Below are 64,648 nucleotides of genomic sequence, written 5' to 3'. Positions count from 1 at the left end.
GTCCAGCTGTTTATTAATCAGTTTGATAAATTTGCACAAATGATTCAACATACTGATGTTTCTAGTGACAAATCATGAAATTTCAATATGTTTGGTCTATTTAGATAAAATGGTTTCAAATTTTTTTCTCTATCATGATTAAATTTCGAACATTTAAAAATATAGTGGAATTCATCCCCAATATCTCCTGAATTACATAGTTTACAATTTCGATTTTCTATAGGTACATTTTTCCACCTTCCAGTTTCAATAGGAAGTTTATGACTGAGTATCCTGAATCTACAAAAAGAAATAATATTTTTATCATCTAGGATCTAAAAATAGTTTTCTCTTTCAGCATTATCTTTAAATAGTCGATAATTAATAGCTTTTGGTGATTCTACTAAGATAGAGTGCCAATTTTGTTTGAATTGGTCTACAACACTAACTTTAACCTTATGATATAACCATGTATTACTAACAAAGTACTGTGCATTCCAAACATATGACAGTACACAACTATCTAGAATAGATTTTATATTATTAAGCCATGGAATACTCATCCCATACTTTTTATATGCATATTTATACAAAATAACAGGAAGTTTTTCTTGCTTTCCACACATAAGTTTCGACCAGTAATTTAAAATCCGCAATTTGATATCAATTTCCAAAGGATATCTTCCAAGTTCTCCATAAATCATGAAATCTGGTGTTGACTTCTTTACATTTAACAAAATTTTACAGAATTTAAGGTGGACCCTTTCTATAACAGAATTATTGCCGACTCCCCAAACTTCACTTCCATACAATAAAATAGGCTGGACAATTTTATCGAATAGATCCAGTTGGCATTCTATAGATAAATTATGTTTTCGATCTTTGCGGATAACATTGTCCATAGCGTGTGTGGCTTTTTCTGTTTGTGCCTTTTTTGCCTTAGAAAAACTTCCTGTTCTAGAAAAAATAACACCAAGATACGTAAACTCATTTACGATTTCTAAAACAGTATTATTATATTTAAATTCTATATTTGATAATGGTCTACCTTTTGAAAAAACTACAATTTTGCTTTTATTCACATTAACCCTCAACACAACTGCTCAATTTCCAAAGTTCACAATAGTAATACAATGAGTCAAGCTGCTTTTGTAAGTCTTTTTTTGACTCTGCCAAAAGAGCTGTGTCATCTGCATACAGAATCAGAAACAATTTTAAATAGTAATCTAGCTCAATTTCTATATCATCGGATACTGTTTTTAACCCTTCTACATCTTGTTCTTTTAAAAAATGTTCAAGATCATTAATATACAGAGAAAATAATAAAGGCGAGAGGCGTTCGCCTTGACTTACACCGACATTACAAGGAAAATACTCTGAAAATACACTACCATCAAAAATTCTAGATTTAATGTTACTATAAATATTTACAATGGTATCATACATTTTTCCACTGATAAAATTTTCCAGAAGTTTTTTCTATAAACCAGTTCGCCAGACTGTGTCAAAGGCTTTTGCAAAGTCTGTAAAAGCACAAAAAAGTTTTTTCTTTCGCATCTTCAATAGTTCAAAAAGAATATGTAGGACAAAAATACTATCTATGGTTGAATATATCTTTTCTAAATCCTGATTGATTTTCTTTTAACAATAAGTAATTTTCCAAAAAAGTGGATAGTCTTGAATTCAGAACTGAAGTAAATAGCTTTCCCATGCAGCTAAGAATTGTGATAGGTCTATAATTTTCTGGGTTTTTTGTATCACCTTTATTTTTATAAAACTTTTAAAGGAATAATGTTACCAACTAACCATGCTTCTGGAATTTTACCGGAATCGAAAACTAAATATAAAACAAGAGTGCACACACTGAAATGTCTCGCCTTCTTTACTAATCATTGATATTATGTTGATACTCCTAAATATAAAGCTTTATTACGACTGTCACATAAACTTAACATGAACCATATGCCTGGCAGACATGTACAGCTAACAATGCTTCCATACAACAAATATAGTTGACCTATTGCTTATAGTTTAAGAAAATAGACCAAAACACAAAAACTTAACACTGAGTAATGAACCGTGAAAACCAGGTCAAGGTCAAATAAAACCTGCACTACTGACATATAGATCATAAAATATTTCCATACACCAAATATAGTTGACCTATGACATATAGTATCAGATAAAAAGACTAAAACTCAAAAACTTAACTTTGACCACTGAACCATAAAAATGAGGTCAAGGTCAGATGACATCTGCCCGCTAGACATGTACACCTTACCATCATTCCATACAACAAATATAGTAAACCTATTGCATAAAGTATGAGAAAAACAGACCAAAACACAAAAACTTAACTATAACCACTGAACCATGAAAATGAGGTCAAGGTCAGATGACACCTGCCAGTTGGACATGTACACCTTACAGTCCTTCCATACACCGAATATACTAGACCTATTGCTTATAGTATCTGAGATATAGACGTGACCACCAAAACTTAACCTTGTTCACTGATCCATGAAATGAGGTTGAGGTCAAGTGAAAACTGTCTGACAGCATGAGGACCTTGCAAGGTACGCACATACTAAATATAGTTATCCTATTACTTACAGTAATAGAGAATTAAACATTTACAAAAAATCTGAACTTGTTTTTCAAGTGATCACTGAACCATGAAAATGAGGTCAAGGACAATGGACATGTGACTGACGGAAACTAAGTAACATGAGGCATCCATATACAAAATATGAAGCATCCAGGTCTTCCACCTTCTAAAATATATAGCTTTTAAGAAGTGAGCTAACATCGCCGCTGTAGCCGCCGCCGCCACCACCACCGGATCACTATCCCTATGTCGAGCTTTCTGCAACAAAAGTTGCAGGCTCGACAAAAACTGAACATAAATAGGCATAAAAATATGGCATGTGCTTTTAATATATTCGTTAATCATTTTGTCATCTCCACAAGCCTTTCCATTTTTTAAATCTTTAATACAATTAAATATTTCTTTTTCTGTTATTATACTATTAAAAGTTTCATTGAACTGGTTTGGTACTTGCGATACAGGGATATCGTCAACTGAATCCGACGAATTCAAGTCTTTAAATAAAATCAAAGAGAACATCGATGGAAATTTTTGGACTACGTTTTTCTCTTTTTTTATTTAAAATTTTCCAGAACTCCTTAGAGTTACTGTTTTTTAAATTTTGCATCTTTCATTTGAACTTGATTATCTGTTATTTTGTGTTTTATATCGTCGTTTTGCAATTCGAGAGCACTTTCTTTGCTCCCAGCATTTTTTGTCAAACCATGGTTTGCTTTGCTTTTTGTTCTTTTTAACCTTTGTGTTATAAGTAAAGGTACCTAGTACCTTTTCTGGTGATTCCAAAAGTATTTCATTTATAAAATTATGTTCGAACAATTTATTTACAGAATTTTGCGACATAACACTTTACTGTTGTGCCTTCACTGTTTTTTGGAGAAAAAAATCTCTGACAAACCTAAGACACAGTTGACAGGCTTCATTTAGACATTAGCTATAAGGCTACTACAAAAAAAATGCACTGAATAAAGAAACACTATCCAAACATTAAAACCTTTTAAAATGTACATGCTATCATATGCATAAAGGTTATATGCTTTTTATACAAACTTTAAAGGTATGTGTTTGTATTCTGCTATCTCATATTGTATTTTCTTGTAGTGTTCTATTGTATTTTCTTGTAGTGTTCTATTGTATTTTCTTGTAGACTCTTATTATATATTTCTTGTAGTCTCATAGTGGGAATATTATTTCTGTAGTTTCAGTAGGAGGTTGTGTAATCTTTTGTTTGTTTAACTGTTGAGGGATCCTGATATAGCAAATCTCAATTAAAGTCAGCATGGAAATATGATAGCTAGCCCACATAAATGAGCAAAAAAGACCAAATAACTGCTCAAAAACAAACTGCAAACAAGACAAATATATGGGGTTTCTGTGTGTAAACCAAAACATAGTCTCAGCAAATCATACTGGCTTAAAGCAGAAAGACAGTTAGAATAAATAATAATATTTATTAAAAAATCATTTAATTTTGGCCCTTGAGAAACACTCAGCACATAAACAGAATTTTGAGTTCCTGCCTTTGCAAGTCAGCTTGCAACCTTCAGTGTAAGGAAGAACCTACCTGCCCGACAATGCGCCAGCCGGGGAATGTAAAACGAGGGTTCTCCACTTAGTTGATGAGACAAGGCGTCTCATCGGCAGCTGGGTAGTGCTAGGGTCTGCCTGGGGGATAGCCCATGTACTAGTGAAGTAGCAGGGGTCTATCAAACTGGCACTGGGATAAATTTGATAAAATGTGTCCCCGAAATGCTTGGGAATGAATGAAATTTTAAAAATGACCAGTGATAAAATTCCATTAAGGGAAAACTGAAATAAAGAAAAATATATATCACTAGTTTAAGCTGAGTTATTTCTCTAGTCATGAAACAATATTGAAGGTGTTAGGAAGGGGAAGGTGGGAGGTAAATTGAATAATAGCACTGTAAAACTCCATCAACTAGTCAGGCTGCTTTGAACCAAGAAAACTGATTATAAAAAGACAATGCAATTGGCTTTACACACAGATTGGGTACATCTAACATCCAGGGGGAGGAGACTGACCTACTGACCCTCAAATAATATACTATTTATTGTGTAATCAGTATTAAAGTAATCTGGTATTATATTCTGATTTCCTCTCCTACAGTGATTGTTTGTGACATGTATCTGATTAAGAAAAGATTAGTGTGCCTCCTAGTGATATTCCAGTTGTAACTTCAAAGTGTCAAATGTTAGACAAATTAACCTCAAGATATAACAAGTGGTCTGTGTATGTTAATTAATTGCATCCATGATGTTAGCATCTTTATCATATAATTAATTACTTGTGAACTGAAATGGCTTTTCTGTTTGTATAAACAATGCTTATATTACATATAAGTAAAATATTAAATCATGAAAATCAAACAAAGTTTATATAAGTTTCTATTTTTCTCTTAACCCGAATAATTCAGTCGTTATATTCCTCTGATCTACGAAGGCTACATTAACGTCTGAATGTCTTCCTCGATAAAGACTGTCAACCGGAAAATTCACACCGCTATGCAATATGGGAATTTTTTACTAAGTTGGCAGCTAAAGAAGGAGGAGTTCTGGATGTTAATTGATGTTAAATGATGTAAATTGATGTTAATTAATTATTATCGGATTTGTGTTAATTGAACACACATGTTTGGTAAGACAATTACAAGGCAGTTGTGCAGACTCATTACCCTGATCGCCGCCGATTGGCTCTCTCTCTCACAGAAAGCAGGCGATGCAGCCAATGATCATAAGGAGTTCAAGCCCTCGTGTGGGAGAAAATCGGACACAGAAAGGGCTTGAATTATTCAAGTTATTTTTCTCTTTGAAAATTGAAACAAAGTTTTTAACTGATGTCTTTATCTGATAGACCTTGAAAAAATAAGATAGTCCAAGTGGGTTCTATTAATTATCAATTCAAAAATAAATTATAAAAACTTCTAGTATTGAGTAACATAGTTTAATTTGCAGTGTAAAGGGTTCATCTTTGTCAAGAATCTTTTTGATTTGTGTATTGCAATGACTATAATTGTTTGCATGGGACCAAATGGACAGCAGAAATTATTTCAGTTGTCAGAACTAAAATGGAGGGCTATAAAATCAGCGACCATATAATTTTGATATGTACTAATCATTTCTTTTAGCTTTAAATAGACAATAGTCACCAAGTAAAACAATATATTACAGCGCTACAAAAGAATAATCTACCTTAACTCCTTACCCAGACTGAAGAAAGAGAAAGACATGCAGTTACGAAAGGGCCAATAACCTTAGCTAAACTAAGCTTAGAAACATTAATTCTTTAATCTTGTATGCTTACAGTTTTCAGTGACATAGTTCTCAGATCTTCTTTCATTTAAAAAAAAAATAAAAATCAAGGAATAAGTTTTTTATATTGATATATGGGGAGGGGGATAGAATTAAGAGTAACACCAAAGTAACACCAGAGCACACTTTAAGTCTAGTAAACTAAAATTAAGTTTCCTGACATGTGTGTACATGTAAGTACATGTACATGTATGACATGATGTTTATAATTTTCAAGATGTACCAGTAACCCATTTTGTGTTTCAGAAATTACCCAAGATGAAGATTATGACATGCTTCAGTCAGTAACAAAAAGGAGAATAATAGTTTCCTATCAGAGCCATTTTAATAGATATCATTAAGATATGGATTCATTTTGCAATCATAATAAATGCTTTCTAATTCTATTTAATTTTAGATTCTAACAGTACATTTTTGTCCAGAAACATTTTTTTTCTCTTTCTGTCTTTCTCTGAGATAATCATGAGAAAAAGAATCCTTAAATCTAAATTAACACATTTTCACATTAATTTTTTTCTACCAAAAACTTGCAATTCTGTATTTTTTTTATTTTGTTTTTGCATCTGTCTAAAAGCATAGCATATGTTACATAAATATATTTCTTATGAAGTCTATTTTCTTTTTTCTTGACATCTATGTAATACTCACTAGTCTAGAATTGAATGCTGATGATACATCTAAATAATTGATGATTTTATGTGACAGCTCATTTGGCAGAACTGCAAAGAAATCAACCTGGCAGGTAGTAGGCAAGTACACTTGTACTAAGAAGGACAATTGTTCTGAACCACATAGTTCTAATAAGTGTTGTAGGGTCTCTGTCTTCTCCTTGTCACATAAACTTGAAAATCTGCCCTTTGTTGATTCCAACCAATCTTTAAAGTCCATTGCATCTGATTATAAAATTCAAATGATCTCACAAGCATGGCTGGAACATGTTATTACCTGGAAAGATACAGGTTCTGAGAGGTCAGACAATTTATAATGATTTAAACAGTACATAATGAGAGATTGATTTGGTACCAATCAATATTGTGAATCAAAATTTATTTATTTACACATCTAAACTACTAAAGGAAGAGACTGAATTCATTGAGCAGCAACTCCTCTGAAACCATACAAAGTCGAAAATATTTGTAATGCGACTTATAATGTAGTGTTTTGTACTTCCTATTAACATTTGTTTGTTTTGTGTGACAAAAGACAACAACACTCAGATATTTTTACCCCATTGTAATAGTTTTAATGGTCGACATGTTTCACTTATAGATAGGCGTCATCAGGACAATGTTACATACAAAATTTTCAGTGAGGTGCATTTCTTGTGGTTGAGCAGTGAACCGAAAGTGTAAGCAAAATTGCTGTAGTTATGGTGTAGTTATATAAATAGAAAATGAACGTTAAAGTGAAATGACATAGAGAATAAAATGGAACGAAAAGTAAATGTTGTTTAAATAAATTAATAAAAGTTTGTAAGAGTTAGTCCTTCCTTGTAGTCTTACAGTACAGTAATATAGTCTAATTGGAGGTTCCTAGTGGTATTGTTTGATGAAAAAATGTTCGGTTTAATTTCCTAATGGACACCACCTCATTGCAATTCCATACCAATTTGTTTTGAAACTAATTTTTTTTTTAAATAACAAAATTTAGAGACCATTATTGATTGTTGTCTTATAAGCTTTCACACATGCTCAATTGACGTACTGCCTTCAAAAATTCAAACTCTTTGTTTCAACAAATGTCCAATTGTACTGCGATTTTGTGGGCCCATTTTAGTTGTATTAAATTTATCAGAATAATTATTAACAAAAAGAGCAGATGTATGGTAGCATAAGTCAATTCATTTTAGAGTCTTTTCATTTGTAACCACTGTAAATTTAAACCAGGTATGCACAGGCACTCGTCTCAGAAAAAAAAATTCCTATATATACAAAGGTATATATATATAGGGGAAAAAAATTCTGAGACAAGTGCAGGTATGGTACAACATTATGAGACATATTATTCAGAATAATCTTGTTGTGATATTATATCCTTTTTATAACACTGAAAAATGTTCCCTTTTATCTGAATGAAGTGAAGAAAGTTGTCACAGCAAAAAAGTAAATAGTCTTTCAAGACGTCAAATTTATTTTGGACTACTTATAACTTACATGACTTATACTAATAGTAATACTAATAGTATCCTTCGATCATATTTTCTTGTGTTATATGAATTCTTACTACACATGCTTTTTCCGATGGAATTTGTGGCTTCACAATGCATTCTAACTAGCATAAAACCCCATAATACACCTTATCGCGACGCTATTCCCTACCCAAGAATCCATCCCGCTTGACCTATTGAGGTCATACAACAATCACTTTTCTATTGTAGTCAGATATTTAGTATTATGATGTCAAAATTTTATGGCAACCTGTGTGATTTAAATATTTCTTCTATTAATGCGCACAGATCATAGTTAAATCATAAGTATTATAATATAAAGTTAATTACGAGACGGCAAAAGAAGTTATCAACTTAATGATGGCCGCAATAATCCAGGTAGAATCCAGGAAGTGATTTCCATTATTGCGGACAAATTACAATAAGGAGTATATGAGGATACATCTGCTGTTTGTAAATTGTATCCTGTTCAGCTGTAGTTGTACTTTGGTTTAGTTTTGCACATTTTTAGAAACCATTCTGTCCCAATTAATACAGCAAATGCACCAAGCAAGTAACCGGTTACAAATGAGATGCCAGAGGGTGCACTAATTTTTCCAGTTGCATATAAATATTTACAATATGTCACTGTCTCTGCTGTCAGTAATGCTAATTTTTGGTCTTGCGACTTTAAATTTTGATGTGGTACACTAAATTAAGTTTGAATATATGCTGTTATAAAATTATTTTTTTCTGTTTGAAAGGAAAATAAAAAATTGCTCTGTATTACATGACAATGGCCATGTTGGCTGTCCAAGTGTCAAACATATTTTCCTGTCATTTGTCTCAGTGCAAGGTGGCAAAATGTTAGAGTTATCTTTCCTTTGCTAACAATGTTAATATTCCGTTCGGGACTGAAAGTGAGCTGTTTCGTTTGCGTGTTTTCAGAGACATATATACACATATGTGTATATATGTCTCTAGTGTTTTCAAATCAAATCAAAATCAAACCAAATGTCTTTTATATTTCTAATTGAAGGACAATATACAGAAATACAACACATGCAATCAAACAAACAGACTGATTACAGTGGCGGATACAGCCATTTTAAAAAGGGGGGTTCCCAACCCAGAGTAAAAGGGGGGGGGGGGGGGCAACTATATGCTTCCATTCAAATGCATTGTTCGTCCAAAAAAAGGGGGGTTCCAACCCCCGGACCCTCCCCCTTTTGTATCCGCCACTGGATTATTTATCAAATTTAATTATAAGAACAAGTAAAATATATTTGAAAGCCAGTACAAAGAGGAATAACTCAATTTGTTTACCTTAATTATTGTGTTTCTATTTTCCCCGTTATCAATAAATGTGGAACATTTTATAAGGTACAGACTTAAAACTATTAAAATCTAAATCTTAATATGTTATGATCCAGATTAAGATATTTCCTAACTTTATGTTTCTCAGATTTGGAAACTTTTAGATTAATTTTGGGATTTACTCCGTTCTGTAAGAAATGGGACCACGTTTTACCTTTTCAATTAAACAAATGCAAAAAATGTTGGTGATCAAATGAAGACAAGAGTCTTGATTGGTTGATTGATTGATTGATTGATTGATTGATTGATTGATTGATTGATTGATTGATTGATTGATTGATTGATTGATTGATTGATTGATTGATTGATGTTTTCATAATGTGTGTTTTGTTTGTAAATTGATTTACTTCCTCAGTTCATAACAAACAGTTTGCCCGTTTGATTTGTTTGAAATATACAATAGCATTTACATACACAATATCATTTAAATACTTCACTTCACTGGTAGAAAAAATAAAGAAGATTAACGGATTTACTTTCAGCTGGAAGGTTAAAACCAAAAAGAAAGTATCCAATGGTGTATAAATACTTGAATAGCCGAGGAGCTTTATGATAAAAAAAGGACAGAAAAATAAAACAAATATACATCTATGGTAAACTTTGTCTTATGAAGTTTGAACCTAAGTTTTTCCTATAGTTTCTAAAATAAACGAAGAATTTAAGATAGATATGGTATATAAATATAAAAAGAAGATGTGGTATGATTGCCAATGAGTCAACTCTACAAAAGAGACCAAATGACAGAGATTCGGAGTGCCGAAGTACTTACTACGAAGCTGATGATATATTGCGACTGAGTGTTATAGAAAATGAGAATAGCACTTTGAAACATTTGAGACCGATCCGCTTTTTTCTATTTAATTTTACTGAATGTTAATCTTAAACCCTAAGATTTGAAAATTAAAACGATGTGTAAATACTTGATGAAGGTTAATTATGAAACTATAAAGAATATTTCAGTGAGTCTATCTAATTTTAATTCCAAACGTTAAACACAAATACCTAATTAGATATGTAGTTTGGAGCAGTATTGACAATAGTATTCATTGGTTATACAAACTTTACTGTGGATAATAAAAACTTACATTTACTTCATTGTATATATATTGCCGATAACGAACCAGGAAATCATATGACATTTGTTTTACATTCGTTTGGATTGTTTGAGCTTTTGATTTTGCCCTTTGATAAGGGACTTTCCGTTTTGTTTTAATTTTCTTTTCCTCGATATTTTTGTTACTTATTTTTTTTTCTAATAAAATATGATATGGAGTTAATTTCAATATAACAGCAATCCAACGAATAAATAGCCAAACGAATTCAGAGAGCAGCGCACAGTTTTCGAAAACAGGATGATGTTTATGAATTATAAATGTCAAGCTATAAATCGTTTCCATTCTCTTAAAGTTGCCGCTGACATGTGCATTGAGAACCGTGAGCAAACAATCATCAAAGATGAGAATCAACACCACCAAATTTAAAAACAAAAATCTAAATAAATGAAATAAGACAACCATAGACGAGTTTTGTTTATTTGAATAAAAGAATGATATGAGAAAATAAATGTTAATGATTGCATCTTTTGTTTAAAAAATCATATCATTATAACAGGCTATTGAAGAATTGTGTGGTCTTGTATGTTAATACTAAATGCTTGATGCCCCATGCCATAAGCAAGAGGATATATATAGTATTGGTCCGTCCGTCAGTCTGTAATAGTTACATATTAGAATGCAATCGTCCTGTGATAAATGGTACCATATATATAATGAGGAAGTTCTCTATTGATTTAAGGTAAATGTAACAAAGAACAATGCCATATATACTAGAAATATATCAATGTTTTACAATACAACATAAAGTTTTTTATTGTCAATTATAACTCACAATAATTTGAGTAGTACAATTAAGTTCAATTTCATACAAGTGATTACATATTGATTACATTGATTATTTAACAATTAAACAAAGTCAAGTCTTTTTCAACAAAATGATTTCTGCAGAAATGATATATATAGTTTTACAATATAATATAGATGGACAAACTACCGGTGACTAAACAGTATCTAGAATTGATTTTCTCTCTGAATAAATTACACAATAATAAAGGTTTCCAGATGCCGCTAATCCAATTCTATATGGAAATGCAATTTCACTGTGATATATAGTTAGATTTGAAGATTTAATGACTATTTTGTAAATGTTGCAAAGAATATAGGAAGAAGTCAAATAAAGGTTGATGATGATCACCCGAGTATTTTGGCTATTAAAGATAATATTCAAGATCTTGGGCAAAACAATTTTACCTTTTCCCCTATTGATCAAGACTTTGTTGAGAAACGTATACGTAAAATTAATGTTAAAAAAGCCACTGGTATAGATGGTATCTCACCTAAATTACTGCATTTTGCTAAACCTGCTATTGTAAAACCCCTTACAGAAATTGTTAATCTGTCATTATCATCATCGACCTTCCCTGACCGTCTTAAGGAAGCTTAAGTTGCACCTATTCACAAAAAGAATAGTGTTTTAGAAAAGGGAAATTATAGACCGGTAAGTGTATTACCGGCTATTTCTAAAAATTTTGAAAATGCCATAGAAGTACAATTAGTGCAGTACTTTGATAAAATCTTCAGTCCTTTTTTGGCAGCTTTTAGATCTGGTTTTAAATGTCAGTCAACTTCATTAAGAGTAATTGAAGATTGGAAATTAGCCTTAGATCAAAATAAATACCTTGCAGCTATCCTTATGGACTTGTCAAAAGCATTTGACTGTCTCCCCCATGACTTACTGCTACTGAAACTAAAAGCTTATGGTCTATCCAAATCCTCACTTGATATGTTATATAGTTATTTAACAAAAAGAAAACAGTGTGTGAAAGTAAACTAAAATTTAAGTGGTATGCTTGACATATTTAAAGGGGTACCACAAGGTTCTATCCTTGGACCCATCCTATTTAATATTTTTATTAATGATTTGTTCTTTTTTGTAAAAAATTGTTCTTTATATAATTATGCTGATGACAATACTTTGTCAAAGTCTGGAAATTCCTTACAAGATGTAATTTCTGCTCTTGAGGAAGACAGCAATTTTTTAATACAGTGGTTTTCTTCCAATAAAATGCAGGCCAACCCAGAGAAATTTCAAGCTATCTCTCTTGGCAAAAAAACACATGATAAAAAGATTGTGTCTGATTTGAATGGTATTTCTATATCATGTGAGGATGAGGTTAAACTACTTGGAGTTACGATTGATTTTAAATTAAACTTTAATTTACACATTTCAAATATTTGTAAAAAGGCTGCAAGGCAATTAAATGTTTTGAAAAGAATTGTGAAACATCTTAACAAACTGAGTAAGCTTACAATTTACTACTCTTTTATTATGTCTAACTTTAGTTATTGCCCTTTGACTTGGCATTTCTGTGGGGAACAAAATACCAGGAAAATAGAAAAAATACAAGAAAGAGCGCTTCGATTTATTTATGAAGACCATCAGAGCTCATACGAAACACTCCTGCAGATTTCGAACCTTCCATCATTAAAAACTCGTAGAATTGCCTTGGAGACCTTTAAAATAATTAATAAGAAATGTCCTTTATTTATTCAAGATTTAGTTGTAATAAAAAACAGTTCATATAATTTCAGGCATGTAAACACTGCTGAGGTACCTAGACCTAGAACCTCCAGTTATGGTAAAAGATCCTTTAGATTTGAGGCAGCACAAGTATGGAACTCAATTCCTAATGAGGCTAGACTCATGACTTCTTTTGACCAGTTTAGGAATTATATAAATTCCTGGTGTGGGGGTCAAAAATGTTACTGCAGTTCATGTCGTTTCCACCCAGTGCTGTCTCAAAGCTGAAATTTCTTTCTTTCTTTTTATAATGGCCTTTTGCTCTGCTTTTTATGCATTTTTTTTTTAATATATCTGCCATTAAATGCTAGTGCTTATATTTATTTATTTATTGTTTTTATGCTTTTAGTCTGTTATATTTATTGATCCCAAGTGATTTGCTGATTCCCCCGTTTCAATGCACATAGAGGCACTTGCCACATGAACTTTGACTCTGGAGGCTCACAAATCAAATAGAGTTGCTTTCATTATAATTCATGTTTTTTTTAGTTTTATTTGGTAGTATTTGCATGATGCTGCATGGTTTTTTTATGTGATAGTCGGTTAAAGAGCTCACCAGAGCTCATGTTTTCTCTGTTATTATGTATATATATGGCGAATCTAAATAAAATTTACTCACCTACTTACTTACTTACTTAAGATCACTTTGTCTAAGGTCAAAGACTATATTACTGTCTAAAACCATAACAGACATGAATCATAACTGAGATAAACAGTAAAAACAGTGTATGTCACAAGGTATAAGCTTTTCCCTGTATTCACTATTTTCGGAGTAGGGTATATGTGGTATTGCTCCTTTTTTCTTGTGTATATATATATTATAAGTGGCTAAATGATAAGTGTGATGAGCAAACATCCAGTTCTATTTCTCTTTAGTGTATTAATATTGTAATTCCAGAAAGGGGACCCGTAGGAAATGAACAACTATGTCCATAAAATGGGCTCACAAGGAGCATAATATAATATAATAATAATGTTATTCTTTTACAAATATAATAAACATTACAGTATGAATAGTTAAAAACACAAATAAGAAACAACAGTTTTCATTTATTAGTATATATATAAAACCTTCGTCTCAGACACACCTCTAGAAAGTAACAAAAAGAATACTGTGAGTAGGCTAAATATATGTTAAAAAGTCTATATATGCTGATAAATTGTTGAAAATCACAATTATACGGACTTTTTTCTAAACGCTTTCAGATATTGGGCTGATTTTTGGTATGTAAGTTACTCGTGATGAGTTACAGATCAACAATAGGTTTCGTTCCGCTCGGCTAATTTTTGCTGTAATTTCGCCGGGGCTTTGAACTTTGATAAATATTTGAAAATCACAATTATACGGACCATTTTTCTAAAGGCTTTCAGATATTGGGTTGATTTTTGGTAAACATGATGAGTTACAGATCAAGTATAAGTTTCTTTCCGCTCCACTAATTTTTGCCAAAATTAAGGGTTTACAACTTTGAAAAATGTTGAAAAGTCAGTTATATGGACATTTTTCTATACGCCTCCAGATTTTGAGCTGATTTTTCATATGTGACACTACCATCATGGTTGTGTCCACATGTATTATTGAAATTGTAGATTTTTCTCAACTTTTTGAGACGGGGCCATTCGTGTCGCTTTGACACATCTAGTTAAAGATAAGTTGATGAAAGAGTTTTTAAAGATAATTTGGTTAAAGAGCTTTTAAAGATAATTTGGTAAAAGAGTTTTTAAAGATAATTTGGTAAATGAGTTTTTAAAGATAATTTTGGCCATGTTTTAAATAGATTTTGCCTATTCATATATAGAAAGATACATTATCATCTTCGCTAGCTATACGATCCGGTCTCCCGGCTAATATGTTCCGACACACTTTGTAGACGATACTTAGTTTACAAATAAAACATTCACTTTTTAAAATTCCTAACCATGTTGAAATAAAACAACAGTTTTAAAAGAACTTTATTCGTGTTATTTACCCAAAAAAAGAAATATGAGGCAGGCATTTATACGGGAACTTCTTAGGAAGAAAGATAAGAAGTTAGCAATCCTTTGATACTTTACTTTCCGCTATATAGATCATGTTCTCTCGCTAAATAATTCTAAATTTGGTGTCAATGTTGAACGCATCTATTCCATCCAACTAGAGATAAAGGATACAACGGATACAATTAAGTCTGCCTCATATCTTAACTGACAATTAGAAATTGACAATGAGGGTCGGCTGAAAACAAAATTTTACGACAAAAGAGAAGATTTCAGCTTCCCAATTGTAAACTTTCCATTTCTATGTAGCAACATTCCAACAGCGCCTGCATACGGAGTATATATCTCCCAATTGATACGACGTTCCCAGGCTTGTATTTCCTACCATGATTTCCTTGATAAAGGGTTGCTGCTCACAAGGATGCTATCAAACCAAGCCTGAGTTCCAAATGGTAACGTTGAAATCATCCCTTCGTAAATTTTACGGACTGCATCACGAATTGGTTGACCGTTATAAAATTACAGTTTCACTGTTATATCGCATAAAGTCCTTATGTCATTACTATAATCGCCTTCCCTTTTCACGAATGTGACCTACCGAATTTTACTATTTACCGATGTTGGAATAACATGAGCAACACGACGGGTGCTACATGTGAGCAGAATCTGCTTATCCTTCCGATACACCTGAGATCACCCCCAGTTTTTGGAAGGGTTCGTGTTGCTTAGTCTTTAGGTTTTTTTATGTTGTGTCTTGTGTACTTTCATTTGTCTGATTGGCTTTTTTCTCATCACTTGGCGTCCGTCGTCCGTCGTCGTTAACTTTTATAAAAATCTTCTCCTCTAAAACTACTGCGCCAAATTTAACCAAACTTGGCCACAATCATCATTTGGGATCTAGTTTAAAAAATGTGTCCGGTGACTCGGCCAACCAACCAAGATGGCCGCCATGACTAAAAATAGAACATAGGGGTAAAATACAGTTTTTGGCTTATAACTCAAAAACCAAAGCATTTAAACCAAATATGACATGGGGGTAAAATTGTTTATCAGGTGAAGATCTCTGCCGTGAAATTTTTAGATGAATTGGACAACCCATTGTTAGGTTGATGCCCCTGAATTTGTAATTTTAAGGAAATTTTGCTGTTTTTGCTTATTATCTTGAATATTATTATAGATAGAGATAAACTGTAAACAGCAATAATGTTCAGCAAAGTAAGATTTACGAATAAGTCAACATGACCAAAATGGTCAGTTGACCTCTTTAGGAGTTATTGCCCTTTATAGTCAATTTTTAATCATTTTTCGTAAATCTTTATACATGTAGTAATCTTTTAGAAAAATCTTCTCTGAAACTACTGGGCCGAATTAAACCAAACTTGGCCATAATCATCATTGGGGTATCTAGTTTAACCAAGATGGCCGCCATGGCTAAAAATAAAACATATGAGTAAAATGCAGTTTTTTGGCTTATAACTCAAAAAGCAAAGCATTTAGAGCAAATCTGACAGGAAGTAAAATTGTTTATCATGTAAAGATCTATCTGCCCTGGAATTTTCAGATGAATCAGCTAACCAATTGTTAGGTTGCTGCCCCTGAATTGGTAATTGTAAGATAATTTTGCTCTTTTTGGTTATTACCTTGAATTCTATAATAGATAGAGATAAACTGTAAACAGCGTACAGCAAAGTAAGACCTAAAAATAAGTCAACACGACCAAAATAGTCAATTGACCCTAAGGAGTTATTGCCCTTCATAGTCAATTTTTTACAATTTTCATAAAATTTGTAGATTTTCACTAACATTTTCCACTGAAACTACTGGGCAAAGTTCATTATAGATAGAGATAATTGTAAGCAGCAAGAATGTTCAGTAAAGTAAGATCTAAAAAACACATCACCACCACCAAAACACAATTTTGTCATGAATCCATCTGAGTCCTTTGTTGACCAAGGTGAACGACACAGGCTCTTTAGAGCCTCTAGTTTAGCCATGGCGTTGCCAGTTTTTTTTTTTTTTGATCTATGAGTTTGACTGTCCCTCTGGTATTTTTCACCCCTCTTCTTGAAAAACATAACTCAACTCTGTTATTTAAAATATCACATAAATACTATCCAACAAAGAATCTTTGACCAGGCTTATCAAATTATGAATTGTTCTATCAATAAATGTGAAAAAATAAATTTCTTTTGTCATACTAAAAGAATTAGAAAAAGGCCCACATTTATTGATATATGTAAACTCAAAACTGACCGATCAGTTTTCAGTAAATTTAAACTAAGTGCCCATTCCCCAGCAATTGAAAGAGGGCGTTATACCAACATTGAAAGAAGTAAACGCATTTGCTTATCCTGTAACAGACAAAGAATTGAGGATGAATATCATTTCTTCTCAATCTGTCTATGCTATACATCATTGAGGGATACCTATATACAAAATATTAATAAAAATCTTAATTTTAATCTTATTATTGATATTTAAAATAAATTGCAGTCCGCTAAAACACTGAAGCATTTGACTGCAATTTTAAATAGCAGTCTACCAGTCATTAAAAAAATCACCATAAAGTATATTAATGATTGTTTTTTTTATTGAGAACATTTGTATAACATGTATTTCTTTTAATATGCAACCTAATTTTTGTTTGTGTTCTTTTTTCTAATTGTTCATGAACATTAATAATGTGTTAACTGTTGATCTTTATAGTCTTTTTTCTTCGCTGTCACTCTAATATAATTATAATCAATTTAACTATTGTCAGTTTATTGTCTTAATTTTGTATGCCATAACCATTTAATGTAAATGTGTTTGTGCTAATAAATATTGTCTATTTAAAACAAGCATGTTACATCACTTTTGTCTATTGGGTATACCTATATATTATATTTGTTGTTCTATATGTATTTTTTAATCATAAAATATCGTACTTACATTTGTTTTAACAAGATAGTCGGATCAATTGGACCCGATGATAGACAATTGTGTGCGACTGTAAACAATTTATCAGTGCTATGTGAAAACATTTGAAATTTTCGCTATAGTATATTGTCCTCCCTGTATCATATTTTGATATTGCATGCCTTTAAAAATGCCACAATCACCATTCCAATCATTACATACGTCGTCGATGAGAAATTAAAGCAATGTATATACATGTATAATATTGTATAATCATATAAAATCATTATTATAAAAAAAACTAAATTATAAAACGTCATTTTGTTCCGTGATATTATAAAAGTGTTGCCTTTTCCGACTTTTATCCAAAATATCAGATGATGTATTTAAGTCTAGCGAAGTTAAATGTCTATGATAACAGTTATATTGTGCGATTTGACTTTAATAATCTATTTTAAAAATGCTTCCTTGTTTGACAGACGGTTTTATTTCCCACAAGGAAGTCAATTCCCTCATTCATTTCGGGAAATATGTCTTAGTGGTAAGTATTTGATGGTATCAGAGATTTTTTAAACAGAAAAGCGACAATTTGTTAACCTCTGACTTGAGCTGCGATCTGGGATCAAAACTTATATTAGTTACAGTTGCAACTAATACTGTAGTGTAATTTGAGTTTCATGTCTCATGATTTCATTGTAATTTCAAAAAAAAAGAAAACAATTGACTTTTTCAGTACACGTCTATCTTGATGTTGGGTTTAAAAAATAGTTTCGACATTAAGTGTGAGGATTCAGTTTACAAAAAGGAGCTACATCCATTTCTGAATTATTTGTTTTATATATGCCAAATATGGTTTTGGTAACATTTTTTTAAATTAGAGTTATCTAACTTTTAAACATAGAGGGCGATTTTTGTTGAAAGAAAAATGGCAGCCACTTTTTGCTTCCTGTTTGATAAAAAAATGAAGAAATTGCTTTTCTTTTACAATTAGGTAATTATAAATCCCACATTGACGAAAATAAAGTAGATTTTTAATATTTTTTAAATCAAAGTATTAAGCTACCATATTGCTACATTATTGATGTAGGTCAGACATTACGGTATAACATTGAAGTACTGACTACTGTTTTTGATCGCCCTTTTGCCGTAAATAATAGGTGAATTAAAATGATCTATGTAATTCTGACTAATCTCGTAAACATTTAAAGATCTATACTCTCTTTATGTTTGTAACTCTTTGATGTAAATGGCAGTTTTCTGTCAAATGTCAATGACAAATTTTGTTTACTTTCCAAACCATGCCATGGCTATGCATAACACAAATTTCTGTAAAATTATAGTGCAGATATGATAAAACACTTTCAAGTTAAGTCATTCTCTGCAAATGTTTGTCAATTAGACACGCCTTTATGACATCTTTTTACCAGATAGAGGGGACCACTGCTGACCATGAACCATGCACTAATCACAATTCCCTTATGACAGCAGTGCTGATTATCAATTACCAATAAATTTGTGCAATATTATATACATGTAGCATCATTTGTTGTCAACTGCTCGCTCAACATGTAGAGGGAGTGACAATGCACTGCAAGAATGATGTCCCCTACGTATACATTTGTACATCCAAAGTTAATAACAGAAATACAACAAGCTCAAAAGTGTATTATTGTATGAGGCAGGTGTTTAATCTTGTGAAAGAGGACCAAGTCTTATCGCATTTGCATTGTATAGTTGTCATTATTCTTTTTTGGTTAAACGGATTATAAAATTATAAATTTGAGGGAAATTGTTTCACTTACAAATGTACAACATGACAGCACCTGTTAAAAGAGCAGGGATGGGATAATATGCAAGAACTACTGTAAGAAAAAAAAGTTCACAATTTTGAATTCTGACATTAAAATATTGATTTTTTGACTAATTCTCATCTAATAAAGTTGAGAAGTACGTTTAAAATATTTCCTTCTATTCGGTTGTATTTATTTTACTTTAATAACTTATGTCAGGAAAATTCTATTTTACTTGTAGTTGCCTTTATAGTCCTATCACTTTAATACGACTATGCATTCCATTTTGACCGCCTAAGTTGTCTACTGGTAATCTGTTTGTGATTGAGATGCACATTGATAGAAAAAAACAGCAAATAGATAATAAAAAAGTAATAATTTGCAAATTAAGCATGTTTAGTAAAAAGAAATATCAGAAATCAAAAACAAAAAGAAAATACTGTTCCATTGTTTTAGGACTTTTCATACATTTAAAGCTTTATTTAAAAATTCAATTTCAAAACTTGACCACATTACAAATACCTTTGTATGATGATTCCTGTGTACTTCTTATATGAGGCAAATCAATAAATGGGTCATTCAAAATGGTATAATCAGTAAATCTGTAGCGTTTTCATTTTTACAACAGCAAATGCATATTGATGTTAAAAAATAAAGATAACAACTTTACCTCATTAGTTAAAAAGTAAAATCATAATAGTTATCTGAAGAATTCATCTTTTTTAGACCATGCAAATTATCAGGATTTTTATCAAATTCGGTTTGTCTTGAATTTGCTACTGAATACATGTATTTTATTTTATTATTGCATTTTTGTCATTTAAGACTAAAAGGTGATTTGAATTTTTGCGATATGAAGACAAATCCTGTTTGATTCATAAAAGTTTTAATTATTTCGATTATAAAACTTCTTGTCGCATTTTTCACAATAATAAAAAACATCACAATAATTTCTGAATTTATTTGTACAGTATTTAATTTTGGGGATTTAGTGGTTGCCACACGGTTTAGACTTCTCCATGACTTCTTGATGTTTTTTTTCTCTCTGTCTCTGTCTCTCTCTATCTCTAAACTGAGAACTTCTTGGCATGGGTTACTGAGCTCCAGAGATAGCACTGAGCATAAACATGAAATAATCTTCTGTGGAAGGCAACATATTTAAATGGATATCATTTTAATTACTCTGGAAATAACCATTCTACTCAATTCTTTGACTTTAAATAAATACTAAAAATGTCAACACGATGATGAATTACATGTATAAACATGATGTCAGAGTGAAATCTGATTAAATAGGGCCACCCTTAAAAAATTGTTTGTTTGGCATTGCCGACCCACACTATCAGCAGGTGGGTAGGTAAGTAGGGATTTTTTTTTTTTTTACATTTAAAAGCTTTATACATGTAAATCATGAAGTCTCTAGACCAATGTTGTCTAAAGCATTGCAGCATTGTTGTGTGTACATGCTGGTGGTTTCTTTGAACGGGGTCAACCGTCAATGTCACATTCTACATCATATGGATAATTTCATGTAAGACAGTCAGTTTTGTTGGCAGAGTTAACCAAAGGACCCAGAAAAAAACACAGAACTGAGGCAGGAAACTGACAAATTAACCATATAAAATGTACAATGTATGACGTGAAAATTGAACTTTTATTGTGGGACTGCCAATTGAACAGAGGCCTGATGTCACATCTTGTGGTCACAGTTTGGTAAAATTACCATAAGTTAAATGGCTCAACCACTACGGCTCCTTGTACAAATGGACAAAGATTTAAAACTTTTATTGTTTGCTTTGGTTTTATAAACATCACTTTCTACACCGTATGTAATTTCATGGCAGTCAGTTTTGTTGGCATACTATTAAACCGTCGTACTTGAAGGAAAACGGCGGCAACCTGCGGGAAGAAACTGACTAACCTTATCACATATGACATGAAAATCAAACCTTAATTTTGCAACTGCCCAACTAGGGCTCAAACCAATACCTAGAGGCTAGTAATCATACATGAAAGGTGTGACGAACTACCATACAAACACGCCTACTGCCCCTGATAAGTTTTGAGGATATAGGATCTGTACCAAATAAGGATAGCAAAATATTAAAAATTTGGAAGGTTGGCACAAATAGACATGGTGTTTATACTAATATTATCCATGAGTGCAAGGTTTTTCAGGGCTATAGGTTTAAAACGTATGATAAATTCAAAATGGAAATATGCAGCAGGACAGACAATTTTTGCAGATAAATAAATTATGGGTTGTAATGCTTGTTTGATTAACAGAAATCTGGACATGCATTACATGAATACAGATAAATTAATGAGCCCTTAGAATTGTGGAAAAGGAAGGAATTTTATTCATCACTAGTACACTAGATACATTTATAAATATGTTTCTGTCAGTATCTTTTATGTTTTAAGAATTATTTTATTCATGTTAAGAAGAAAGGCAAGAAAAGGGGGAAGTACTTCAATTGACACAAGATGCTAGTCTTTAAAATATGTATGTTTTGTACCAGGCTAGCATCTACTGGTACAAAACTACTATAAACCTGTAAATCTGGGACCGTTTTGGTCTATGGGCTTTAGTGCTTACAGCCATAATTATCTTGAATGCATCATTGTGGTTCTGACTATAGTAGATACTTTGTTCTCTGGTTCAAGGGAAAATTTGTCAATGATACATTTCAAATATTTAATAAGTTCAACAAATGTAAGAGCCACGCATATTTGTTCTGTGATGTCCCGGTGAAAAACTTCTATCTCATGAAGCGACAAAGTCGAGCAGAAATCATCTGTTTCTGCTTTTAGCCTTTACAAAAGATAAAACTTGAGTCCTCTACAAGGTCTCTCAGAACGTTTCTTTCAAAGAATAGCTGAACATTTGATTTTTGATAAAATCCATCTCCCTTAACCAATGCATTGATGCTTTCCCCTGCCGGCCTCTTTGACATTACTTTTGGCAAACTTTTTCTATTCCATGTCATTTAAATGTTTGCTCCCAATACTGTGTAAGGCAAGCGCTTTTAAGATCGTGATTTGAAATAAGTAAAGCCAGGAACAAACTCGGCGGATACGATCAAATTCCGGCACAATTTCGATTTTTTTTTAAATAAAAAAAAATAAATTTCTGAAACGCAAATAAAATTATTTGGGCGGCAAGTTTTTCAGTGGGTCGGGCGGCAATGCCAAACAAATTTTATTTTAGGCCTAGAATACAACATTTATTTTGATAATCAAGTGGGAAAAATGATTGAAATAAATAATTGTACGTAACATTAGTATTGTATTTTATAATTTATATTTTACACTGGTAAAATATTTTTAAGTATTTAAACATAACCATGATAACCATGATAACAGATAATTGTTTTAACAGTGATATTTGGTATGAAATCATGTATGACTTGTAATGATGAACATTGTAACTTCTCTGTACTTGTTCACATAGAGGAAACATTTGCCCACTGTGCCCACTTGCTTATTGCTTAGTATATACAGCAAATGCCTTTCCCAGCACTTTTATCAATTGGTGAAGTTATTTAATTTGTATGTACATATATACCAATCTCATTTACAAAAAGAGTGAGAGGTTAAGGAAAGTTGTGCACTATCATATTCTGATTTGTTAGTTTCATTAAAAACTCTAAATCACAGCACCAGAATGGAGGATTTAAGTATATATTAATACTTGAAGTTTATAATTTATTTCTGTGACCTAAATTGTAAAATTGCATGAATATTTAAAAATTTAATGTCTTGATTTCCAAATGCATTAATTTTACTAAATTAGTTCCTTAAAAACTGTTCAGTTACATTATATACCATATTATAAAGCTGTTTAAAAGCAGATGGCCTATATAATAAGAAGTTTAACTTTTAAGTTTTGTCTTATAGCCAAAATCAGGTAAAAATTGTAGCCTGTTGTATTTTTCTTGAATTCTTGAATAACCAGAAGGCAAACATTTATGTATCCTGATTTATAGCTTACAAATTTTTTGAAGATGCATGATCCTATTGACTTAGGTGGGGGAGGACTTGTGAATTATAGAGACCTACAAGAACATGTACCGGGAGTTAATTTTATTGTGAATATTTTTCATGTATCAAAAGTTTCACTGTAATTGGTCTTGAGTTGCAGCAAAGACAGACAAAAAAGAATTGTTTTAAGACTTAGAAGCCGTGTCTTGCTTCAATTTTTGCTCAGACTGAACTGTCAGCAGGTCACCTGATTTTCTCTACTAAGTATATGCATATATGGCAATCATTATGATGAGTAATTAAAATATTAACAGTGTGAAATTTTAGTACCCTACGACGTATCAAGTGTAGTGTTTTGTGCAGATAATGGGGAAAAGGAGAAAACAAAGAATGAACATAATAGAAATAAATACAATGTATATCCTCACTGTGGTAGCCCCTTCCTGCCTTTAACATGTGTAAGGCAGATTTTACAATAAGAAGGAAATATTGTTTTTTTGTATCCATCAAAAAAGCAATTGCTGAAACTGTGAAACAGACTGTGTAATGGAGTAATGCATTATGGTATTGAATAAAATGTGTCTTTCTGAGTAAATAAAAATAAAAATTACTCTGTGTTTGTGTTTTTTGTTAGAATTAGAGGATTTTCAATTTCAAAATATTGGACATGGAATAGACATCATGACCTACTTTACTGACATCCAGCTTATTTGGAGTGGAATTTTGAAGTATTATTTATAAGTGGAGCCTAATAACATGGACTTCTATTTTAATAAAAAGTCTTCTTTTGTGTTTTAATCATAACTTTAAGGCAGATTTTTATTGGTAAAGGCTAAAAAAGGTAATTTAATAATATTGTTGCTAACGTCACGTCAACGATCGCAATTTTCTTAATGGTTCTCAGACAGCCCATTGTAGTTATTTTTATCCCGGGTTTTATAAATAATTGAAAATAGCAATCATATTAAATTTGGATGACGTAAGGGGTTCAAAGGACTTGAGGAATCAATATCATTGGCTGTTTTATTTTTTGCGAACGTTACTGCTCGACGTTTCCGTCCAAATCAGTGTCACGTGAGCAACATATATTTAGATCTGTAACTCTCCTGTATAGGAGTTACGATATCGCCCTTTGCAGAAATAGATTTGGAGTCAGTTCCTTCACATGATGGGGAAGCAAAGAAGGTAAGTTGTATGTAATATCGTTACAAGAGGACCTTAAATGTATTCCGTCCACCAAAAAGACGTTCGCAACAAAATGTAATGTCATGATAGTAGATGTTGCTAATGTTACTATTACGAATTGGTTTCTTGTGTATTCATTTGATATAAAGTACACCTGCCAATGACATTCTGTATATTTAGAAATTCTAAACCAGACTGTACAATTTTATTACTCCAGGCGTATATTAAACATCACTGTGTGCATACATTTTAACTTTTAAAGATGTTGTTGCTCATGTGACATGTCCAAATGTCGCTAACGTTACTCATTTTTTGGTTTCTTGTGTATTCATTTGATATAAAGTACACCTGCAAATGACATTCTGTATATTTAGAAATTCTAAACCAGACTGTACAATTTTATTACTCCAGGCATATATTAAACATCACTGTGTGCATACATTTTAACTTTTAAAGATGTTGTTGCTCATGTGACATGTCCAAATGTCGCTAACGTTACTCATTTTTGTCTCTGTCACGTTAGCAACATGAAAGTAGGAGACAGAACACAATACTGTAAAATCTGCCGTAAGCTTTAGGTGCTTTAAATCAGTTTTATCAAATTTTTCTTTTAAATTTTGCATTATTTTGAAAAGATGTGAATAAATTAGTGATGATTTAAAATGATGGAAAAATTCTGTTTAAACTAAAAATAGCTGTTTTCCATATTCTTTGTGGTCTGACACAGGTAAATAAATATTGTCTTTTTGTTTAATTTAAAAATAGTAAATTTACATTTAACAAGGAGAAATATAACTGTTTTGCACTAGATGTAAATATTTTTTTAATTTTAATATGATCAACAAGAAATTTAGCTAAAGGTTTTGTTGAACTGAATAAAACATTTGGTTACAATAAACCCACCCCCTTTTTTGTTGTTAACAGGTGGTCTATATCTTGTACCTCATTGATTAGTAATTAAACATGTAGCTGAAGGCTCTCTTGTCATGCATGATTAGTTTCCTAGTCATCTGTGGGTGTTGTGATATTTAGTTGGTATTTAGTATTTTACCACAATGTTTGATCATATTTATGTCTCTTGTTTTTGTCGAGCCTGCAACTTTTGTTGCACAAAGCTCGACATAGGGATAGCGATCCGGCGGCGGCTACGGCGGCGGCGGTGTTAGCTCACTTCTTAAAAGCTATATATTTTAGAAGGTGGAAGACCTGGATGCTTCATATTTTGTATATAGATGCCTCATGTTACGAAGTTTCCGTCAGTCACATGTCCATTGTCCTTGACCTCATTTTCATGGTTCAGTGACCACTTGAAAAAAGTTCAAATTTTTTGTAATGTTAAATTCTCTTTTACTGTAAGTAAAAGGATGACTATATTTAGTATGTGCGTACCTTGCAAGGTCCTCATGCCTGTCAGACAGTTTTCACTTGACCTCGACCTCATTTCATGGATCAGTGAACAAGGTTAAGTTTTGGTGGTCAAGTCCTTATCTCAGATACTATAAGCAATAGGTCTAGTATATTCGGTGTATGGAAGGACTGTAAGGTGTACATGTCCAACTGGCAGGTGTCATCTGACCTTGACCTCATTTTCATGGTTCAGTGGTTATAGTTAAGTTTTTGTGTTTTGGTCTGTTTTTCTCATACTTTATGCAATAGGTTTACTATATTTGTTGTATGGAATATATTAATGATTGTAAGGTGCACATGTCTAGCAGGCAGATGTCATCTGACCTTGACCTCATTTTCATGGTTCAGTGGTTATAGTTAAGTTTTTGTGTTTTGGTCTGTTTTTCTCATACTTTATGCAATAGGTTTACTATATTTGTTGTATGGAATATATTAATGATTGTAAGGTGCACATGTCTAGCAGGCAGATGTCATCTGACCTTGACCTCATTTTCATGGTTCAGTGGTTATAGTTAAGTTTTTGTGTTTTGGTCTGTTTTTCTCATACTTTATGCAATAGGTTTACTATATTTGTTGTATGGAATGATTGTAAGATGTACATGTCTAGCGGGCAGATGTCATCTGACCTTGACCTCATTTTCATGGTTCAGTAGTCAAAAGTTAAGTTTTTGAGTTTTGGTCTTTTTATCTAATACTGTATGTCATAGGTCAGCTATATTTGGTGTATGGAAATATTTTATGATCTATATGTCAGTTGTGCAGGTTTTATTTGACCTTGACCTGGTTTTCACGGTTTAGTGCTCAGTGTTAAGTTTTTGTGTTTTGGTCTATTTTCTTAAACTATAAGCAATAGGTCAACTATATTTGTTGTATGAAAGCATTGTTAGCTGTACATGTCTGCCTGGCATATGGTTCAACTGACCTTGACCTCATTTTCATGGTTCATGTTAAGTTTATGTGACAGTCGTAATAAAGCTTTATATTTAGGAGTATCAACATAATATCAATGATTAGTAAAGAAGGCGAGACATTTCAGTGTGTGCACTCTTGTTGAAAATTATTCATATTTAAGCAGTAGATTTCACTTTATGTATAAAATAGTGTTATTCTAATTTTACATGTTTGGAGTCTTGCTTATTTAAAAAAAAATCCCTAAAAAATTTTCTGATCTAGTTTAATACCCCCTTAAACATGTTAAACAAACAAATCAAACTTTTAAGATCTATTGCATAGAAATCACATCTCATGAAAAAACTTGAAACACTATGAGTCCAAAATTATTATAACCAAAATATTATGTTAACACAAGGCAAATTCTCATTGTATAAATATGCAGGTTAAAATAATTATAGCAAATGTGATGGTCTGCTTTTTTTTTGTTGGCATATAACATGTATAGAATTATTTATATACTTTGTATAAAGTCTTAATATGTGTTGATATTATTATGACTAATAAACTTTATTTCATGTACATGTTTCAATATCTGTATGTATAATGTGTGTAGCAGAATAGTAATAGTAAAGAAGGAAAATATTATGTATAAGAGTAACAAATCTGGTTGATTGATTCCGGTTTAAGTGTTTTAATTGTCATTATTTAATTGAATGCATTGTTCATTTGGACATAAGGGTTTTCATCTGGTGAGTGATTAAATCTCTATGACGATGATAAATGGGAAAACCAAAATTAAACAGGACTCTAACCATTTCCTGTTACAACCACTTGTAGATGCATTATTGATTGATTAACACTGCATAATCTTATACTGTATGTTAAAATGTTATAGTGTTGAATGTTTATATATATAATGTTATAACTGGTAATCTTTGTTAGTTTATTATTTTACATATTTCGTACATATGTTTCTACTGACCTCAAGCTATATATATATTGAAAGGTCAAGAAATGTCTTGAAATATTTCCATGTTATGTATAAGTGATCATAAGTATTCCTGTTGGTAATGATTACTAGAACAGGAGAATATGGCAGAATTAATTTTTCTTGGAAACATCTTTTTGTGACGATTATGGTGGATTCTTCATGCTTTTAGTGTTTTCTCTCAAGACCCTTATATTTTTTTTTACTCATCGACCACATGTTATCTGTCCCATGTCATTTGTCAATTTTTTTTTATAAAACAAAACAAGCATCCAAAACAGAGACAAGAGAAAAGATAAACATGTTTAAGGGTTCTAGCTAAATATAGGTACAAATGTTTGTAACAATAACAGACAGACAACAAAGAATGTAAACTATTACTGTGCAAAAATGTATTTATCCCATATAAAGAGTCAACTATAAAAACTGTGAGTCACAGTACAAATATATATGTTTGTCACTCCACTTCTTAAGAGTATATCTATACGGACATAGAAATAAGCAACATAAGATTAGTTAAACCTTGCAAATTGTTTATGAGTCTTTCTTTGTTTTGGTACATACATGTATAAGAAAGATACATGTATATGTAGATTAGACTTAAAACTTAACTCAAGTAGATAAAAAGTTAACTTTAAAAAATGTAAAAGTGATATTAACCCAAACACTTGTTCCAGTTTGAGTAGTGAGTCACTTACAGTTATAGAGTTATGCCCCTTTATAACTAGGAAAATTGCATTTTTTGTTTTGTTTCCACAGTTACAAATGAAATCTTTAATAAAAAGTAGTAGTGACATAAAATGAAATGCTCACCAAAAGTAACAACACTAACTTTCAGCACTGTTGATATCATTTTTTCAGATTTCTTCTCTAGATAATTTTTGATGCCTCTTAATTTATGCCAGGGTTTGTTTCTCTTTTCAGATTTCTATACTAAATTTGATTCATCACTGATAATAAATGCCTAGTTATGCCAATGGAACCAAGAACCAATCAGCCGGTAAGAAACTGTTACATAGATGATAATACAAAGAAAAGTTATCACATAAATGTTTTTCTTATAAACCTAATTTAACCCATTAAACTGAATATTTCACCGTGCTTATCCAGTAACCTCACAATAGCAATGGCAAAAACAGTTTACCAAATTAAAGTTTAATTTCTTCTCCAACAAACTGATCAACTGGTAAAATATTTTAACAACTTCTCAAGTGAAAGTGGGGACCAATATTTTTTTATTTTTGAAACTAATGTGAAAATAAAGAAACTTTTTTGTTGGTTTTCCACTGATACCAGACATCTAAAGCACTTTATCTCAAAGGTTAATCCTGTACATAACCTTCCAACTGATTCTATTTTCAACCTTTTAACTGTCAGATCATCCAGTTTATATCTTATTATACATTATGGTTGTATTCTATTGAAAACAGCTTGTAATGATGGTATTCCTAGAATATGTATTTGCACCTATAATTCAAGCTCAATTTAAAGAATGACTGGTGTATATGTTTGATAATGATTAAAATTGATACCATTCTTAAATGTATCTAATTAAGTAATTGTAATTTCTTTTAACAGGAGGTCTGGAAAAAAGGCCAACAGGTTGTTGCAAATTATAATTTTCCTGGTTCATCAAAAGAAGATTTACCGTTTAAGAAGGGCGATTTAATTACAATAATAAATAATACAAAAGTAAGTGCAGCAGTTATTGTGTGATATTAGACAAGCCAATCAAGTACTGTATACTCAGTTATTTTGTTAAAAGGTGTGGCCAATGTATTTCAAAAAGAATTTTATCTTTCAAATGCATAATAACAGAAAGTATTGAAAACCTGCATTCAAATGTCTTATTTTATCTAAGAACAGTATTTTAAAAAGAACCTAAATATTGGTTGTAAGGTGATATTTCTAAGCTAATTTTGTGGCCAAATTGAGGCCTTCCTTCCTTGTACATTTGTTGGTTTGAAACAATTGAGTACCAGAACTTATATAGGCATTGTTATAATTAATGTTAGTGTGAAGACATGAGTACAATTACTACCCAGTACAATATATATTGAGACCTAGTTACTTGTTAGATGTTAAGATTTAAAGTACCGATATAGGCTTAGTTAATGTTAGTGATAGAACATTACATTAAACACTATAATACTAGCTTGTTATTACATTTTACAAACTTTGTTTCATGTTAATTTTCGGTAGAAAAGAAATTTTGTTTTAACAAGCATGCAGATTTCCGAATTTAAATTGATTACATACACATTTCATAGAAAACAGCTGTACATGTATATGAAAGAAAAAAACTTAATCTTCCTGATGAATTTTAATGATTTCCTCAGAAATGTATTGTATTATCAATTAGGTCCTCAAGACAGAAAAAAATCTAGTTTTTAAGGTCAGATTTATTAACTGTTAGTGGAGTGTTAGACATGGCCAAGCTTTTTTTGTGTGAATGGAATGTTGTTACATGTTACTGAAATACAACACTAATAAATCAGTTGTGTAAAAATTCTGAACTTTTTTCCAAATCCACAATATTCGATTTTTAAACTTCCTTGCAAGAAAGGAATGTCTAGAACAGCAATATTTAGCCAACAGATGTAGCTAAATGAACAGGTTTCCTACATAGTATTAGTAGCCAGCATATTTTTACCAAGCATTTTAAGAAAAATATCTTTTATTTCCTTGTTCAAGTTGGTTGATTGACTGTGCATGATTTTAATTGTGTGATTATATTTTATATATGGTATATAGATGATAAATATATATGAAGATTTCACAGTTTTCTATGGCTAGTTATATATATATATATATATATTACAATCATCTGTGTACATTTGTACATTTACTGTTTCTAACAACATTTGTTTTTTTTTATTTTATTTTTTCATAGGATGTGAATTGGTATAAAGGAAAGAACGAAAGTGGACAAGAAGGTATGGTGCCTGCCACCTACTTACAGAAGCGCAAAGAAGTGCAGTTACATGCTATGCCGTAAGTAGTACAGATCCATGCTTTCAAGAGATTGTCATTATATACATTAGAAATGGATCTTGAAAGACGATGTTTAAAAAAGTCGTTATTTTACTAAAACATAACAAAAAGGGTAGTCAGTTTTCTTTAGGTTAAATTCCCATGCCTTACGTTTTATAAAAGGACAAATGTATGCAGTTTGTTGTCTGTTCCAAGGACTAATCGATAGAGTCCAGGCCAAAAGAAACCATTGTTGTCTAATTAAATCTTTTCTATTTTTAAGACCACTTTAATATAGCTCTGAATTAATATTTCGTTTTGTCCTTTTCAATTGCATTATCTCTATATAACTCAATTAAGGTTTAAAATTTCCAATTTGTTTCAACCCAAGTATTGATCACTAAAGAGACTTTTTTAGAAAAAAATTGCAAATGTAATAATGTTTACTTTTCTTGAAATTTGATGGCCTTCTCTAAATATGTGATTTTCAACCCTTCTATTAAACTATAAACATTAACTTTACAGTATACCTATTGTTCAATTAATATAAGTCAATAAAGATAAACTTGTTATTTTTGTGTTAATCCTGTTTTCCTATGCCTGTATCATCCTGCTCAGCTCTTTACACCATACTATATATCACAATTTATAAAGTGACCTCTGGATGTTGTCTGATGTATTTTGACCTCACTGGTACTACCCAAATATTTTAACTTAGACTTATTATTATCATCATCATATTTGACCTACATGTACATTAGTTACTTTAAGTTGAAAGTAGATGTACATGTAGTTAAATATGGCTTGAAAACTGAAAGAAAACTCATGGTTTTTATTTATGAAAATCACAAGAAACAATTAGGTAAATTAGAAAGCTCATGGTAATATTTGGAATATTTGAAATGAAATAGGGAATACACAGTTTCTAAAACATATGAAAAAAGTTAGAATAAATTAATGCAGGATTTAAAACATTTTAAAGATAGAGATTTCATATTAAACTTCCTCTCTCTGTAGCTGGTATCACGGAAGTATAACAAGAGAACAGGCTGAAGATTTACTCCAGTTTAAGGAAGATGGCGTCTTTTTATTAAGAGACAGTGTACATTTCCGTGGGGACTTCACATTGTCTGTCGTGTATTATAACAAAGTTGAACACTACCGTGTGATATTACGACAGAATAAGCTGGAGATTGACGGGGGAGATTGTCAGTTCCAAACGTTAATTGATCTGGTTGAGGTAAACCAGGCATGACTTTGTTTACCATCAGCTTATGTTCGTAGATGGTGTAATATTTATATATAGATTCAATGCAGGTGAAAAAAAATGATTATCAAATTTTCAATGGATAAAATTTTAAAGAATTTGAAGTATTTCAGATTTTTTGGAAATCACTTGCATTGTGTATTTATACAGGCTGATTAATTTGAGAATCGTCCCAGCCAAAGCAATTGAAAATAACTATACCTTTATAATAAACTTGTGTTTTTTTCTCAGGCTTATAAAACATTGATAGGGATCCTTCATTTTTTGTCAATGTGTATTTTGAAATTTTGAATACAACAACTGGTTGAGGATTCTTAAATTGACTAGTCCTATAGCAGTGTTATGATAAACTATTCACATTCCTTATAAATGTTGCACTGTATTAGTTATTTCATTCCTGTATTGTTTTGTTACAGAGTTTAACCTGTGTTGAAAATGATATTTATAGTCATATAATGGTGTTTAGTTGCATGGAATAAAGTAATGGTAGATTTGGCTGAATTTCACTTTTAATGTGTATGCAATAAACACACTTAGCTGTATAATGCTCATGTGTATGTAAAATATATACTTATAGTATAACCTAATTTCCACACAGTTAAACACCCAGGGTGCATCCTTGGTCTGAGGAAAGGGTAGTTTGCACCATGTCAAATATTTGGAATTCTTTTTGAAGAATGGAAACGCCAAGGGGAAATTACTCTTGCCTTGTTATAAGAGGGAAACAGCCATGCCTTTGTTAGTCTAAAATTGAAGTAGAAACGAAAAAGTTTTGAAATGACATAAATATCAGTTTCATCACATAATTTGGTGTTGTTATTAACAGAGAACTATTGAGCACGTTGCATGAATTTTATGTTTGTAGATGGTTCCATGGGAAAATAAAACGTGAAGATTCTGAAGAATTATTAAGACCCCGTGAAGATGGACTTTTCCTTGTACGAGAGAGTGTCAACTACCCAGGGGACTTTACACTTAGTGTTTGTCATAAACAAAAAGTAGAACATTATAGAATTATCTACAAACACAACAAAATGACGATTGATGAGGAATCCTATTTTGAAAATTTAGCACAACTTGTAGAGGTAGATATAGGCTGCTTTATTTTATTTAAATATTGGCTGATTTTGGATTCTGTTTGACATAGTTTACATATGTTATATAAAATATCTATATTTGCTTGGTCTTGGTATATATCAGATAAGTAGTTTTTTTGTGATGGCTCTTTTTGTTGAAATATTTATTTACAAAAATTTAAGGGAATTGAAATTATTAGAAATGTGAATGATAAGATCTTAAGTGCACTTTATGGCAGGAACAATATGTTTTTTTTTTGTTGTTTTTTATGTTGTTTTTAGGGGGGGTCTTGTATTTATAAACATAAAGCAGATAGTATTTGGTGGATTTGTCACACCAATTTTTTTTTATTTCAAATTCAATTTGTGTTAAATGCTGTTAAATTAAGTATCTATGAACTATTCTTAAATTTTATTTGCCCAAAGATCCTGATGTTTAATATTGTTAGTGCATGATTTTATAGTTGTTGTTTGAATGAAATGTTGTTATATAGATAATTGTTGTACACCATTGTTAGAAAAAATCTATCAAACAATAAGACAATGAATTCCGCATTTGTAAGCAAAGAAATTAAAGCAGTTATAATCAAACTCCTCATGATAGGCATTCTGTGCCAAATATGTTACAACTACTTGTTCATAGACCAATATTCAGGCATTTATCATATATGTCTAAATAATGTTTTTTTAAATACTTGCATATCTGAATAATAATTTTACCAGTCGTAGGTATCAGACTGGATAGGTCAGAAGTATTTGGTATGCAGTTGTTTCTACAAATCTGTTTATTACATTCCATGCTGATTATGTAGATACAATTCTTACCCAACTTATTAACCAGGGTTCTTTGACTTTGGAAATTATTTTTGTAGTTATGTTGGTTAAGTAAGAATCACCTTAATTGGTGCATGATATTCTGAAAAAGTATTTGTAAATCTAGTTTTTAACAGGCTAACTGTAAAAAAAAAAGGGATATACATATTGATAGAACCTGTGTTCTACATAATTTTATCCGTTGTTTTTTTACCATCATAATTTGGTATGGGGAATATTTATTCCCATTAAATTATATTCAATACCATTAGCAGTTGATAATTATAAGAAAAAGCAATATGCCATCAATTGTTTGGTATAATGATGTCTTCCTTATAATTATTTAATTTACAATGAGTTTTGGTACTGAAAGATGATAGCTGTCACACACACTGTATTTATATCTGTTAAATTGTATCTTTCAGCATTATACAAAGGATGCTGATGGTTTGTGTACAAGGTTATTACAACCTTTACAGAAGAAAGGATCAAGTTTCTCTGCAGTATCAGTACAGGATTTTGAAAGTGGAGGATGGGTCATTAGTCAAAAAGATTTACAAGTATATGAATTGATAGGAAAAGGAGAATTTGGAGGTTTGTATTTAATCAGAAATGTCTTATGATCAGTAATAAAATTTAATATTTTTTTATAAGGAAAAAAGTCATATTTTGATAAGTGAATTTTAATTTAAAGTACACTAAAAAAATGTGAGGGGAATGAGTTTCCTTTTAAATAATATGGTCTGTTCATATACTAGTTAAAAATTAAAATTCACAGGCTTTTTTTATATTTTCATCAAATATGGTTTGTCCATTAACACTTTGTACAATTACTTAAATTAACTTTAACTCAATCTAATGTAATTTCAGATGTATACAAAGGAACTTACAGAAATCAAGGTGTAGCAATAAAAGAATTAAAAGATAAAGAACGAGCTGGTCAAGCTTTCTTAAAAGAAGCTTCTGTGATGACGTAAGTATCACTGCTGTACAGATAAACTTTTTCTATTTTGTAATAACATTCAGTGCAAAATATTGAAATGATTGATTGATTTTCATTTATTTATCTCCCGAAATAGCGAATCATTTGTTTAATGTGATTATTTTTGACTTGAGAACCATGAGACATACAAACTTGGTCCAGCTAATAGTTAAAATACTTTTATTTGATAATTGTTTTATTTAAAGGTCCATGAGATATTAAAACTTAATCCAATAAATATGTTAAATGAGAGGCAAAAGATACCAGAAGGACATTCAAACTTGTAAATAAACTGACAACACTATGGCTTAAAAAAAGAAAAAAATGAACGAAAAACAGTCGTACACAAAACACAACATAGAAAACTAAAGACTGAGTAACAGGAACCCCTCTAAAAACTAGAATTAATATGAGAATGGTTTATTTTAGGTCTATGAGACATCCAAACCTGGTCCAGTTGATAGGTGTTGTTATAGGTGACACTATACAGCTGGTTACAGAATTTATGGGTAAAGGAAATCTTGTGGAATATTTACGGTCCAGGGGTAGAAGTGTTATTACCAAGAAAGATCAGATAGATTTCACTGAGTAAGTTAACATTAATAGATGGATACTAATTTTTAATGCATATGAAATTTTATATGTAGTGACCATAACTTAAATTACAGATGCATTTTGTAGAGGTCAATATTTTGTAATTGAATGAAGGAACCGTCTTTTAAACTCACTTTGTTGTGTTTTTGCAAATTTGAAAAGAATGAAAATTGGAATAATCAACTATTGTTTTTCATTGAATTAATTCTCTCTTGATTTATTCAATAAAGCATGAAAACTTTTCTTCATATAAAATTCTAGACTCTATATATAAACATCACTTCTAAAGATATTTATAAAAAGTAAAAAGAAATCCTTTCAAAAACTGTTAAATTTGAAATCTTTAGTAGCTTACAGAACAATCATTTAATAGAGATAATATGAATAATTTGTATGTGTACTTCCTTGAACTTTGTAATTTTTGGTTTACCAATGACCATGCAATCCATGGAAAGTTGTATCCAATGACTATAGTCGCCGTCACGTAAAATTGGCACCATGTTTTTGTCAAAATTTTCTTAAATATCGACTGTGTTTACTAAAGATCATGTTTTTCAATTAGCGGAATCAAATATCATTCCAAAAATCAACTACTGTCCTATCTTTTATTGTGTTTGCACTGAATAATCCTGACCTTCACATAATCCAAGATTATTTTGTATGGTGGAATCCGACATTGTTATTACCGGAAGTGTTGCCGTGGAGTTCCACGTGCTCTCCATTTTCTTGTGTCTCTTGGAGCTTTTCGTCATCTTTACGCAAAAAGCGCGGGAAATTGTATCATCAATGACAATGATATTACCAGAGAGTAACGAATGTTATGGAATAAGGGACCCTCATAGAAACCAAGATGGCGGTTATACAATGTAAATAATCTAGAAAAATGTTAAATTTAGGATTATACAGTGCAAACACAATAAAAGGTAGGACAGAAGTGGATATTTGGACAGGATTTTACTTCCGCTAAAAGAAAACATCATCTTGAGTAAACACGGCTGATATTTAAATTTTTTTTATTATAAAAAACATGGTGCCAATTTTATGTGACGGCGACTTTAATGATTAATCTATGCACAGTATGTCAAATTGATGATTCAAAATTTTATTCCAGTGATATATGCTCAGCCATGCAGTATTTAGAGAGTAAAGATTTGGTGCATAGAGATTTAGCTGCCAGAAATATTTTAGTAAATGATAATAATACTGCCAAGGTAAAGTGTATATGTTAATTTAGACTAAACATTGACAGCTTTTTGGTAAAATGGACACTCTACATAACTGATGATTCAATTTATTAAAATTAAAAAAAAAGTAATAATTAAATTAACAAAATAAAGTATTATTGAAAAACCTTAGACCTCATTATTTATTAGAAACCTGATACTGAAAGCTACAACAAATATTTTTTTAGAAAAAAAGTGAAAGTAGAACATGCAGAGTATTCATTTGTAATTTGAACTAGTTGTGCTTGACCCTTAGAAATTGATTTTGTATATTTTTTATGCATTTATAAAAAAATCCCAAAAAATCCCAAACAAAATACCTTCAAAGTGTTGAAAACTAAAGTCATTTTGATCAGAATTTTTTGAGGACTTTTTTGATAATACTTATGCTCAAATGTTTCAAGACGAGTTAGTGTAAATTCTGAATTATTTTCCCTCTAACAGTATTTGAGAATGAAGAATTATATTATTATAGGTATCAGATTTTGGTTTAGCAAAATATGGAGATTATAGTGCTGAAGGAGGAAAGTTTCCCATCAAGTGGACTGCCCCTGAGGCTCTTAGAGATAATGTAAGTAAAATCAAAAACTGTGAAATTGAAGTTTATTTATTTTAGTATTGGTTAAAAAGGCTCATCAAAATAGTTAGAAAGACAAACAAGTTTAAAGTTAACCATTATAAACAAGTTGGTTGACAAACATTTAGACAGTTGATATGGCATATTAGGCCAGGATTTTTTAATTTGTTGGTTTACGGATCCGCCGACCTGATTTTGCCGATTTCCAGAATAAAAATAAAATTGACTTTTCATGCTTTTTTATTCCCGCCGACCCTAACAAATGCATTATCCCTGAAAAATAAATAAATTATCCTTTTTTTATAAAATGAAATGCATTAATCACTAACAGAATTGATAACACTTTCTGTTGTGAAAAAATGAAACTTCCAGTTTACGTTTCTAAAAATAGATAAATCAATTATTAATGACCTTGACATGTCGTTTGGACAAATATTTTTGTGGAACGAAACCCGTGTTTAAAACCAATTACACAATAAGTTCGTTTCTCTTATTTGTCAACAGTCCGTAAGATGCATCTTCTCATAGAAATAGACTTGTCCAAATGTGGACAGGTGGAAGTTCAGGACATCAAGTTAAAGTACTGAATATTAACAGATCATTTAAAAGTTTCTTGTTTCATAGATAATAAAAAAATATCGTCCATTTGGATAAAAACGGGAATGCGTGACAACAGATTAACCCGATATTCTCATTTTTTCCAGTGGACGAGTCTATTACGTTTTTGATGCGTGTGTTGAAAATTATTTTCTTACCACGCTTTTACATTTATTTCTTTATCAGTTTTCGTTCTTGAAGATCATTATTCACCAAGTTTTCTGGAATTGATTAAGAGCTATGTGAATTTGTCTTCCTTTATGAAATTTAATTACGTCTTTGTCCGTGCACCCCCCTTTTTTACGGGAAATTATTAGGCAATGTCATGCAATTTTTATTACAACTGAGCAATAATATTTCATTAAACTAAAATTTAAGAAATGATGACAAAATAGGATAACAAACATATTATTATAGAAAGGTGAAATATATATTTATTTTGCATATCAGTTTTCTGTCTTGAAAGATATTTTTTTATTTTTTTCCCGACCGACCGACCTGACTTTTTCATGGAGAAAATCCGTAAACCAACAAATTAAAAAACTGTGGCCTTATAGCAATTCTGGATATAAATGTGAGAATAAAATGTGTTTTAAGGATAAAAAAAAAAGTAACAACATTAGTTATGCTTATTTGAATAAAAATCTTTCTCTGAGCCAAATGATAGATTTTTGCACATATGTCAAATTTTGGTCATTTACATTTATAAACATATAAATACAAATCTACACTTATTAACTAATACCAGATTGACAACATGTAGATAATTCCATGGAAATAAATGCTAAAAAATACAGAGTTGTTTTTACATCATACACCTAATATATTCCATTTATTTTTCTCTACAGAAATTTACAAATAAATCCGATATGTGGAGTTTTGGGATTTTACTGTGGGAAGTTTATTCCTTTGGAAGAGTTCCATATCCAAGAATAGTTAGTAGTATACTTTAACTCAGCATGTAATCAACTTTGTTTGTGTCATCTAGCATATTCACTTCACAAAACTGACATCATCAGTGTAGGAAAAAATAACACAACCTAGATTTATATTACTTTCTTCGAAAACTGAATGTCAGAAAACATGACTAAAAGAATAACATAGATTAAATTCATAAATAATATTGTTCTTAGTTTTGATTAAATTTGGAGAAAAAAAACTACAGAAAACTTTGTCTTATTAGTTGCACTATTTTAGGTGCCTAATTAAGTTATCACAAAGAAAAATACCAGTTTGTAATTATTTCCTTTTGGTATATCTCTTTATATAGAGATGGGATGAAGACAGGAAGATAACTTATGTTTTTCCACTTTATCATTGGGTAATTTAAGTTGTCATTTAAAAATAGTTAGACATGATCACATGCATAAATTTGTCAAGTCATCATGTATAATGCACACATTATAGATATTTCTTACCTATTTTGGTTGTCAGAGTTCTTATTCCCCATTTTCTGGATTTTTGTTTGTTTGTGCATTTAACTGTTTTTAATATTTCAGCCATTATCAGACGTTGTTATGCATGTGGAGCGAGGATACAGAATGGAGGCTCCAGATGGTTGTCCACAAGAGATTTACAATATCATGATGCAGGCGTGGGAAATAGATCCTAAACAACGTCCAACTTTTAAACAAGTGCTAGAAAAATTAAACAATTTACGTGCAACAACTGTATAGTATTTTTTTTTGTACCTTATGTTTGAATATTTATTTCCTGGAAATATACTGTATTACTCTTAAAGTCACAAAGAGGGCATGATATTGGCAAAAGAGTTCCTCTAAAGGGAAATAACTGTAGATTGAATTAAAACAGTAGATTCTGTATTCTTTTTTAGTTATCTTTTGAAGGAATTTTGTATGAGCTTATTATTGTACAGCTGATTAGTAGCTTTCTGAAAAGGTTTGTTAAATTGAAGAATTGTAACCTTTTATCAGGAGTGATTGATAATTATGGATCAGGATATGAATCATTATTTGCATAGACAATATATATGTCATTAGATATGACTTGTAAGCAAAGGTGTTTTATTAAAATGTGTATCAAGTTCAAATTCATCTTGTATGGTGCAAAATAGATATGAATTGAAAATATAAAAAAAAAAGAGATGAAAATTTACCGTTATAATATTTTGAAAAAGTGATAGTGTTTACAATTATTAAGAATCATGTGAAGTTGTCCCTTTTCAATTCCAGTCTTTTGTTAAAGTGTTTCATTCATTTTATTTTAAAAACCATTTGTGCATTTTACAGATAATGACTTTAATAATAAGATAAAATTCTGTACATACTATAACTATATTGCAATTGTAATATATAGCTAATTATTTTTAATGATTTTTAAAGGGCACTCACTTATTCTAACAATGTCCCCTCTGTTTAGCCATCAAAATGGTAAAAGTTAGGTTGTTTTAAACATTTCATAACCAAAATTCCTCATTGCGCTTACTATCCACCTAGATATTGGTAATTGTGATATTTTGATTCAAGTTTTCAAGTTGACCACCATCTAATATTTTTTTAATAACCAACTACATTGTACTTACATATTTAACCATGTTACATAGTGAATGTATTGAAAAGACTGGAAATATGTATACAATATGTAATTATTAAAATACTTTTCTCAAGTTTCTTAGTTATTGACAGCGATAAAAATGTATTCTTTTGAAACTGAAACTTTTTATGTAATAGAAGACTTACAAAAGGTGGAATTAATTCCTTATTGAAGTGTATTGTGTGGATGATAGAAGTTCAAAAGCTATATTCCTCTATGTGAAATATTTTTTTATAATTGTATATAGAAACCATTTATCTGACTTGCCAAAACCGTGTTATATATTCATGTTCATGATCTGAAGAAGGGTAGGACTTCTTTTTCAGGACAAGTGAACAAGTTTTGGTATATATTATTGAATGAGTAACCAATTTTTATATTTTAAATGATAGAAGTCATACTTCAAGTTAAAAAATAATAATTTTAGTACTTTTTGCATAAAAGGTAAAATAGAACTTTGTCCAAAAGTCTGGACTATAATTTTAATTTTATTTTGGTGTGACCAGTGACAAAAACATCTATAATGATGATAAGTAAAACATTTCTACTTTTTATTTGCTAATTCCATTACAATTGGATTAAATAAAAAAATGTCTCATTTACTACTTTAACATGATAACTTCTGAAAAGTGGTATTTCACCGAGTTTAAATTTTGTAATTTCTAGGTCTTAACTTTTTCACAAGAATATTTCCCAGTGTTTACAAAAAAAATCCCACCTTTCAGTTCAACAAATTATTTCTGAACTTCTTGTGATAAGAATTTACAGCTTCTAGTTTCAATTCAATGGTAGTAGTTGGGTTCTGACACGCATCATTTGAAATTGAATTATGAGTCGTGAACCATAGGGTTAATAAAAGTTTGTAATTGTGCATAATTTATGGCTTGTAATGGAAGTGAATATGTTAATAACAATGAAATACTTATTTGTTGTGAAGTTGTTGTTATTCAGCTTTGGTGAAGTGGTCAGAAGCAACTTTTTGCATGCATGGCTTTGAAATTTCTTTAATAGTTGGCTAGTTCTTTGCTTACATATTTCATATAGTTGTACCAGATTTTTTTTTTGTTGAATTGCTGCATGGAAGAAAAATTCTTTAGATTATATGATAAAATTCCAACACATAATAAGCTGACCATGTGAGGGCTTTTTAGCCAGTCAAGGTCCTTTAAAAACACAATAAGTAACCCTGAATATATGATTCTGAAAAAGTTGTTTGTGTTATCATAAAATATAACTCATAACAAGTCGACAAAATGTAACAAGTAGGCAGGATGTAAATGTAGCATTTTTTATACTATTTGTCTGTTGCTGCCTTAATTCAATGTTTTCTTGTTAATATCTTTTATGATAATATCAATATGAACTAATTTTAGATATGCTTCAAAAATCATTAGAATAAATATATCCTGAACTTCTTATTTTATAATACAAATGTAATACATATACTATATAAGCATTATTCTTTGAATTAACATTAGATGAATATAAATTTTCATGTAAATCACCTGTCCAGTAGCCAGTAATTCAGTCTGGCATGAAAATACTGATATTTTTTGGATTTAAATTTCCATTTTAAAAATTTCGAGATCATTTTAATTGAATGTATGTATCTCATTCATGCATAGCTATGATTTATTGTTCTGGTTTTGATAAACTTTGGTCTTTTTTGTTTTATCAGCTGTACATCATTCCTATTAGGTTTAGAATATTGAATATTTGGGCGTCTATCATGACTGAAAAGATATTAATTGTTAAAATAAGCATTTTGTGTAGTGAAATTGGTATGGTTCATGATTTCACCAATCAGTAATTTAATTTAATGATTAAAGGAAAAATAGCAAAGTTAAATTAGAGACAATCTGTTTTATTGAATAATAACAGAGAGTTATTTTTAAGTTTGACATGTAGTTTTAGATTACATTAGTTATTTGTATTGTGATTACTAGAAAGGGAAAATTGGTGTAAATTTATTTTTGTAGTACAGGAATAAAATTCTTTGTACATGTATGATATACATATATGGAAAAAGAAAATTATTTATCAGATTTGGATACATTTAGTAAAAAAAAAAGAAAGCAAATTGCTATGCTAATTTGGAATGACATGGATCTATATAAAAAAAAAGTTAGAATTATACACAGATTTTGGTTAGAGTTATTTCTTAGCTAAGAGATATATAAATAAACTGTCAAGTACATGTATATAGTAAGGGAAGCAAATGTTTAAAATCAAAACCATTTGTATATGACAAATCTTTTTATCAAAGACCCAAAGTTCCTTTAGTCATGACAGCATGTATTTATATTTTGGAAGACTAAGATATTTGGGGACTGTTCAAAATCTCTTTGAAGTATTTTAAGATGAATTACCAGAAATTTAGTGTTTCATTGGAAAATAAAAACATTAAAATATGATAAAAGGCAACATTTTATGAGAGAAACATGATTTTAAAAAATGGAAATTTTTGTTTGTTTGTTGCAGAAATAGCTTCTCTGGTGCTTTTCATGATTATTATGCTTGGCTTATTGTGGCCTAGTTACTATTTGATATCATAACACAATTAAAGTAGAATTGCTCATGTTATCATGCATCATTTAGCTGTTGTGCATAATAAGTTTTCTTTGCTTGCTCAAGTTGCAGAAGCCTGAATAATTTTTCGCAACAGAGCAGTGTTGGAGCATTGTGTGTTAGCAGTAGCATTAGAACTATACTCAATTTTGTCCAAAATATTTCCAACCTTTTGTTAATAATTTCTTTACATTTGACAAGTCCACCTAGGATATGTTGATACAATTTACAGCAGAGTCAAACTGATTCCTTCCTAATTACAAATTATGGAAAAAATTGTAGTTTAAATGTTTAAAATGTTTTAAATGAAATAATGAATTGTATACCAATTTTATTATGAAATATCATGATTGAAAAGATTTCAGATCCTTAAACAAACATACATATTAATAACCTGTATGATTTATGCAATTGTTAACTCACTTACAATTTGTCTTCTGGTGCATTCTGTATTGAAGTCTAACAAAGTAAACATTTAAAAGTTAAGCATGCTTCTAATTAGGAAAGGCCATTCATTGTCAACCCTATTAATTATACAGTTAGAATGAACTATAGATTGGACAATAGCAATATTCTCTAGGACAAACTGTCACATTTAGAAGACTTAAACTTTTATTTTCCTGATAATTCTGTCCAACACCTGTTAATTAGGAGTTGAGATGCAGTCCATTCTGTACAACTGCAACAAATTTATGAAGAAGCAATATAGTACTGAGTTTAAATATTATCTTATATTGAAATACTTCACTCTCATTTTATCAAGTTTCCTTCGTGACTTTTTTCTGGACATTGTAAGGGAAGCATTTGCACACTGTTACAGTATAAAATGTATAAGTATTAACAAGACGTGTTTTATAAGAATTTCTTTGTTTTGATGCACTTATTTGTATGGTGTACAAAATTGTTTTGATGTTATAATTTGATACAATGGAGTGTATAAATGTGATACAAGCCTGTATAAACTGTCTGGTGTACATGTATATCATTTATTATAATGTATTGTTATAAATAAATTTAACTATTGCTAAACATATTTTGTATTTTTGGAAAGATTAGAACTTGTTCTAAATCTTTACTCAGGCACCGGACTCCCTAACAACAGGACAGGTTAGCTACTGTTACTAAATGTATTCACACTGAAATATAGTTCCCTATGGTTCTTATGTATGTGCACATAATACACATATAAACTGAAAAAAAACTGGGTATATTATTGGAGCAGTTCATTCAAGAATGTATGTCATTAAGGTGTGTTGATGTGCAGGCTTTTTAAAAAAACCATTTTGATTAGGTAACTGGGTATTGATTCAACTAGTATGATTGACAACTGTCATCATCACTAAACAATCAGAGACAAGTTGGACCTTTAATAACAATGCCCCACCTCCTAAACTGCCAATCAAATTGACCACATTACCTGTCAACCTCAGTCTTACATAATTATACAGACCACTCAATATACATATAATTCTTAATACACAAGTATTTGACCTCATAATTGAATACACAAATGTGTATATTAGATGTTTGATATTTATAAGGATGATGGATTTGTTTATTGCCAATTACTTTTGATCTGCATTACATAAAGTGATTCTGTAAATTATACTTAAAAGATAAATGATTAATGGATTAACAAGATCTTAAAAAAAATGAAATATGAATATAAATTTGGATAAATAAAAGGTATTCAAGCAAGGATTTGTATAGTAAGTTACTATACTTCTCGATTCAAGTAAGGCCTATAAATTTTCAATAATTATCTGTGATTAATCAACAATTAAATTAGTACACTTTTTTAACTCACCTGGCCTAAAAGGCCATGTGAGCTTTTCTCATCACTTGGCGTCCGTCGTCGTCGTTAACAATTTTTCAAACATCTTCTCCTCTGAAACTACTGAATGGATTTGAATGAAACTTAAAATGATTGTTCCTTAGATTATCCTGCACAAAGTGTGTGCTTCGATTTTTGATCTGTCAAAAAACATGGCCGCCGTTACTTAAAATAGAACATAGGGGTCAAATGCAGTTTTTGGCTTATATCTCAAAAACGAAAGCATTTAGAGCAAATCTGACATGGGGTAAAAATGTTCATTAGGTCAAGATCTATCAGCCCAGAAATTTTCAGATGAATCAAACAAACCATTGTTGGGTTGCTGCCACTTAATTGGTAATTTTAAGGAAATTTTGCAGTTTTTGGTCATTATCTTGAATATTATTATAGATGAAGATAAACTGTAAACAGCAAAAATGATCAGCAAAGTAAGATCTACAAATAGGTTAATATGACCAAAATTGTCAATTGACCCCTTAAGGGGTAAATGTCCTTTAATGACAATTTTTCACAATTTGTTCATCATATTTGCTAACTTTAAAAAATCTTCTCCTCTGAAACTACTGAATGGATTTGGATGAAACTTAGCATGATAGTTCCTTAGATTATCCTGCACAAAGTGTGTGCTTCGATTTTTGATCCGTCAAAAAACATGGCCGCCCTTACTTTAAATAGAACATAGGGGTCAAATGCAGTTTTTGGCTTATATCTCAAAAACGAAAGCATTTAGAGCAAATCTGACATGGGTAAAAATGTTCATTAGGTCAAGATCTATCAGCCCAGAAATTTTCAGACGAATCAAACAAACCATTGTTGGGTTGCTGCCACTTAATTGGTAATTTTAAGGAAATTTTGCAGTTTTTGGTCATTATCTTGAATATCATTATAGATAAAGATAAACTGTAAACAGCAAAAATGATCAGCAAAGTAAGATCTACAAATAGGTTAATATGACCAAAATTGTCAATTGACCCCTTAAGGGGTAAATGTCCTTTAATGACAATTTTTCACAATTTGTTCATCATATTTGCTAACTTTAAAAAATCTTCTCCTCTGAAACTACTGAATGGATTTGGATGAAACTTAGCATGATAGTTCCTTAGATTATCCTGCACAAAGTGTGTGCTTCGATTTTTGATCTGTCAAAAAACATGGCCGCCCTTACTTTAAATAGAACATAGGGGTAAGTTTTTGTGTTTTGGTCTGTTTTTCTTATACTATATGCAATAGGTCTACTAAAATTGGTGTATAGAATGATTGTAAGGTGTACATGTCTAGCTGACAGGTGTCATCTAACCTTGACCTCATTTTCATAATTAACTTTTTTTAGTTTTGGTCTATTTTTTTAATACTTTATGCATTAGGTCAACTATATTTGGTGTATGAAAATATTTTATAATCTATATGTCGGTTACGCAGGTTTTATTTGAACTTGACCTCATTTTCACAGTCCATTGCTAAGTTTTAAGTGTTTGTGTTTTGGTCTCATTTTCTTTATTTATAAACAGTAAGTCATATGTATTTGTAATATTGAAGAATTGTTAGCTGTACATGTTTGCCTGGCATGGTTCAATATGTTCAATAAGGCATTGTTTACCAGGTGAGCGATTCAGGCTCTTGAGAGCCTCTTGTTTCAATCAGGAATTGGCTTGAAACAGTTTAAAAATTTTAATTATAACAAACCATTAGTTATTAGTTTATTTCCCATCAATCAGTTTGTCTTTTTTAGTCATTTGAATTTTTATTAGAAGTGAATATATATTTTTGCAATCAAGAAAGAATCCACATTTCAATAAGATAAGTTTTTTAATTGGTTTACCTTGAAAAAGTACATTTTCAATGCCCTGTGTTGAAAAATACTTTAAAGATTGATCAAAAGGCACTGTAAAACTTTTAATCTTCATGCCATATAATCTCTGTTTCAAAAAAAAAAAAAAAATGCAAAAATTCTTGTAAGACATAAATATGGACCAACAATGCAATTTTCAGCAATAGTGCTTTATAAATGTTCGTTTTTCCCCACCATACCTTAATATGAAATAATTCAAACTACTCTTCTAATCTTTCCATGAGTGATTTCCATCATTTTGACTTTTAATACAAACTACTTCTTTGATTATCAATAGAATCTTTGCAGCTATGCCCAAAAAAAACCTGCATACAGGACACACAGTTCATACGATCAGACTGTAAGGGGTTTTGTTGATGTAATTTAAAGTAAATACAGTGTATTATTAGATTCATTGCATATGCTTTATTTAGATCGTAGCAGAATCTGGTCACTTAATTGACTTCTAGCTCATTTGGATTGATGGTTAACTTGAATTTTTTTTATTGAATGACCAATGAACAAAAAAATAATGAAATACTTAACTTAGAAGAAATTGTAGACAGATATCTTGTTATTTCTTTCCTAGCGGTTCCCTATAACAACGAACAATACACGTGAAAAGCTATTTGTTTTCACCTTCAAAACACCTGTAGATTCTTTATATTCTTTGTCATCCAACACTTTCTCTAAAATACTTAAAAGAAGAACATGGGTCACATGAAAAAGTTAGGACCAGTTCCTACTTTAGCACACTGTATAGTCGTTTTGGAGATCTTGCTGCCAATTTTTTTTTATCTAAATGAGGCTTAATTATAGATTTATTTTGCTTCCAGAAATAGTAGAATTTGTTGTATTGTAATCCAGATTTCATTCATGTTAGATCTTATCAAGATTTCATTGATACAGATTTTCTTACTGCTACCAAACTTTAAGCTTATGCTAAAGACACAAAAATTGGAGAGCTTGATATATAAAATGCTGGAGGGTACAATCACCAGGGCTAAACAAACATCCAAAACTATTGTAAACGCTTCTTTGGGCTGTTGCAGTTTTAGCTTTATCACAATTATGATACAGCCCGTAACAGAGTAGTGATCGAATTTGCGTTTCTTTACCGTCAGAATAAGTTACGTTATCGACAAACTTATTTCAGAAGTGACATCATTTAATTTTCTTCATCGACAAAATATTTCATGTCCAACGTGTAAGTTTTCATTGTTTAAGTCGAAGTTTTTTTAACACAGTAAAACATTTTTTATAATCAACCTCTGTCATTGGCATTTTCATTTTTACGGTAAAGGATCAAATACGGGATCTCCGAAATTTCTATCCTTTGTTACGAGGAAATGTTTATTGTAGAAACGATGACTGCGACTCAGATAAATTCATTATGAATAGCACAAATACTCATTGATTGAATGACATTGATCATGACTTTATCGGGGTCGCATCCATCGTGTCTACAATAAACATGACCTCATCGGTTTGCTCAATGTAGATATTATATACTGCTTGCACTGTGAATATTTATGGGATTCAACACTGTAATAGTTTTTCTTTCGTGTGATACAGAATACCCCATATCTTTTCTTTTTCATACCTATCTGTTTATTATGTCCCCGGGATTATGTCAATCATACATTGTTGCAATACCGACATGCTTGTACTTTGTCAAAGAAAAACTGACTGAAATAAATTTCCTTCAAATCGAAGTAAAAAATACAAATGTACCCTTTAACATTTGAAATGTTGATGACAAAATTGCTCTATATCTTAAGCTATTGACGAATATTTGAAATTTAAACCTCTATAAGATGTGATGTACGGCATTTCATTTTATCATTGGTAATGATCCATATCTGACAGAGAAGAAATATTCATAATTCTCAGAAAGTTTTCATAAATATTGTTAGATACCACTAATCGTTCCAACAATCAAGACAACAGAGACAAACAGGGAAAAAATATGAAAATGAAAGATATGACTTAAGTGTTAGCATGTTCAGGGAGACGGCACTCAATTTACAAAAAAAATAATTGATGTTTTAAGGAACTGTAGAGGTCTCCACAGGTTTTCAACAAGGGTAGAATTCAAAACCTTGAGTATGAAAGCCTCGAAATCCATGATACTTTTTCTGTGCGGTAGTTATATCTACAAAATCCAATCATGTACACGACATATAATACATGTATATTCATACATGTATATTTATAATTGGGAATTTATTTTTGTTTCCAAACAGAATTATAAGGTTATGTATAAGTGCCTCCGTTCACTGCACAATTGTAAATTGTCTTCCTAAAGACAAGCCAAAATAAATGGAACAAGTTCACGTAGTCATAAAAAAAAGTCCTACAATTTACGTTATCGAACAAAAAATCAGAAACACGGAATATTATATGTGAATGGTTAGGAAATCCGTTTCCCCTACATGTTTTAAAAGTCCAAGAAAAATGTTTCCCCTGATACAAACGTTTTAAGAACCAGCTTTGTGTAACCTATAGACAAATTTGACTGGATATAAGGAAGTTAATATGTTTACTCTGATTTGAAATTATCTTTTAGAACTTTTATTAGTAATTGAGAACCTATGTCGTTTATGGGTAATAGGTGAAATGTTGCATGATCCCTCAAAATGACAGCAAGCGCAGTTTTCCGGACGATTTTCATTTGTACATTGCTAAAAACTATCAGTTCCTGGCCATGGTATATTTTGGTCAATTTTTTTTTACTGATTTTTACTAAAAAAAAATATTCTCTGTGTGTGCCATTGCAATAAATAGTTTTTCTCGTTATTTTGTCATATTAAAAAAAATTCTCAACAAAATTTTCCCGTTTAAACTTTACTAGAAAAAAGTTTGGCATTTGAAACGGACGAAGACATATTCTAACAGAAGTACAAATACCAGTCCTCCCTTTTGTGTATACATATGAGAAAACATCTCAAAGTTATTGATTGAATTCAAATCCATCACACATACGGTACACATTTTTATTACAACTGAGGAGGTGGTTATTGCAGCAAAATCTTTAAAGAATAATAAAGCAAGTGGTTCAGATTGTATTACAAATGAAATGTTACAAATATCTTGTTATATGAATATTGATGTTTATGTAAAATTGTTTAATCTTATACTTAAGTCTGGTATCTACCCAACTTTATGGAGAAAATTTTTTATCAAGCCCATTTTCAAGGGTGGGTGTTTTAATGATCCATCTAATTACCGAGGTATAGCCCTTTCAAGTTGTTTAGGAAATTTTTTTCTAAAAGTTTTACATAACAGATTAGAAAAGTATCTTGAAGGAAATGAACTTATTTGTCGTGAGCAAATTGGATTCAGAAAGGGAAGTCGAACAAGTGACCATATTTTAACTCTAAAAACTATAATTGATAAAGCATTTAAATCATCAAAAAAGATATATGCCTGTTTCATTGATTTCAGGAAGGCATTTGATACTATTAACAGAGATGCCCTCTTTTACAAATTGTCTTATTACAACATAGATGGTCCCTTTTTTAGTATAATGAAAGATATGTATAAAGAGGTTTTGTACTCGGTAAAGATCTCGGAAGGTATCACTGATTTTTTTAATTCCTCAGTTGGGGTAAAACAAGGGTGTATTTTAAGCCCTACATTATTTTCTTTATATATTAATGATTTACCATCTATTTTTGACTCAACATGTGAACCACCCAAGTTAAATGATAATGATATATCATGTCTGTTATACGCTGATGATTTAGTCCTTATTTCTGAATCGGCTAATGGCTTACAAAAATGCCTTGACAAGCTTAGTTTATATTGCACTAGTTGGGATTTAACAGTAAATCTTGACAAAACCAAAGTTATGATTTTTAACAAATCAGGTAAAAAACTTACAAAAGTCAAGTTTGTTTTTAGTGATAATATTTTGGAACACTGTACAGAATATAAATATTTGGGTATACTGTTTAAACCATCTGGTAGTTTTACAGAAGCAGTGAGACTTCTTTGTAAAAAAGCCTCAAAAGCTATATTTTGTATTAGAAAACTGTTATTTTCTGAAGATATCAATGTATTACCTCACTTAAAGCTTTTTGATGCTTGTGTTAAACCTATACTTCTTTACTGTAGTGAAGTTTGGTCTCTGTATATGATAAAAGATATTACAAATCTAGAGTCAAAATATTGGTCATTGGCTACCACCAAAGTCCAAATTAAATTTGCAAAAACTTTAATTGGAGTAAATAAATCAGCTGTCAATTTAGCAGTACTAGCTGAACTTGGTATGTATCCAGTTTTTATAGAAGCTTTAAAACTGTCAATTGGCTTCTGGTTGCATGTGATCAAATCTGATAACAATTGTTTACTAAAAGATGTATATTGTTCCAACCTGCAATTAACAAATGGATTTGCTAAAAAGATTGAACAGTTACTTGCTACATTAAATTTTTCACATGTTTGGAAAAATCATGATACTATTTCAAAAAGACGTTTATTATATGCAATTCATACCAAACTTAAAGCCTTTTTGTGCTAATGCGGCGTAAAGCAACCAACACTCACTCACTCACTCCCAAACTTAATGATAGATATCTTAATTATTGGAAAGAAAATATATTTTGTGATAATAAATCAGTACATGGTAATAAGCTGAGAACATATAGACAGCTTAAAGAAAATAATTAATTGGAAAACTATTTATTGTTAAATATAGACAGAAAAGTAATAGGGCATTTTGCTAAAATTCGTATTAGTAACAGTGTTCTTAGAATTGAACAAGGGCGTCACACTAAAACCCCTGTAGAAGAAAGAATTTGTCCTTCGTGCTTCTTAGAAGTTGAAGATGAATTTCATTTCACTTTAAAATGTACAAAACTAAATATAATTAGAGACCAACTGTTTTCCAAAATTAGTGAAATAGTTCCCTCTTTTTTAAATATGACTAATGAAGCAAGATTTAAATTTTTATATACGTGTGTTGAGACTGATATAATTAGAATTATTGTTAAATTTATAAGCGACATGTACATTTCTAGAAATGCTTTATTAAGCACTAAATAACTTTGTGGTACCACCTCCTCATATAATGTTTATGATTTTGCTATGATATATATATGTTTGTATTTTTTGTGTATAACAAATTTGTATTGTCTTGGTATCAATCCTGTAATTTTGGATTTTAAACCAATAAAAATTACTTACTTACTTACTTACTTACTTACTTACTTACTTACATTGTAAAAATAAAAGACTTCATTCCTATCAAACACCTTTTTAATTGTTTACCAGTATATTTCTTTTAGTTTTGGGTAAAATTGTAAAGGAAATATTTTAATACTATCAAGACGTCCTTCCATAAATCTTTTTTTTCTGTTCTGACTTTGAAGAAATGACTACTTTTCGCCCAATCGAAATGGTGCATGGACATATTTTGTTTCATATTATTAGAATTATTTTCAATATTATCGGTATTAAACTTGATTATCGACACATGAAAGTTTGTCAGCATTGTCAATCTTTTTAACGTAAAAGTACCAATAGTTCGGTCACTACTCAATTAAGTTTGTCGATAACGTAGCTAATTTTGACGGTAAAGAAACATCAATTCGATCACTTCTCTGTTACGGGCTGTACCTTGAAAATTTACTGTCAAGAGGTTTATTATAAAATGAATCTTTGGCTACCGGGCATGATGTCTCCCCGTTGAGTGATAGTTAAGGAACAAGTGGTATAAAGCTAAGAATTACAGTAGTTTATCATTGTTCATATCACACAGGAGAAACCAAGGTGAAAAACAGCAACTGAGGTGTTTGGAAAAAACTAGCGCATTTTCTGGAGAGAAAAAAAATTTTATTGAGTGACAACACATAAATCCAACATTAACTTGACATTAAGGTAGTTTCGAGACCAAAAGTTCAGAAAGTGAAATTTATAAATCTATTTGGGAGCACAAACGCTAAAACATTCTCAGCAGAATAGTCTAAACTGCTAAAGTTAACTTTGCGTGAGGCAGTTATAACAATAACACAGTTCTATTGTAGAACGGGGGATGCATATGTCAATGTCACATGCAGTGTTTATCTATCATGTAGACATGTTTTCACAATATTCAAAAAAGTGTAAAAATTGAAACACATTCAATAGATGTACTAATATACAAATGAGAGTCGAATGATATAGGGAAAATCCATCTCATTTTTATACGAACCATAAATTGAAAATATTTTGGTCATATATTGGTATCACGTTGGCGTAGTCGTCCGTAGTTGTCGTCGTCATCAGCGTCCGAAGACTTTTGGTTTTCGCACTATAACTTTAGTATAAGTAAATAGAAATCTCTGAAATTTAAACACAAGGTATGTGACCATAAAAGGAAGGTTGGGATTGATTTTGGAAGTTTTGGTCCCAACAGTTTGGGAATTAGGGGTCAAAAAGGGCCCAAATAAGCATTTTCTTGGTTTTCGCACTACAACTTTAGTTTAAGAAAATAAATTTATGAAATTTTGACACAAGGTTTATGACCACTAAAGGAAGGTTGGGATTGATTTTGGGAGTTTTGGTCCCAACAGTTTAGGAATTAGGGGCCAAAAAGGGCCCAAATAAGCATTATTCTTGGTTTTTGCATTATAACTTTAGTAAAAGTTAATAGAAATCAATGAAATTTAAACACAAGGTTTATGAACACAAAAGGAAGGTTGGGATTGATTTTGGGAGTTGAGGTCCCAACAGTTTAGGAATTAGGAGCCAAAAAGGGGCCCATATAAGCATTTTTCTTGGTTTTCGCACCATAACTTAAGTATAAGATAAGATATTTTATTTTCCAATTATGGGCCCCAAAGGGCATAAACATTACAACATCAATAATTTTTTCATAATACAATACAAACAATGAGATAAAAAAAAAAAAAAAAAAAAAAAAAAAAAAAAAAAAAAAAAAAAAAAAAAAAAAAAAAAAAAAAAAAAAAAAAAAAAGTAAATACAAATCTATGAAATTTAAACACAAGGTTTATGACAATAAAAGGAAGGTTGGGATTGATTTTGGGAGTTTTGGTCCCAACAGTTTAAGAATAAGGGGCCCAAAGGGTCCAAAATTAAACTTTGTTTGAATTCATCACAAATTGAATAATTGAATTGAATAATGGTTCTTTGATATGCCGAATCTAACTGTATGTAGATTCTTAATTTTTGGTCCCATTTTCAAATTGATCTACATTAAGGTCCAAAGGGTCCAAAATTAAACTAAGTTTGATTTTAACACAAAATGAATTCTTGGGGTTCTTTGATATGCTGAAACACGTTCTTAGATTTTTGATTATTGGCCCAGTTTTCAAGCTGGTCCAAATTGGGGTCCAAAATTAAACTTTGTTTAATTTCAACAAAAATTGAATTCTTGGGGGGTTTTGATATGCTGAATCTAAACATGTACTTAGATTTTTTTTATTATGGGCCCAGTTTTCAAGATGGTCCAAATCGTGGTCCAAAATTAAACTTTGTTTGATTTCAACAAAAATTGAATCCTTCGAGTTCTTTGATATGCTGAATCTAAACATGTACCTATAATTTTTATTATGGGCCCAGTTTTCAAGTTGGTCCAAATCGTGGTCCAAAATTAAACTTTCTTTGATTTCAACAAAAATTGTATATATATGGGGTTCTTTGATATATGCTTAATCTAACCATGTATTTAGATTTTTGAAGTTTGGGCCCGGTTATCAGATTGGTCCACATTGAGGTCTAAAGGGTCCAAAATTGAACTTTATTGATTTCATTAAAAAATGAATTTTTGGGGTTCTTTGATATGCTGAATCTAACCATGTATTTAGATTTTGGATATTGGACCATAATAGGTAATGTCCAATTTAAAAATTTTAAAAATAAGGTTTTAAGTTTAAGTTCCTAGACCACATTCATTATGTGTCAGAAACCTGTGTTGTGTCAACTATTTAATCACAATCCAAATTCAGAGCTGTATCAAGCTTGAATGTTGTGTCCACACTTGCCCCAATGTTCAGGGTTCGAACTCTGCGGTCGTATAAAGCTGCGCCCTGCAGAGCATCTCGTTATGTTTTCAATTAATATAGGGCAATTATTGATCCAAGTTTGATGTATCTGAACACTCTAATATTGAATTGTAACGTACCTGGAGAATAAGTTTCATTTTATATAAATTTTCATCAAACAGAAAAATATGAAAGTGTGATGAATCAAGATTTGGATACATATGCCTCTTATACATGTTATAGTAGGGTTATTATTAAGGTAAAGTACATTTGTAGGTAGCTATGACTTACTTTTTATACTGCATTTACTGTTGTTCGAGTTAAAAAAAAATATCGTTTACTATACACGATAATGTTATTTTGCACGATCGGAGAGTATGTTGTGAAATAAGAAATATTACATTTATTTATTTATATTGGTTTCCTTTTCATTGTTCATTGTCAATTATAATTGGTCAATATAAAGTATCAAATAAATGCAGATACACTGCAATGCGTATTTTTTTATTTACAAATCTGTATGAAAGTCTGAAATAGTAATATAAACCATTTTCCTATACAGCGAAAATTTTAGATTAATCAAGCGTACACCTGTACTCATTTGACTATTAGTACTTATGAAAATGTATACATATTGTTACTTTGATACATGTAAAAATAATTTGCCAAAAATAGTTATGTTCTACTACATGTAATTCAAAGTGTCATTGTATTCTACCCCTTATATCGAAATAAGTTGTATTCCCGTTTCCCTTTGGCTTTTTACTTAATTCCCCCCCCCCCTTTTTTTTCCTCTGGTTATGTTTACAATTTTCCTATACAGCGAAAATTTTAGATTAATCAAGCGTACACCTGTACTCATTTGACTATTACTACTTATGAAAATGTATACATATTGTTACTTTGATACATGTAAAAAAAAAATTGCCAAAAATAGTTATGTTCTACTACATGTAATTCAAAGTGTCATTGTATTCTACCCCTTATATCGAAATAAGTTGTATTCCCGTTTCCCTTTGGCTTTTTACTTAATTCCCCCCTTTTTTTTCCTCTGATTATGTTGATGGGTTTTCAGTTGTTGGTGTGTTTTTTTGTGTTTGTTTTATTTTCTTGCATTGTTTGAGTTTTTTTTGTTTTGTTGAATTAGTTAAAAAGATCAAATTCACTCAAAAAGCCTTTATTCATTGCTTATTAGTAGTCAATTAAAGCACCAAAAACAAACAAAAATGTTATTCTAATATATCTTCTTGATATACGAATCTTGATGTCCAAACAGAGTTAATACTATTTATTTTCTTTTAACAGTACAACTTTTTTTGGCACTGTTGTGGTAAAATCCTGTTTTTTTTTCTGTTACATGTTCCACTCCCTTTTCACTTTGTATACATTTTACTTTTTCCTACTTACTTTTTTTTATCAGTCATCCACGTCCTACTATTCCTATCAGCTGTCGTCAGTCACTGTTGCCTCCAACACACGATCCGATTATAACCATTATTATACTATGAGCACACTAAGCCCCCACGCGTGTCCTATATTACACAAAGTATCTACTATAATAATACCGTTATGTCAAACGTTGACCTAATTACATATAGGGCACGCGTTGGGTCAAATTACTCGCGGTCTACTCGATTGCCTAAGCATCTACGCCTAACTATAGATCAACTTGTGTTATTACTGATCATAACAAAGTACAAATCTTTTGGTGTACATTTATATGTCCTATGTCGAATAATATGTAACATTGAAATAACAATGTTATTTTATGCTTTACTTAATGTTAGATTAAACTATTACTCAAAACAAAAACATAAACTTGATGATTTTCAGAATATGAACTTGAGTGTATTGTCGTCGTTGGTGATTTTACTGACCATCTTAATTATTGCCACGTGTTTATGGTTGTTTTATCTCATGTATAGAGCTGGTGATATAGAAAAAAATCCCGGTCCAATCTCTAATTCTACAAGTAGTCCAAGTATCTGTTCAACACATTCCGACTCCTGGCTCACTGGTAGTCAGTTTCTAACTTTTACATGTTTAAATACACAAAGTTTCCTAGCGAAACGAGACTTAATTGAAGCTGAGCTTAGCGACAGAGATATTTTGTTATTTACCGAAACCTGGTTTAATACACACACTGATGACAGCAATATCAAATTGGAATCTTTTAAAAAACCATACAGAAATGATAGAAATCATAAAGCAGGAGGGGGTGTGGCTATTTATGTGAAAGAAAATATTTTTAGTGAAGAAAAACCTGAATTTAAAATAAACGGATTGGAATGTGTTTGGGTCAAAATACATGTTAAAGGAACAAATATATTATTTGGGAATTTTTATAGACCGCCAGATTCAGATAACCAAACGTGGGAAAAAATAAACTATTCAATAGATCTTGCCATAAATTCGAATGCAGATAAAATTATAATTTGCGGTGATTTTAATGATGACCAACTTAATCATAGCAAACAAAATCTTAGAGAAATTTGCAACCAAAATAGCTTATATCAAATAATTACTGATGCTACATATTTTTGCGAAAAGTCAGTGTCGCTACTTGATCTCATTATGGTAAATGATCCGGATGTAATACTGTACTCAGAAGTTGGTGAAAACATCCTCGAAAATTCTGTACGTTATCATTGCCCTATAAGTGCAGTAATAAATATCGAAAAACAATTAACCAAATCCTTTAAAAGACAAATTTGGCAATACCACTTAGGCGATTATGACTTGTTTAAAAACGAACTCCTTAAAATTAACTGGGATTCTCTAATTGATAATCACAACATTAATACCGCGGCAGTAAATGTTACGGAAAAAATTCTCGAAGCGGCAGCAAAATCAATCCCGAATAAAATGGTTCAGGTTAGGAAAAATGATCCACCTTGGATGAATTCGAATATAAGAAAAATGATTCGGAAGCGTAAAAGATTAAATAAAAAGGCAAAAATAACAAACGATGAAATTGATTGGTCAAATTTTCGACGTATAAGAAATAAATGCATAAACTATGTTCGATCAAGTAAAAAAAAATTCTTAGAAAAGCAAATAAGTAAAGTTGATAGTATTCACACATTAAGCACTAAACAATGGTGGAAAACCATAAAAAATTTGATCGGACTACCAAACAAAAAATCAACATATCCAACTTTAATTTTCAATAACCAATATATAGAAAGTGATTACGACAAGGCTACATATTTTAACGATTATTTCTGCGCTCAGTCTTCTGTTGATGATTCACATAATGTATTACCAATATTAGAAAATGATGAAATTAATAAACTAGAGGAACTGGTTATTAGTGAGCAGGATGTTGAAGATGTACTTTTGAATCTTGATATTTCAAAAGCTACAGGGCCTGATTTAATCAGTCCAAGACTCCTGAGGGCGGCAGCAACTGTCTTGAAGTATCCATTTACAAAACTTTTTAATCTATCCCTCTTAACAGGGAGGTTTCCAGATGTGTGGAAACTAGCAAATGTTATACCTGTTTATAAAAACAAAGGTGGCCCAGAATTTTTACTTAATTATAGACCTATATCTTTGCTGTCTAACATTGGTAAGACAATGGAGAGATGCATTTTTAAATACCTTTTTAACTTTATTATTACAAATTCTTTATTAACAAAATTCCAGTCTGGTTTCATCCCTGGTGATTCGACAGTAAACCAACTACTATGTATTATTAACGATTTTGGTAAAGCATTAGATGAAGGGAAAGAGGTCAGGGTAATTTTCTGCGACATTAGTCGAGCTTTCGACCGAGTTTGGCATAAAGGCTTACTATATAAGCTTAGAAAAATAGGAATTAATGGTAACTTGTTACTTTGGTTTGAAAGCTATTTAAACTCAAGAAGGCAACAGGTTGTCATTGGTGGAGAAACGTCCAATAACGAACATGTCTCAGCTGGGGTACCCCAAGGGTCTATCTTGGGTCCTATTTTATTTCTCATTTATATAAATGACATAGTCAATGACATCGAATGTGATATAAAACTTTTTGCTGATGACACCTCAATTTATATAGTGGTTGATAACGAATATGAAGCGGCAGAAAAGCTAAATAAAGATATTGAGAAAATACATAATTGGTCTAAGCAATGGCTTGTCAATTTCAACCCTAACAAAACAGAAATAATGACCATTTCAAAGAGGCATCATAAACCCCACCACCCGCCAGTGTATATGAATAATAATATCATAAAAGAAGTTGAGTCGCACAAGCATTTAGGGGTAATTATAAATGAAGATGGAAGCTGGAACAATCATGTAAAAATGATTATTGATAAGGCTATTCCTAGATTAGCATTATTTCGAAAGTTAAAGTTTAAACTTAAAAGGAAACATTTAGAAACTATTTATTTATCTTTCATACGCCCAGTCTTAGAATATGGGGACATTGTCTGGGATAACATACCTAATTATTTAAAAACATCTCTGGAAAACTTACAACTAGAAGCAGCAAGAATCGTTACAGGTGGTACTAAGGTAACATCGAGACAGTTGCTGTACGATGAAACCGGTTGGGAAACTCTCCAGTCTCGGCGTGATAAACATAAGTTATTAAAATTTCACCCGATCCTGCAATGTTAGCCAGTAATAGTGGAGATCTATTAGTAAAATTAGTCCACTAGTAACACTAACAACAGTATACTTTTATACTGCACAGTATAAGATGTTAGCAGTTGTAGAACGTAACAACGTACAATATATATTACTCAGTACAAACACGGATCTTTTCCGGGATAATGTTAACAACGTACTTGTTGTATTACCCGGAACAACGACGGAAATAACTTCTGCGGTAAAAAGCGACTGCTAATGATTCTCATATGTCGTTTTTTGAAACAACACAAATGTTAATAATGGAGTATTATTACAAGAGACATCTTTATAGTTAAAAACTACTCCTTAATTACCCTTTTTTTTTATAAACGAATGGTTGCTATTCTTCAAAGACTGATTTTGCTTAGAATCATAAAAAGTTTATTTATTTTTTAACACCGGCTTCATATTTGTTGGTTTTAGTTTAATAGATATATATCTCATCCTGAAGCTAGGCAATAGCTCTTTGGTCAATAAACATCAGACCAACAACTGCATGAACTATTTTTTCCTTCATTTTTTTAGGTCAGTTTTATTGGAAATAGTTGCTGAGACGGAACAGTTAGATACCTCAGTCCTGCGTGTTGTACATGTTGTAAATGTATCAAAATAAGCATAAATGACTTTTACATAACAGTTGGATACCTGCATGATGGATCATGGGTATCAAGGACTATCAAATAACCATTATCATATGACATATTTTAAAAAGATCGACATAATGTGTACTGTTGAGCATAGACTAGTAAGCAGTTATTGACAATAATGCATGTGCATCATATGTATAGTATTTTGGGAGTATTTTCATGTGCTATTATATGTTGTACTATTTTGAGCGCTCATATAAAGAACATCATAAAACAACAATTTCTGTAATCTTTTTTTCTTTACTGAAGATATAGTTTTTCGTTTACATGAATTAAGAAGCATTTTATTGAAAAAGCAGTTACAAATATATATCAATAATAAACTGGGATTTATAAATGTTTTAACCTATGATCACCTATTTATCAATCGATTTATTTTTTAATATTCTATATTATTTGTATTGGTATCTAGGCTATACCTTTCTACCTTTTGGTATTATGCATACCCAGAGTCACGTGTTATTTGTAAGTTTCCAGCCGCCATTTTTGGAATTTTGAAGCGATCAGAGGAAAGAATTCTATGATTTATTTGCCACAAAAGCATGTATTGGTAAAAAAATATATAGACAAGCACATAACAGGGGTCGATACTGACATGTTTTAACATTACTGTTTCATGTTAAACGTCAAACACCAAAACCGTGAGCGGATCCTGTATTGCCGGTATTGATCGGTATTGGCTTTCTTCTTCTTCTTCTTCCGAATACGGGAGTAGACTCCTAGGTAGGAGTGTAAAACTTCCCGGAACTTGTGTGCTATGTACATATGGACTTAATTTAAAAATAATATGACAAGAAAAATCGTTATCAATAACATATATACATTATGTACAGTGGCTTTAAAGTTTAATACGTTGCTGTGGATCCTTCAAATGTTAGAGTGGATATGCCACTTTTGAAGGATTCCAGGGTCTCTGACATACCTATTGCTTCAGGTAGTGAGTTCCAGTCCGAAATAGTTCGAGGATAAAATGAAAATTTATAGAAATCTTTATTTGTTGATATTTGCCTAAATTTATGTTTCCCCCTAGTGCGTCTATCAGATATTGTTAAGTTGTCCTTAGGAACTTCAACTAACCCCCAATTTATTTTATACAGCATAGTTAATCTAGCCTTTTTCCTTCTTAATTCTAAATTTTCCCATTCCAACGATTTTATTAAATTTGAAACTGCTCCAGGTGATCTGTCTTTATAATCATTGAAGACAAACCTGGCTGCCTTACGCTGTACCTGCTCAACCTGAGTGATGTGTTGTTTTTTGTACGGATCCCAGACAGGAGAAGAGTATTCGATGACCGGACGGACAAGTGATGTGTACGTAAGGTTTTTAACCTTACGTGTGCAGTTTTTTAAGTTCCTACGAAGAAAACCTAAGGTTTTATTTGCCTTACAAGTAATATTGTTTATATGTGTTCCCCAATCAAGATCATGGCTTATAGTTACACCTAAATATTTACTGTCTTTTACTGCTTCTAAAATATGATTATGCAATATATAATCAAAAGTGGAAGGTTTACTTTTTTTAGAAATATGAATAACATAACACTTCTCAGGATTAAAATTCATTTGCCAATCCTCTTCCCATTTTACTAAACTAGACAAATCTTTTTGAAGTAATTGTGCATCAGAACTATTATTTACATTTCTATACAATAAACAGTCATCTGCAAAAAGTCTTGCATTACAAGTTACATGTTCGGGTAGGTCATTTATAAAGAGTAAAAATAATGTTGGGCCTAAAACTGTTCCCTGAGGGACACCAGAATCAACTGCTAATTTTGAAGATTTTACACCGTTTAGTAGTACTTGCTGTTGCCTGTCAGCTAAAAAGTCATTTATCCAATTTAAATTTTGATTTCTTATACCATAAAATTCTAATTTCTGGGCTAATCTTTTATGGGGGACTTTATCGAAAGCTTTAGAAAAATCTAAAAGTATGACATCTATTTGGTTACCATAACCCAATGATTTAGCAAGGTCTTGTATGCTGATGATAAGTTGGGTCTCACAAGACCTTTTGCTTCTAAACCCATGCTGACTATCATTTAATATGTTATTAATTGCAAGGTGTTTCCTTATGTTGCTTGTTAAAATATGTTCTAAAATTTTGCAACATATTGCAGTTAATGAAACTGGTCTATAATTAATAGCGTTATGCTTGTCACCTTTTTTAAATATAGGTACAACATTAGCCTGCTTCCAATCATTTGGGATTTTACCAGTATCAATAGATTTTTGGAAAAAGAATGTCAAAAATGGAGACAATTCTTCTGCAAAATTATGTAAAAAATATGCTGGCAGATTATCAGGGCCAGTGGCTTTATGTGGATTTAAGTTTTTAAGTAACTTTAATAAGCCATTATTACTAATAAATATGTCTGGCATAGTGGGGTGGGGACTTGTACCTTTATTTGGCATAGAGGATGTATCTTCGGTAGTAAAAGCCTTTTTAAATTGTTCATTTAGGATGTTAGCTTGTGTATTTGGCTCACTATACAATAAACCATCCTTTCCTCTTAATGGTGATACTCCAGATGTAATAATGAGCATGTATCGCAAAGACACTTGTTTCTATCCATAGGAAGGTCGACTATCCATAAATAGAAGAAGGTGGATAACAGTTTTTTTTAGGTCACCACAGTCTCCACTTCGGACGCTTTTTCTACCCTTTAGGCTTTAAATTAATACAAAAAAATCTATTTATATGTGTAGCGGGGTTGCTTCCCCTCCTTAGTACAGGTAGAACATTTAACGCCAGTCTTAATCAACTGAGCTAGGGAATCGATTCTTTGGCTTAGTGGGTAAACGCACTGACTGTTACGCAGGCAACCTGGGTTCGAATGCCTGTGGTGATCATATAAATTTGTAGAGCAGATGCATGCTCACTGGTTACATTTGGCGCCCAACTAAAAAATCCTCGATGGTTATCTGGAGTATTGCCAGGATTTGTGTTGTTTAGAGTCATATATAAAGATATGAAGACTCTTGTGATAGTGGAATAGTGTGGCGGGGTTGCTTCCCCTCCTTAGTACAGATAGAACATATAAAGCCAGTCTTAATCAACCGAGCTAGGGAATTGATTCTTTGGCTTAGTGGGTTAAAGCACTGACTGTCACGCAGGCGACCACGGTTTGAATCCCTGTGGTGACGATATAAATTTGTAGAGGATATACATGCTCTCCGGTTACATGATATGGATAGTCGACTTTCATATGGATAGAAACAAGTGCCTGTGCTGTATCGTCTGTACAATGTCAATGGCCAATGCTAAATGTCAAAATTATCTTTTGGTTAAAACATGCATAAAAAACATTCAATAATAGATATTGTGAATCAGGAACATATATTAGATATACTGTTCCCAGCGTGAATCTGAATGCACAATCAGTTGAATGTAAAATACACCGAAACCCTCATAAAACATGTAAAATGAAAATAATTAAGTCATATTTCTGGACAACCCCTTGTTTTTTTTAAACCATCTATATTTAGACTGATGTAATTCCAAAATGCTTGCCGAACTGGAACTACAAGATCTCAAGACAAGACAAACAATTAAGCCAGAAGTTAATTTTATGTACAAAGTGGTTGAGGGGCTGGTTCCATACGAATTCCTCAAATAAGCACGTCCGAAGAGAACCACATTGAACTGCCAAGAAATTTGAACAATACCGAGATTTCACACAACAGATATTGTGGAAAATCAAGTAAAGAATCACTCTAAGTGTTTTGACATTCCACAAAGCAAAGCACCACAATATTTAGACTCATTCTTTGTATCGATAAAGACGGTTATCGTGTGGAATCATCTAGACAACACTATAGTGTCACCACATCAAGAAATGAAGCGTAGATGGCTTCAAATCTGCTGTCATGCCCCATCAATAAATAGGCAGTGCTCTTTACAAAATATATATTAAGTTTTTGTATTAAAGCCAGTATTGGTATTAAATTGACAACATACATGTATCCATTCAGACACAGAGATCTTTTTGCTTCAAATACTTGAAAAAATATTTATTTAACATATATTTAAAATGGGTGTTAACATGTATAATTTAACCAGGTGCCGATTTGATCTTAGATTATTAGGAGACCATATTCAGCTAAATACGTTAACACATAACCTACTCAGAGATCATTATTTGCTTTCCAAATTAAAAAACTGTACTGATCCAAATTTGAACCGAACCTGTGACCCTTGCAGAAAACGTCTCTGCTCTACGAACTCAGCTCAATGAGTAATTCACAAGAACATGTTAAAAGTATCAACAAGGTCAGTGAAAGTGAGACTTATAAAAGTGGAAGCACAGCTA

General features: G+C 31.1%; 1 protein-coding gene and 1 long non-coding RNA gene across 5 annotated transcripts; one reads left to right on the top strand and one right to left on the bottom strand.

Moving 5' to 3' along the window:
• Nucleotides 1–8,960, bottom strand: LOC139521928 (uncharacterized). The gene is made up of 3 exons (XR_011664096.1): nt 8,851–8,960; nt 6,563–6,859; nt 1–279 (listed from the first exon to the last, which is right to left on the bottom strand). It is a non-coding gene; the product is annotated as an uncharacterized lncRNA (long non-coding RNA).
• Nucleotides 8,961–18,263: 9,303 nt separating this feature from the next.
• Nucleotides 18,264–44,448, top strand: LOC139521923 (tyrosine-protein kinase CSK-like). 4 transcript variants are annotated; one of them, XM_071315683.1, is made up of 12 exons: nt 18,264–18,489; nt 29,121–29,196; nt 29,775–29,888; nt 31,090–31,190; nt 33,302–33,521; nt 34,751–34,919; nt 35,196–35,298; nt 35,737–35,895; nt 37,013–37,112; nt 37,600–37,695; nt 39,147–39,233; nt 39,798–44,448. In XM_071315683.1, the coding sequence occupies exons 2-12, from the start codon at nt 29,167–29,169 to the stop codon at nt 39,972–39,974; spliced, it is 1,356 nt and encodes a 451-aa protein (XP_071171784.1). In that variant the 5' UTR covers nt 18,264–18,489; nt 29,121–29,166; the 3' UTR covers nt 39,975–44,448. The 4 variants fall into 4 exon arrangements, with proteins under 4 accessions (XP_071171784.1, XP_071171782.1, XP_071171783.1 ...); XM_071315681.1 differs by lacking the exon at nt 33,302–33,521 and adding an exon at nt 32,187–32,409 and having other exon boundaries at nt 18,361–18,489; XM_071315682.1 differs by lacking the exon at nt 18,264–18,489 and adding an exon at nt 18,831–18,939.
• The last annotated feature ends 20,200 nt before the right edge of the window (nt 44,449–64,648 follow it).

The sequence above is a fragment of the Mytilus edulis genome, chromosome 4 (genome assembly GCF_963676685.1).
Source record: "Mytilus edulis chromosome 4, xbMytEdul2.2, whole genome shotgun sequence".
In the NCBI taxonomy this organism is placed as follows: Eukaryota; Metazoa; Mollusca; class Bivalvia; order Mytilida; family Mytilidae; genus Mytilus; species Mytilus edulis.
The sequence above is the reverse complement of the archived record's forward strand: the minus strand, read 5'-3'. Positions and strand labels throughout refer to the sequence as shown.

Excerpts from the sequence above, each read along its gene's own strand:
- LOC139521923 (XM_071315681.1), top strand. The coding sequence starts at position 29,167 with ATGCCAATGGAACCAAGAACCAATCAGCCG. Across the intron at positions 31,191-32,186 it reads GTGCAGTTACATGCTATGCC|CTGGTATCACGGAAGTATAA; the intron begins GTAAGTAGTACA and ends CTCTCTCTGTAG. Across the intron at positions 37,113-37,599 it reads ATGATAATAATACTGCCAAG|GTATCAGATTTTGGTTTAGC; the intron begins GTAAAGTGTATA and ends ATATTATTATAG.